Source organism: Aegilops tauschii, chromosome 5 (genome assembly GCF_002575655.3).
Source record: "Aegilops tauschii subsp. strangulata cultivar AL8/78 chromosome 5, Aet v6.0, whole genome shotgun sequence".
In the NCBI taxonomy this organism is placed as follows: domain Eukaryota; kingdom Viridiplantae; phylum Streptophyta; class Magnoliopsida; order Poales; family Poaceae; genus Aegilops; species Aegilops tauschii.
The window spans coordinates 371,071,415-371,143,503 of NC_053039.3; the positions used below are offsets into that span (position 1 = coordinate 371,071,415).

Below are 72,089 nucleotides of genomic sequence, written 5' to 3' on the forward strand. Positions count from 1 at the left end.
CATTCTAATGCATTCTTCCTCTAAAAATTGAGCACAATTATCGGAATCCTTATTTTCATGAAAGGTATTAAAAAGATGAAGCATATGAGGTACCCTCAATTCCATTTTTTTGTAGTTTTCTTTTATAAACTAAACTAGTGATAAAACAAGAAACTAAAAGATTCAATTGCAAGATCTAAAGATATACCTTCAAGCACTCACCTCCCCGGCAATGGCGCCAGAAATTAGCTTGATGCCTACTACGCAACCTTCTTGTTGTAGACGTTGTTGGGCCTCCAAGTGCAGAGGTTTGTAGGACAGTAGCAAATTTCCCTCAAGTGGATGACCTAAGGTTTATCAATCCGTGGGAGGCGTAGGATGAAGATGGTCTCTCTCAAACAACCCTGCAACCAAATAACAAAGAGTCTCTTGTGTCCCCAACACACCCAATACAATGGTAAATTGTATAGGTGCACTAGTTCGGCGAATAGATGGTGATACAAGTGCAATATGGATGCTAGATATAGGTTTTTGTAATCTGAAAATATAAAAACAGCAAGGTAACTAATGATAAAAGTGAGCGTAAACGGTATTGCAATGCTAGGAAACAAGGCCTAGGGTTCATACTTTCACTAGTGCAAGTTCTCTCAACAATAATAACATAATTAGATCATATAACAATCCCTCAACATGCAACAAAGAGTTACTCCAAAGTCACTAATAGCGGAGAACAAACGAAGAGATTATTGTAGGGTACGAAACCACCTCAAAGTTATCCTTTCTGATCGATCTATTCAAGAGTCCGTAGTAAAATAACACGACGCTATTCTTTCCATTCGATCTATCATAGAGTTCATACTAGAATAACACCTTAAGACACAAAACAACCAAAACCCTAATGTCACCTAGATACTCCAATGTCACCTCGAGTATCCGTGGGTATGATTATACGATATGCATCACACAATCTCAGATTCGTCTATTCAACCAACACATAGAACTTCAAAGAGTGCCCCAAAGTTTCTACCAGAGAGTCAAGACGAAAACGTGTGCCAACCCCTATGCATAAGTTCACAATGTTACGGAACCCGCAAGTTGATCACCAAAACATACATCAAGTGAATCAATAGAATACCCCATTGTCACCACGGGTATCCCACGCAAGACATACATCAAGTGTTCTCAAATCCTTAAAGACTCAATCCGATAAGATAACTTCAAAGGGAAAACTCAATCCATTACAAGAGAGTAGAGGGGGAGAAACATCATAAGATCCAATAATAGCAAAGCTCGCGATACATCAAGATCGTACCATCTCAAGAACACGAGAGAGAGAGAGATCAAACACATAGCTACTGGTACATACCCTCAGCCCCGAGGGTGAACTACTCCATCCTCGTCATGGAGAGCGCCGGGATGATGAAGATGGCCATCGGTGATGGATCCCCCCTCCGGCAGGGTGCCGGAACAGGGTCCCGATTGGTTTTTGGTGGCTACAGAGGCTTGCGGCAGCGGAACTCCCGATCTATTCTGTTCTCCGATGTTTTAGGGTATGTGGACATATATAGGCGAAAGAAGTCGGTCAGGGGAGCCACGAGGGGCCCACGAGGGTGGGGGGCGCGCCCAGGGGGGTAGGGCGCACCTCCCTGCCTCATGGCTTCCTCGAAGCTTCCCTGACGTCTACTCCAAGTCTCCCGGATTGCTTATGTTCCAAAAATAACTCTCCCGGAGGTTTCATTCCGTTTGGACTCCGTTTGATATTCCTTTTCAACAAAACACTGAAATAGGCAAGAAAACAACATTTTGGGTTGGGCCTCCGGTTAATAGGTTAGTCCCAAAAATAATATAAAAGTGTATAATAAAGCCCATAAAACATCCTAGGTGGATAATATAATAGGATGAATACTTCATAAATTATAGATACGTTGGAGACGTATCAACCACCGGAGTAGCCTTGGAGCGCCTGGCCTTGCTGCCCACTTCTGTCGTACCCAGAGCCGCCCCCAACTCGCCACCAAGTGTCACCGCCACCCCTGTCTCCGATGCCATCTGCTTGTTGGCCGGCTTTCTGCCGGCCGTCTTCTTAGCCTGACGACCCGCGCTGTTGGAACCACGCTTGTTGGCAAGGGTCAGATCGCAGTCAACTATGCACCCAGCATCTGTCCCTGTTGCCACAGCAAGAGGGCGCGTCAGGGCCGCAGCTGAGGTGACCCCAACCACCTCATGTGATTCAGGCTGCGCCAGAAGCGGGGCCGAGATGTTGGATCCATACTCGTCGAAAGTCAGCGCCAGGGATCGGGCCAGCGGTGGAAGACTCACTGACGTGTCCTGGGTTGCCACCTCCATGGCACCCGCATCATTAGAGAGAGCATCCAGCTTGTCCCAAGTCTCCGTGTCGATTTCCATGTCTATTGAAGTGTCTTGTTGGCTGTCTTCGACTTCTTCGCCCTTGTCCTGCATCTTGGTGTCGCCGTCAGCAGCCTTGGTAGGAGCCCGCACCTCTCCCTTAGGTGCTGATCCATGTCCCGCACCGTTGGGCCGAGCGCTACCCGAAGGACGGGCACCACCATTGGCAGCAGGGTCTTTGGTCGGGGGGTTGGAAGGACTAGAGACGGGCGCCACACGATCTCTGCCACGCTTGGGTAACACCTCACGTTCCACCTTAATCTGATAACCTTCATGACTGAACCAAACTTCCACAAAACCATTAAGTTTCTCCGGAGCCTTACACGCTATCTTCGTCCTCACCGGCCCCAACCTGATGAGGGACAGTTCGTCCACCACAATCAGGCGACCAAGCATCCGGAACCCTTCCTTGATGTGGTCCTCATGCCTATGCTTCTTCGGGATGCCATGGAGCCGATCCCAAGTCTCGGGCATGGCCATCGGCTGTACCTCCTCGTGCAGCATATCCTGGACCGAGGCCGCGATGTCATTGATAGACAGAAACAGTTTCCCACTTGTCTTCACCATGTGAAGAAGATCTGCAGACGGGAAAACCACCAAGAAGTCGTTGTCACCTACCTGTGTCACTTGCCAGTCCCAAGATCCAGTCACCATGTGTTGAAGCTCTTGTTTGAGGATGCGCTAGTTGAGCCGCCCAGGCTCTGCAGAAAGTATGGCCGCGTTCTCGATCCGTGCATCCACTGGCAGCTTGGCCTCGGCTTCCTCATCAAACGGTAGAAAAAACCCTCGCCGAAGATGGTGCTACCCATGATCTGCGGATGTAGTTGACGCTCCCGCGTCGGGCAGCGAGCAGACGCGTGGCCCTCCTCCTTACAGCGCACGCACAGGGGTTGGAACTTGCACTTGGATTGGTAATGCCCGAGGCGGCCGCACTTGAAGCACTCAACATCGGGCACCTCTTCCACCGGAATGGGATCCTCCGCCGTGCCCTTGGAGAAAGAAGGAAGCGCCACCGCTAATGGATCTGCGGACGCCCGAGGTTTCTTGGCCATCGGGTCACCATGGCCCCCACCACAGTTCGGGTGCGCCTCCGGCTTCCTCTTAAGCTCGCGGCGCCTCTGGTTCACCTTCTTCTTCTTCTTTCTTTCTTGTTGTTGAATCCACCACGGGGGAGGAGGACCCCAATCGCCCTTGCGCCCGCCCTGGTCACGAGATCCACCGCGCTCGGTTCTGGCCTCGCGGCCATTAGAGCGCTCCCGCATCGAGCGCTTCGCCTTGTCACGCAGCTCGCGCTCCCTGCACCGTTCCGCCTCCGAATCTGAGACCTCCATTGGGCGCTTGTCTGCCGGACGGTCTCCCATCACCACCGCCGTGAAGGATTTGAGAAGGGGAGGAGGAGGAGGAGAGATCTTGAGAGTGCGGGCGGAGAAAGCGACGCACCGCACCTCGCGAGAAGTGGCTGGAAACCCTAAATGAGGGTCCAGGCAGCCTCGCCTCATCCATTTATAGCCGATGACTAGCCGCGCGGCAGGCCGAGCCGCCACGGGCCGTGGAGGCCCATGTGGCATCGCTCCCTGCTCTGTCTCCAGCCCCAGGCAAACAGATGGGCCCGACCCGCATCCAGATTTGCCAACCGGCCCCGGCCCAACAACAGCGTTTGGCCCAACCGGTCCAACCCTAGGCATCGGGGGGGACCGCGATCTCTCCCGACCGCCCGACGCCGCCGCCGGCAGCGCAGGGGATGATGCACTACTAGGGAAAACCCTAGCAGTAGCGCGGGTATTTTGCCTATCAGTAGCGCGGAACGACGCGCAACTGATAAGGCGCTATGGCTAACGTGTAGCAGTAGCGCCTGTCGTCCCACGCTACTGCTATACATGGCTAGCAGTAGCGCGCTTTAGTGCAGAGCGTTGCTGCTAATATCTGCAGCGCTTTTTAGTAGGAAGCGCTACTGGTAAGGCAGCGCTACTGCTAACTTTGTTCCCCTCGCTACTGCTAGTTTTATTAGTTTCTATTTTTTCTGCATATTTGTCTTGTATTTGAATAGGCTTTATACAATAATATTTATCATATCATACACATACAAATGTAATCATAGCATATACATACAAATAGTCTCATCAAATCATGTCATCATCATAATCATCATCCAACACAAAGTGGTCTCTCGTCATCATCTCGAAAATAACGATACAAGTCTTGATTACTTGCAACTACATCGTCATCCATCTAAACAATGATATACGCGACAAGAGCTATCACTTTGAGTGAGAGTGGAACTATGCAGTACATGAGTTCGTATCCCTCTCTCGCATTAGCGTGAACCTACACTAACAACTGCCTGTCGCTCGGAAACCGGAAACCGGTAGACCTGGGCCTCACACTCCGGCCACTCGTCGTATATATACTCCTGGCGTAGCACTTCTTCGCCATCGATGATCTATGCACCTGCATCGTCACATGAGTCGATGATATGCAACATATATAGTTGAGCAACAGAAAGAGACAGACTTGGCAAAAATAGAAGCAGCATATCGTAAGCATAAATAACAAAGTTGATCGTACCCAAAATGCCCTAACTAGAGTGATCGTCGCTAGTCGAGGAGGACGGTTTAATTACATCACAAATAAAGTTTTGTTGTGCATAACTCAAAGTTTCGTCATACAGAAAGTATGGACTAAACGGACACATTGTCATATATCGACAATCACTCCAACATGTCGTGCCATCCATCCAAGTCAGGGAGATAGTCCCCAAGCCTAGTGAAAGGCTTCAGGTCGAGACGCTGAGCGGCTACCCGTGTTCGGACGTCTTCCCGCGACATTTGTCCTTCTTCATAGAACATCCCTTATTTTCCGATGACCTCCTTCATGATGATTTGGGCAAGTTCGCGTTGGATGTGATAGAACTCAGCTCGAAGTCGATGATCCTCAATATCTCCTATGTTCTTTGCCCATTGCAGAATATGGGCATCGCCGGATGTAGGTGACATGCGAAGGTTCTGGTGATCCCGTCTGTACTCCAGCATGTGGTGTAGGACATAGAATCCATCATTAAGAGAATCACTCGGTTGCTGGATGCAGCAAAAGTCGGTCTTATGGCCGAAGGCGGGCCTGCCGTCCCTTCTCTTCTTGTCCTTGACCTCTCCACCCCATGCGTCGTAGTAAAACATAGCACTCTCGAGAACATCCTTGATGTGGGTGTAATCCTTTTTGTTAATGTTCTTCGACGAGTCCAAGTAAAGAGCGTGGGAGTATCGGGGGTAGAGGACGATGAGGACGGCGCGCCCGCCGCTGCGCAAAATAAGTACACCTCAAATTAATTAGCCTCCACCGTGCAAATGAATGATTGAAATCGAAGGAAGGATATCCGCGTGGATGACTTACAGGGGATGATAAGGCACGAGAATCGCCTCCTTGTCCTTATTGGCGAGCATGAAATTGACGATGTGTTCCCTCATGTATTCACAGTGCTTTGCGCAGACTCCCAAGAAGCCCTCGTTCATGAAGTACGGGTCAGCGACACAGATATGAGGTATCTGCTGAACCCCGATGATGTAGTTCATGTGCAAGGCATAAAGGCGGATAAACGTAAAATCCAGCTTCTTCACGTGAAACATGTAGAATATGTAATCGAATCGAAGGAAGAACTTCTCTGCGGAGAATGTGTCAACGTACGACAATTGCCGCAGAACGTTAACCACGTAGAGTGGGTATCCTGGATCTTTCGAGGCGATGAGGCCTTTCTCTATCCGCAGCACATCATCATGAAGTCTCCTTAGATCACCGAATCTGTCCCCTAGCGCTGCTTCAGGTAGGATTGGTTGACCGGGGATATGCCATTTTTCCGCACTAGGGATATCTATACGGTCTTGAACCCGAGGCTGCTGAGGCGGCTGGATCATAGAAGCAGCTTTTTTGCCTTTCCTCGGTCTCTTCCTAGACTTCTTTACTATCGAAAGGTCGTCCATAATACGTTCAGCCTCCGGAGACGGCAATTCAGGCACCGACTCATGACGCTCAAACCCTAAGTAGGCGCCAGTATTGACATACTGTTGAGTGTCATCCTCATCCTCATCTATGGCGACATCACCGGTGACTAATGGAGCCTTTTCCCCACCCCCTCTGCTATCACCCAGCACGACAGCCGACGCTAATTGGCTAGGTGAGGTGTTGATGTTCATACCTAACTGCGTGCTCGTGGGTGTGCTCCCAGCCGCCTCCAGATGAAGCAGACTCTTTGGCCACAACAGGACCCACCCATTGCAATAATCACCAAGCCGCCGCGGGGTCTCATCGTCATCCCCCACTAGTACCAGAGGAGGCAAATTCTCGTGACCCGGTTTGACACTGGCCATGGAAACCTTGAAGACGTCCGGGGGGATCGGTCGGCTGTGGAACAATGGTTCCTTCGGCTCCATTTGTCGGCGTTCTAGGAACGGGGGTCCCCAGACTTGCCTGCCTGCGGCCCATGGAGTGGCTCTGTGAGCAGGCCCGTATGGCCCATCTTCACCAACAAGCACTCGAGACCCTCGTGAGGGGCCAAGCCTCGCGAGGCGAATGACACAAGACCCCTTCGGGAGTGGCCTCATCAGGTTGGCTCGCGAGGGGCGGAGAGATCAAGGCAAGGCAAACCTCGCGAGGTTCTCATGAAGTGACCCATGACGACCGAGACCAGGCGGGCGCCAGCGCGCACAGTGTCCTTGTTTCCTCTTTGGTGCTAAGGAGGCAAGCACAGGCGCGGAGTACCGAGGCGTCAAGCAAAGGTTTCCATATTGGTGCAACAAGACCAAGACCAGCAGGACGGCAAAACGAAGGTCACCATGGAGCCCAAGGCGGCGTCACCACCAGAGCCTTTTGCAGGCGAAGACTGCTTTTGTCAGGATAAGCTGTACTAGCTGTCCCCTTTCAAATTGGCCGTTGTTGGCTCCCTTCCCGCTCAATATTTGGGGAGAGGACCAGGGCCTCTATAAATAGGGCTAGCCACCACAGTAGGAAAGAACTTAACTAGGATGGAACTCATTCAGTTCATCCTCACACCCACCAAGCACAAGAACACCTCGCCTCAGGAGGCTATTCTTCCCCTTGTACTGTTCATCCTCAGCCCAAGAGGCAATCCACCACCACCACACTGGAGTAGGGTATTACACCACAACGGTGGCCCGAACAGTATAAATCTTGTGTCCTTTGTGTTGCGAGTTCGTCGAGTTAGCCCTTGAGATCTTAGCGAAGCTAGGACGTGGATCGGTAGGGGGGGATCTTCGTGCGCACCCAGTGTTCGAACCTTGAGGGTTTTGCCGGAACCCGTGATCCAACATTTGGCACGCCAGGTAGGGGTGCGCCGGAGCTCTTCTCCCACCAGCCGATCCGCTCGTTGATCCTTCGGTGCTCTGCGGCTCCAATGTCCGGTGACTCATGAGCCAATACCGACCGTTGGGCGGCCTGGCCGGCCCGGGCGGCGCCATCTGCCCAAGAAGACCTCAACCCCGCGCCTCAGGCGGCATGCGCATCGCCAAACACCACAGGGCGCGGGCGGCGCGGTCACTCACCCTCTGCTCTTACTCCACGACAAGTGCGAGCAGCCGCGAGGGCCTCAAGCCACGCTGCCGCCACGGCGCCGCACACCCGGCGGGAGCAGGCGAACATGAGGGCCGCGCTCACGGTGGCTCGAGAGCTACTGCGATGCCGGTTAATGGAGAGCGGTCGGGATGCTTTGCTAGAGCTCGCCGCCGAGCTCTTGGATGCCGCGGCTTCAGGAGCGCCACCCTTTTGTACTCCGCTCACGCCACAAGCTGCAGCCGGGTCGCATGGTGGACCACGCCGCGCCCGTGTGCACAAAGGCGCACCACCCGGCTTCATCGACACCGGCGCGACCAATGGAGCTGTACGCCCGCTCGCGCCCGCGCCACCTCCGCTGGGCGCGGGCACGAGCGCCGCCACCTACGGTCCAGGTGGGATGCAACCCTACCATCCTCGAGGCGGCACGCTAGTATGGGCGACCTGGAGCTTGGGCACTACGGCGAGGTCTTCGAGGCGGCAGCCTCAGAGGCCTACATGCCCCACATGGTGGACCAGGAGTACATGCTGGAAGACGACCCTGGCTCGTTCCTTGAGTCGGCTGGGAGGAGGAGGCGCTAGAAGGCGGCACTCTTCAGGAGCCATCCGGAGGCCTCACCAACCGCGCCGGCGACAGCGACTACTGGGTACCACTAATCCCTCAGGAGCAGGCTTACGCTAACTGTGGTACGCAGGAGGATGAGGTCGCGGCAGCAGACGACGGTCCCAGCTCGTCGGCCTCCCTCCCACCGGGAGGGGCACGCTGGGGACTGCAGGAAGGAAGCTGGGACGAAGGCCCACCCCAGCGCCGCGCGGAGCAAGGCGTCCCTCGCAGGTAGGCCCTCTGCCGGGGAGGTTCTCCAGAGCCTACCCCCGGCAGAGGACCCGTGGTCGCCGAGGGTGTCGCCGGCGTCCCCTTTGCCCCTTTGGTGTCGTCCTGGTTTCCGGTCGCCCCCAACGGTGGCCGAGGGAGGCGCAAGGCGGGGCCCTCGTCTGGCGATATGAAGTAAGGCTCACGCCTATGAAGGTCTCCGCCAACGAGTGGGGCTGTACACGCCCCGGAGTCTCAGGAGTGCCACCCTCGGGCCTCGCGGGCTCCCTCCCACGTCCTAGTGGCAGCACTTAGCTCCGCGCTGGTGAGAAGACTTGAAGACAAGAAGACTAGACTAGGTGCCGGACGTGGCCATTTGCTTTGGATCCCTTTTCTGTAGCCTTGCCTTCTGGATTTGGATTTAAGTTGAAGTTGAATTTTCATTGATGCACGCGGGGGTGCCTTTTCTTGTTCGAGCGATTTCTTGCTATCTGGTTCTTGCCTTATTCCGAAGCTTGCGCTCGCTGCCTCCCCCTCGCGGTCCCCTCGCGAGCGGGACTGGGGGCAACATACGCACCGCGCGCGTCGATACCACGATCGGCACCTGATTCTCGCGACGCCCTCTCGGGCGAATCAGCAGACCCTTCAGGAGTTTCTCGGGAGCTCACGACCTCACGATCCAGTTCGGGGCTTACCCCGGCTAAGGTAAGGCGCAACGGTAAATTTACCACCAGACTCATGGATTCACAAAGGCGCACATTCAGCTTGACATAAAAGAATAAAGGCAGCGGTTTGTTTACACGGGGGGCTTCCCCTCTCAAAATGCTCTTACAACCTCTAGGGCCACACCCAAGCCTCTGCGTGCAGGACAAACAGCTGGGGAGCGCGGGGATCAGTCAGACATGTCGCTCGCCACATCGCCTTCAGACGAGCAGCTGGCATCGCTGCCACCGTCGGCAGCATCACCATCGCCTCCTCCGGCGCCGTCAACATCATCATCGACCACGTCGCCTTCGTCCGCCGCGACCACCACCGTGTCGTCGTCAGAAGAGAAGGCCCTGACCAGCGCGTCCACCTTATCCTCCACCCACCACGCCAGGTCGCCCCGGATGGCCTCAGGGACTGGAGCAATGGCGGCGTCAAAGTTGAAGTCCTGGTAGGTGTTCTGAAGATGGCTGAAGACACGAGAGAATGCACGCCCCAGCAGGTCGCGGCTCTTCTCTTTGACAAGCAGACGAGCTCTCTCGGAGCGGTTCTCCAGGCGCGTCACCACATCAGCGAAGAAGCGGAGGTGGCTGGCGTAGTCGTTCACGTGGGGGTGAGTGGCGTTCTCATCACAGATGTGGCCCAGGGCAGTATTGGCCCTTTCCAAAGGTCCTGAAGCATGGGAGCATGCACGCGCTCCAGCGTCCGCCGCTGAAGCACTTCCTCCCTGTTCTGCCGCGCAACAGACTCGGCATCAGCAACCCGCTTCTGAAGAGAGAGCAGCTCGGCACGGGCGGAGGCAAATTCCGCCTGCGCCGTGACCAGGGCAGCTGCCGTGGCCTCCTCGCGCCTCTCCACCTCAGCTAGCTTGGGCCTAAGGGCAGCAGCCCTACCCGCAGCCTCCGTCTCCGCAAGCTTCAACTTCATGTCATGCCTACCCTCAAGACCCGCGGGAACCTCGGTCACCCGGCGATCGACCTCCTCCTGGGCCTTGGCCTCGCGAGCACCGACGGCATCTTCTGCTTGGGCAACTTGACGCTCCCTTGTCTCCAGTCGCTCAAGCTCGAGCCTACGCTCCATGGCTTCCAGTGCCAACGCCTCCTCGCGCCTCCGGATCTCTTCTTCTTCGGCGAGCGTCCCCCTCAACGACGCAAGGGCAGCTCTGCGCGCCTCCACTTGCCGCTCCAAGGAGGCGCTCCAGACTTGGAGCTCCCACGCGCGCTTCTCCGCGGCCTCGCGGCGGCGGTCAGCTTCTCGGGCCTCTTCCAGAGCTCGGGAGCAGGCTTCACGTGAGGTTGCGAGAGAAGCTTCAGCCTTCGCGTTATCAAGCTCGCGCTGGAGACGCCCGAGGTTGATGGCCACCTTCAACTTATGCCGCTCCTCCGCCAACCGAAGACCCTCGGCCTCGAGGCGCACGTCGACACCTGCAAGTTCTTCACCGAGTCGGCTCATCGCGCCCATCGCCTCCTGGAAGAGCTCGTGACGAACAATGCTCCGTCCGTGCTCGAACTCAAGCGGACGGTCCATCTCGTCCTCCACCGCGGGGGCTGCAGGCGGGGCCCAAAGCGGCCCGCCCTCTCCCAGCAGGGGGCTGGCGCACGCCAGGAGGCCAGCCAGACCTCGCAAGGGGCCCGGATGAGTTGGGGCCCGCTGCTCGAGGAGGCGCCCAAGACCGAAGCCATCCAGCCACCGTCCATGATCAGAGGAGGAGCCCTCGGCACGCTCACTGAGCTCCAGGCAAGGCCGTGGAGGAAGGACGACGGGGGCGTAAGCTCAAGGCGCCATGGAGGCGAGCGCGCCCCTGCAACCGACCCCGCACCAAGAGCGACGTGCAGGCTAGGGGCTCAAGGTCAGCGGGGGAGACAAGGAGAAAGGAGACTGCTTCTCGGGAGACTCAGCGGTTGTGGCGGAAGGGACCCTGAAGAGCCAACATCAGGGAGGAAAGCAGCACTCAAGAAGCCACAAAGATACGGTACTTACTTGTCAATGGCGATGTACTTCCTCCACTTCAACGGCCCGAAGATGCCACCGCTGCCGCTCAGGGACCTCTTCCTCTTCCGGAGCTCCTCGAAGTCCATGCAGAGCCGACCAAAGTGTTGGACATGGCAGCCAGCACGAGGTGCAGCAGGAGAAGCACTTGAAGGGACAGCCTCAGGGGCGCCAAGCCGAGGAGAGCCATCGGGCGCCATCTCCCAGCAACCTGCCGAGGTCTCAGGAGCTTCGGCCTCAGTAGTCGCGCGCTGCGTCGCCCCCACAGCCGCCGCGTCAGGACAAGAATCACGGACTCCCGAGGACGACGCCTCGGGAGCCCCAGACGGCATCAGCACCCCAGTACTAGGGCCATCGGCCTCGAACGGTGCTTGCCTCCCTGCATCCACACTCGGGGTGAGCTCGGCGCCGGCAACGAAGAGGGGAACCACGTTGACGGGGTTCTCGCGGGGCCCCACCAGGCCGTCTGGGCGCAGCCCCCACTCGTCAAAAGAAGGCATGTGGTCCATGAATTCCTCCTTGTTCGAGCAACGGTACAACAAACAACTGTTCCCAGGCATGTCGTCTAGCAACGGAATGCCCGCCAAAGACCCCAAGCACCATCTGCCGCGTCTCAAGAGGGAGCCTGGACTCCTGAAGCCTCATATGGTCCTTGCTGTTGAGCAAGGCCCACATCGGCCGAGAATGGCGCTGAAGCGGAGCGACTCGACGCCGGACAAACTCCTTCACCACCATAGGCGCAGTTACGCCACGGTCCTTCAACCACTTCAGCCTGAGCCAGACGGGGACAAGGCAAGGGCTCACGAGCTTCTCGTGGCCCCAACCGGAGTTGGGGACGGCAGGCGCCGACGAAGAATGGAGCAGAGGGCTGAGCACTCCGACATCAACAAATACCCACCGTGTCTAAAACTCGCTCGTGGATGGAGGAAGATCAAACTCGATCCCCACGCCAGCCGTCGCAGCCACAGCCTGGAGGCTCAGGCATCCCGAGCTCTGCCGGGGGTCAATCAGATGCAACGAGAAGAAGTGGCGAAGAAGGGCCACGGAAGGAGCAATGCCCACCATGGCCTCACACACGAAGGAGAAGACGGCAAGAAGGGTCACGGATTGGGGATCAAGATGCAGCATGTGGATCTGGTAGTGTTCAAGCACTGCGTTGAAGAAGGCGGAGAAAGGAGGGACCAGGCCAGCCCAAAGGGCATGGATGAAGATTGGGACCTCGGTGGCAGCCCGGTCAATGCGAGCACGAGACACAGGCCAAGCCACCGTCTTCCCCCACTCATTGAAACTGGAGGCGAGCATGGGACGCACCTTGCCCATGGCCTCATTGTTGAGCACCAGTGATCGGCCAACTGCGGGTCGGCGGCCGGAGGCGCACTGGCCTAAGACAGAGGTTTCTTCCCCTTATCCGCTTCTTTCAGCGCCATGGCGATGGAGTGAGCAGAGCTCAGGTCAGATTGGAAAGAGGAGCGGAGTCCCGGGGAAGCAGAGGAATTGGGGAAGTGTGGTGCGGGCGATGGAAGAATAACTGTGTAGGTTGCGGTGGCCGCATAGCCAGGCGGATTCCAAGGCAGCGTGGGGAAGCAGAGGCGCCCACGTCCAATCAACCGCCATGCGTCGACCAAGGCCGCAGGCTGTTGGGGCCCGCGGTGCTCTGCACTTGACCTTTGGCTTCGCCTCGAAGCCAAGCCCGAGCGCTCCTTGGGCCCGGGGGCTACTGTCGGCGTTCTGGGAATGGGGGTCCCCAGACTTGCCTGCCTACGACCCATATTCACCAACAAGCACTCAAGACCCTCGCGAGGGTCCAAGCCTCACGAGGCGGACGACACAAGACCCCTTCTGGAGCGGCCTCATCAGGTTGGCTCGCGAGGGGCGGAGAGATCAAGGCAAGGAAAACCTCCCGAGGTTCTCGTGACGTGAGCCATGACGACCGAGACCAGGCGGGCACCAGCGCGCACAGTGTCCTTGTTTCCTCTTTGGTGCTAAGGAGGCAAGTGCAGGCGCGGAGTACCGAGGCGTCAAGCAAAGGTTTCCATATCAGTGCAACGAGACCAAGACTAGCAGGACGGCAAGACAGAGGTCACCATGGAGCCCAAGGCGGCGTCACCACCAGAGCCTTTTGCAGGCGAAGACTGCTTTTGTCAGGATAAGCTGTACTAGTTGTCCCCTTTCAAATTGGTCGTTGTTGGCTCCCTTCCCGCTCAATATTTGGGGAGAGGACCAGGGCCTCTATAAATAGGGCTAGCCACCACAGTAGGAAAGAACTTAACTAGGCTGGAACTCATTCAGTTCATCCTCACACCCACCAAGCACAAGAACACCTCGCCTCAGGAGGTTGTTCTTCCCCTTGAACTGTTCATCCTCAGCCCAAGAGGCAATCCACCACCACCACACTGGAGTAGGGTATTACACCACAACGGTGGCCCGAACCAGTATAAATCTTGTGTCCTTTGTGTTGCGAGTTCGTCAAGTTAGCCCTTGAGATCTTAGCGAAGCTAGGACGTGGATCGGTAGGGGGAGATCTTCGTGCGCACCCCAGTGTTCGAACCTTGAGGGTTTTGCCGGAACCCGTGATCCGACACCATTATCGTCGCCTTCCCCACGTCCACCTTCTGGTCGCCGATGGTGTACAATATGGTGCACGGGGTTTCGTCGTCCTACAAAGAAAATTCTGCAACGTGAGACATCCGAAAGGCAACGAAAACGTGAGATTATACATTTCTTAAAGGGGGCCGGTGTGACAGATACCGTGAGGGCGTCGAGCTCAGCCAAAGACGAAGCATCGCCGAGCACGTCCGGTGCGGGAGCCGGTGCCAGAGCCGGTGCGGGAGCCACTACAGGAGCCGGTGCGGGAGCAGGTGCAGCTGCAGGTGCTGGTGCAACGCTAGTCGAGCTGCTCCCCAAGATGTCAGCAAGGGGAAAGTCCACTGCATTTTTTCTGGATTTTGCCTGCTCCAATTGAAAACGGCCGGAACCAAGGAAGTAGACATATCTACAAGCACCTGTTTTGCGGCAGCTACCGCTGTTGCGACTGTCTCAGATGATTTCTTCTCAACCGCAATCTCAACCTTCTTGTTGATGTTTTCTTCAGTTAACCTCCGTCTTTCCTTTCTCTCCTCCGTGGGCTCACGGTAGTACTTCTTCCGCGTGGCGCCGTCTCCGACACCGTGCACGCGTCCATACGACGGTCGAGTCTCCATCGGGAGTCGTTTCAATATGTTCAACGCCCGGTTGAATGGAGTGTAACACTTGGGCCTCGCCAACGCCTCAGACGGCGAGTCGCTTTCGGCCGCAATCCTGTGCTGCTCTCTCTGCAAAAGGCACAAGGATCGTTTACAAATATGACTAACGTGCAGTCAAATTGATCAAAAACTAAAATTACCAGCAGTCTCATGAACCTCGTCGTGACCGCGTTCGTCTCGAAAATCTTCATCACTAGGTCCCACCGGTGCCGGGCCCTGAGAACGTCACGCTCCTGCGGGATGGTGAACTCCGTCAAGGGGTCTGGGATTCCCAGACTCGCGGCTTCCGCGTCCTCCTTTTTTGAATATGAACGACAGTGGGAGAGGCTCCCACTGACTTTGTATTACTCACAAAGAACCAGTTACAACATTGTTACATGTGGGGTGTTTGTGGGCCCCCGGCCATGTACCTCAGGAGACTACTTTTAACAATATTACAAGTTTTGTATGTAAGTGTCTAGGAAAGGACGCAATTCCTCCCTACAATTGTGAACCAACAAGGCCAAAAGCTCTTTGAATCTAGCCAACCATGAACCAAAAGAGTGTGGAATCCCTCTGAAGTATACATTATTTCTCTCTTTCCACAGGCTCCATGCAGCCATTAAGGAGATGTCCATGAACAGTGGTCGCCGCCAATGTTCCCTGCCAGCATGCAGCAAAGTGAGCCTATTCCCAAGGCTTGGCCAAAGCATGCCAACCTTGTCCCAGCATTGTTGGCTAAACGGGCAAGTGAAGAAGAGGTGCTCAGCCGTTTCCTCGGGAGGGTTCTGGCAGAGCATGCATGTGTAAGTGTTACCCGCCACGACAAAGTGTCTGCGTTTCAGCATGTTCCTAGTGTTAGGCGATCAACCAACAGCAGGCAACCAAACATTTTTAATTTAATCGGACTCTTAGCCTTCCATAGCCAGCCAAAGGCATCATCAGCAACCATCTCTCTGAAGCAGTGATCATAGTATCTCTTGGAGGAGAATGCCCCACCAAGGTTGCACTCCCAGGTATCGTTGCATTCCCTGTCAAGAAGCACATGCATCGATCCTTGTTGGATTTCTATGACCTCCTCTCTAGCTTGTGTGGATAGCGGCAAGTAGAAGATCAAGCTCGGGCCTGCAGCTGTGAGAATATTGACAGCAGGCTCATCTTCGTTCAAGCAGAAAGAGAAAGCTCTGGGGAAGATCTCCATTAGGGGGCATCACGGCCATCGAACCAGGCATCTTTCCAGAACAGGGAGGAGGATCCGTTGCCCAAAGTGACTCCGGTGATCCCACGGAACACATCACTGAGCTGCATTACGTTGCGCCACCAAAAAGAGCCAACTGGTTCCATTGCATGCGGTATTCTACCCGTGTAATAGGTATCCCAGATAATAGTCACCCAGGGGCCGTCGTGGTGGTTATAAAACTTAAACAGATGCTTCAGAAGGAGGGCCACATTCTGGGTTTTGATATCGATGATCCCAAGCCCACCTTTGCGTTTGGGCCTACAAACCAACTCCCAGGCTGCTCGGGAGTTATTTTTGACACCATCGTCAAAGTTCTTCGCCCAAAGACAGTATCTGCGCGGCTTATCAAGGTGCTCAATCACTTTTGGGTGAAGCTTAACCGTACACATGGCATAAATTAGCATCGATGTTACTGCTGAATTGACTAATGTGAGTTTGGCCCCGGATGACATCAAAGACAGTGCCGTGGACATCTTTCTTTCCACTCCATGCAAAAGTGGCATGAGCTCTAGCAATGTCGGCCTCGTCGTGCCCATGGGGAGGCCGAGATATGTGAACGGCATTGTGCCAACTGAGCAGCCAAAGACATGTGCCAATTCCAGTGCGCGCTGCGGATCAAGGTTAATGGGAATGAGGGTGGATTTGTGGAAGTTGATCTTCAGACCAACCGATGCTGCATAGTCCTCTAGGATGGTTTTCGTGCGGGCAGCTTGATCAGGGCGGGCTGGCATCACCAGAATGGTGTCGTCCGCGTATTGCACCACCGGATAGTCACCATCGCGATTGCATGGGATGAGCAGTTCAATCAACCTATGAGCAAACGCGTCATTGACCGCGGCTTGGAGAAGATCAGCAGCGAGGACAAAAATCAGTGGAGAGAGGGGGTCACCTTGTCGCACCCCACATTTGCACTGAAACTTTCTGCCAGGGACCCCATTAAGGAGGACAGAAGACACACCAGAGCCAAAGATTTTTTCCATCCAACCCAGCCACTTTTCATCAAACCCCATGTGTCTCATGATCTCCATCATTGGGACATGCTCTATGGTGTCAAAGGCTTTGGCGAAGTCGAGTTTGAGCAGTATAATCTCACGCGACGACCTCTGGCATTGGTGAATGTATTCAAATGACCATGCAAGACAGTCCTGGATGGTTCTTCCCTTAATGAAGCCATACTGGTTCCTATGGATGATCTTCAAGATAACTTTCTGCAAACGATTGGCCAAGATATTTGTGACAATTTTCAGACAACAGTTCTGCAGGGTTATTGGCCTGTAATCGTTGGCAGTTTCAGGAGATGAGGTCTTTGGTATCAAGGTAATATATCCCTCGCTAATGCTGGTGATATCAAGGTTGCCCTCATGGAAATCCTAACACATCCTGTAGAAATCCTCTTTAATAATCTGCCAACAACTCTTAAGAAAGCAGCCGTTAAAACCATCAGGGCCCGGGGCCCGGTCGGCTGGCATTTCTTTTATCACCGCATCAATCTCCTCCTTAGAAAATGGTACTGACAACTCATCTAAACCAGGAATTTGTCTAATGATCCAGGAGAGGTTGAAGCGCACGGTAGTAGGTTTGGAAGAGCCCAAACGTTCCTTATATGTTTTGTACAAAACCCATTCTTTGCCGATGTGATCACTCACCACCACGTCCCTGTCCCGTAAGTTAGCAATCGAGTTTTGCCTAAACCTCTCAGTCGTGAGGGATTGAAAGAGTTTAGTATTTTCATCTGCGAATCAGGAATATCTGACAGTGCATCGTTTCCTCCAATAGTCATTCTGATATTTCAGCAACATATCTAGATGCAATTTCAAGATACGCCTGAAGTTTTTTTCTTGTATAAAGAGTGCTCGTTTATCCTCAAGATTATCCAACTGAGCGAGAGCTTCATTACTGTTTTGAATCATGGTTTTCAGTTTCGAGATACCACGGGTCCAACGCTTAAGCTCATAGCGCAGATTTTTCATCTTTTTGCAGATAAGTGCCGTGGAGTTGGGAGCATGGCATGGCTTGGACCAGGAGCGTGCGACCACGTCAGAGAAGCCCTCATGATTGACCCAGTAGTTTTCAAACTGGAAGAGCTTGGACTTGGGGATTTTAGACTCAATGGCCACAACACATGGGATGTGATCAGAAACTGGTTTGCCAAGAGGTAAGACCATCGTGTTCGGGAAGGCAGTGGTCCAATTAGACGACGAGAAGAACCAGTCAAGTTGTTCAAGCAAGGGGTCATCCTGCATGTTACTCCAAGTATACGATCGACCCTTGACAGGGAGTTCCATCAGAGTTTGTGCACGGATGATTTCATTGAACAGGAGCATATCAGCAGCATCTCCACCAGGTTTGTTTCTATTAGCCATGGAGCGAATGAAGTTGAAGTCCCCCAATATCAGCCAATTTTCACGGCTGGGTATATTGAGATCAAACAGCCAAGAACTAAAATCCACCCGACGCTGGCCAGAACAAGGGCCATAAACATTGACTAAATTCCAGGCCTCATTAGATTGCATGGAAACAAAAGAAACACCCACAACAAAGGAGTCAATAAACCACGGCGTGCCCACAAACAGAGAGCTATTCCAAATTGTGATAATACCACCCGAAGCACCCATGGAAGGTGCAAATGCAAACTTATCAAAGCGCTTAGGACAGAAAGTTTTAATAAAAGCTAGATCAAACGATTCACGTTTAGTTTCCTGGATACATAGCACCGAACAACCGCCAGTATCAATCGCATTTCTAAGAGCCAAAAGTTTGCTTCAGAGTTTATGCCTCTGACATTCCACAATAACATGTTCCAAGATTTATTCATGACGGCCGAGAAGATCAGTCTTCAGTAGTAGAAGCCATTTGCTGGCCATCCAGCAGCTTCTCCGCAGATAGATCATCAGGAGCAATCCCGCAGCGGCCACCCACTTGTTGGATTTCCTCAATAGAGGTAGGAGGCGGGCAGGAAGCAGAGGCCACCTGTGCAGGAGCAGCAGCCATGGACATGGCCTTAACAAAAGGCAGCACACGAGCTCTCACCCTCGATCTTGTCTGTTTGATGTCATTGGCCTGGTTGACTTTGAAGCCATCGTACTTGTTTGACCTGGTGCTCCTTCTAACCGCAGTGGTGTCAAGGGCACATTAGCATTACGCGAGCTGGTGACCGCAAAGAGAGACGAAGAAGAAAGCGTCTGGAGAGCAATCCCATGAACATGTAAAGCAGCAAGAACTGACTGAGATTCGACAGGTTCAGAAATGAAATGTGCCGTGATGGCCTTAAGTCCAGGGGATCGATCAACCAAGATCCATTCCTCATCAACAACATTAGCTATGCCAGGTACGTCCTCTTGCAGCAAGTTGCTAGGAATGATGTTGGCTCCCATCTGGAAGTGAGCACCAAAAAGCATAGACATGAAATCTGGCTCGGGCACCATATTGGACAACCACACAGCACGGACAGAGTTCATGTGGTTCTGAATGACCCTGAAGGGGTTAAGTGGGAGCATGACAGTCTCATGCTACACATCAGTAAGGGCCCGAGTGTACATGCGTTTGAGCATTTCTCCAATCCAAAGCAGAAATTCCTGGTCAAGAGTAACCATGAGATTAACTGAATCACCACCAGCTCTGAGAAATGTTGAATGTGCCATAGGATTCCCAAGAACAAAACCATCAGCCAAAGCTTCAACCGCCTCAATTTCCTCATCAGACGCCCAGACATCAGACAAATTGTCTTGAATGTTATGCTCAGGATCAACACCATCCATCAGGGGCGGCCCATCATACTGAAAAAAAGGTTCTAAAGCTGAAACCTGAATAAGGTGGAGGAATAACTGGCCAGGGACGCCACCCATTTTCCTGAAGCTCTTCCGGTGCATGTGCAGGGGCATTCCAAGCAGCTTCATTCAGCGCCTCCTGTGCAGCCATCTCATCGAGCCTGGCCTGCTGCATAACAGTGTAGAACGGGAGCTGATACAGGTGCGGGGATGCATTAAGGAGGGGAGGAGCTTCCTCCGTGCCAACCAGATCAGGGATGGTGTTTCTGCCATTAAGCACATAGACTGGGACAGACCAAGCGCGGCCAAGTCCAGGCAGCGGACCAACTCGAGTGACCAAAAGACTGTGTGGAGCTTCAGCAACATCTTTGATATGACATTTAACTAGAACACGGGCTTTGTTTTGTCCTGGGCGCGGCCAGACAAGCAGTTTACCAAAATTAGAGACAGACTTATGAATGTAATGCTCAGTCTGATAATCCATAGGGAAAGCAAGAAGCATAATCCAGACTTCATATTCAAAGGCAGACATGCGCATATTAAGACCTTCATCATGCGGGACTAAAGAAAACGTGGAATCATATGGACCTCTTCCCGCCGTAACCACAGCTTCCGAGGTGGTGGCACCCAATGTTCCTCTGTTTTAGCCCCTTCATGTACTTCGACTTTTTTTTTGGCAGCTTCGACCTCGCAAGCCGCCTTGAATATTTCAAAGTTCTCTGTCGTGATTGTCGGATTATCCTTTACAATCTCGGAGTAGGGTTCCTTTTTGTTGACGATCCGATATTTCACCCTTGATTTCCAGGCGGCCAACGCGTCGCTAAACTTGGTCATGGCGTGTTTGTTTATCTTCTTCATTGTCGGGTCCTTATCTGGATCTTTATAATCATTTTCATTCCGGCCCGGGAACAAGAATATCTGGTGCAGCTTCTTTAGGAGGGAGGGCCTCATATTATCTATCTTCTGTAGTTTCTCATCGTTGATGGTGGCGGTTGTCCGTATGGTGCAGCCTATTTGATTGCCGTAGCACGCGCGCACTTCCTCGGGCGCGTTTGGCTCAAAATTGTCGTCGTCCACCTCCGTGACCACCAGTCTAGTAGTCTTGAGCTTGTTAGGAAGCCGTTGCCTCTTTGCTTTCGGTTCTATACCGGCTCCGCTAGTCTCGGCGCCGGTCTCAGTCTCAGCGCCGGTCTCGATGTCGGTCTCAATCTCCGATGTGACAGGTGGACCCAGCAACATCAACTCTTGATCGTCGGCTTCCCTCAAAAATTCTTCTGCCGCCAGGTAGACGTTGTCGCAGTCACCAGAACCCTGTCCTTCATCGTTGCTAGCCATGTTTCCTATGATTAAATCTAGTCAATTAATTCTAGACCTAATAAAATGAATAATGGCATAAAAAAAGGCATATGCTTTGCAGGAACGTTGACTCCTTCCCGGTGCAGCAAATCGCGGGCACTCGATATGTCCTAGTTTGTAGCACAAGTCATGCCGAAATTCACGGAAAATTTCGGCATGACCTTTGCTTTAAAGTGGACAAATCGAGCACCTGAAATTTGCCGGAACGGAAATGAATCAACATTCCGGCAAAACATAGGCCACCCGCGCTTCATTCCCTGGAAACAACAAAAGGCCACATGGGCACAATCGAACCACACTTCAATGAAAAGATATAACATGACCACTTCAATGAAAAGATAAAATCAACAATAAAAGTCTAGGAAGGATCATCTTTAAAATAAAAGTTGCCTAAATTCTTTTCCTAGAAAAATAGTGGTCTTTTCAAAAATCAAAAACCTTTGCAAAATGACCTCACTAAACACTTCTCTACCTAGGACAGAACCGAAATTTTGTTCTAGCTATTCCTCTCTCTCTCCCCCTCTCTCTCACACACACACACATTATTTTCTCTAACGCTTCTCTGCCTAGGACAGAACCCAATTAAATTGCAAAGGAACTCCATTTCTCTAACCCTTCTCACCTAATGCTCTAAAATAAATTCTTCCTCTAACCTAGCGAACCTAGTTAATCTAGCTTAAACCTAACGAACCTAATTAACCTAGCTATTTAACCTAGTTAGTAAACCTAGCTAGTTAACCTAGTTTACCTAGATAATTAACCTAATTAAAGTAGTTAACCTAGCTAGTTCTCTGTCAAAGCCCTAACTAAATTTTTGCACTAACCTAGATAATTAACCTAATTAAACTAGTTAACCTAACAAGTTCTCTGTCAAAGACCTAAATAAACTTTTGCACTAACCTAGATAATTAACCTAATTAAACTAGTTAACCTAGCTAGCTAGTTCTCTGTCCAATGTTTGTGCTATGCATGAGAGAGAGAGAGAGGAGGGGTGGGGGCTTACAGAGGATGGCTCCGGTCGTGGCGAGGGAGGCAGGGGCGTCTCCGGTGACGGCGAGGGAGGCAGTTGTGGCGAGGGAGGCAGGGCGTCGAGGGTGGCTCGCTAGCGCCGAGGGCGGCTCCGGTGGCGTTGATGAGGCCGCGCGGCTCCGGTGGCGTCGACGGCGCGCGGCACTGGTGGCTCCGGGGGCGTTGACGTCGGCAGGAGACGGCGGCGAAGTAGGGCGACGGCGAATTGGGGAGACGGCGGCGAAGTGGGGGCGAGAGATTTGGGGGAGAAGTGGTGGCCGTGGGGAAACCGCTTTTGGGTTAAGTCGAACTTAGCGGTAGCGCGTTTATGTAAAAGCGCTATAGCTAGCGCTTTTCAGTAAACGCGCTACTGCTATAGATATGTATTTTCCTTTTCTTTTCTTATTTCCTTTTCTCTTTCTATAGCGGGGGTCTAAACAAGCGCTACTGCTAAGTTATCTATAGCGCCTCTGATGAACAGACGCTACTGCTATTCCTTTTTCCTTTTTCCCTTTTTCATTTATTTTTCTTTACATTTTTTTTCTTTCTCCTTTTCTTATCTCTTTCATTTTCATTTACTTTTCTATTTGTTTTTCATTTAATTTTTTTTATTAATAGCAGCGCATTTCACACTAAAATAAACTTAGCGGTAGCGCTCTTTCTAGAAGACCGCTACCACTATATATAGCCTATTGGCTTAGTAGTGAGAATTTTAATAGTAACGATTTTAAAAGTAGATACGCTACTGCTACGTTTATGTCTGCAACGCGTTTATCCTGCACGCGCTATTGTTATTTAGCAGTAGCGCCGTTTTTTAACGAGCGCTAGTGCTAAAGTTCTGTGTATAAGATTTTCGATAGTAGCAATGATGCGAGCCGGCAAGCCATTCTTCCCTGGACGGCACTGACCTGTCTGCCACCAGGCTCGCCGCCGTCATGGATCTGATGTGCTGAGCCGCTCCCGACGCATCCACCGAAACCGCGCCCGTGCTCCCTTCCGGCAAAGGTTGCGAGATGCGCCGGGTCGTGGCCCTGGAGCCGCGACCCCCCGGCGCAAAGCGCCGCCCGCGCTCCGCGCCCAGGCCGCGCGCCTCCGCCGCGAAAGCCACAAAATCACCGACCGACGGTCCCTCCGGCACCGCACACAGCTGCCGCTCCGATTCCTCCCCGACGTCTTCGTCTTCAGATTCTGCCGCCGACAGCGCCCAGAAACGGTTGCGGCAGGCCCCAGCCCTCGCCGCCGGCAAGCCGGCATGCTCCCCCGCCGTGCGCGCCTGGGAAGAACCCGCACCACGGCGGACCAAGGTCCACGCCGCCGGAGAAGCCCCACCCGGCGCCCGCCCCGTTGGAGAAACGCAGTCGCCAGCCCCGTCGCCTGTCCGTACACCTAACGGCTCGCACATTTCGAACCCCCACAGAGAGAGGCTGGGAGGGTATACCGTATACGAAGGCGAGCTGGAAAGTTAATGCGGTACACCCCTCGCCACCAATCGAACACTACTCACAGTAGTTCATCATGGACATTCTCATTAATCCAGATCGTGCATCGTGGCCCAGCCTGCATGCGATGCGAGGATGGACTACACTAGACGCATAGGTCGCCCCATGCGATGCATCTTGAAAGATGAACCGCCCCACACGCAGTACCCAAGATGATTGCCATTCGATCGGTTTCAGGACCAGAACCTGTCCAAGGGCGATGCTTGCATCCATCGGCCATGCTGGTTGATGCTGATCGATACCTACTCATATAATCGCTGTTGGTGCATAAGAACATGAAGCTAAGATAAGTAGATAACTAGCTAGCTCGTGATTAATATTCATATTTTTGCTTTGATCAGTCATACTTCGGCAACTGATGTGATCTGTCAATAACTCGCAGCGAGAATGCAAAAGTAACTACTGTCTAGCACGGACATGTACTCAGAACTTGCTATATTACACATAATCTCTCTCTATATATATATCAGTCCAATTTCTCCAAAAACCGATGTGATCTGCTCGCATGAGTATACATGTAAGACGAAGTGCTTGTCTTTGTTCACTTCATCCTCACTAGGAAAATGCTCAGCTCCGGTGCGCTGCCGTCGTCGCCGCCGCCACCGTCGCCTCCAACGCCGCCCTCGTGGGGGTTGATCATGTAGAACGCCTCCGAGTCCTTGGAGCCGACGACGCGCTCGACGCGGGCGCGCACGTACGTGAGCTCGCCGTCGGGCCCCGCGGGCACGCCGCCGTCCTTCTCGGGCGCGGCGGGCAGCACGCCGGCGCCCATGGAGACGCCGCGGAGCAGGCGCATGACGTGGCGCTCGTCGTCGGAGGCGTCCTTGCGGCGGATGGAGTAGCCGGCCTTTCGGCCGTTGCAGAAGACGGCCCACACGTACTCCTCCACGAGCCGGCGGCGCGCGCTGCGGGTGTCGCTCTCCAGCGCCAGCTTGACCACCCCGGACGCGATCTCCTTGTGCAGCGCGCTGGTGAGCATGGGCAGCTCGATGAGGAACACCGGCGGCGCGCGGGTGTCCTCGTGGATGGCCAGGCTGACGCGGCCTCGCCGGTGCCCGAAGAGCGTCACCGTCGTGGCGTGGTCCGCGAGGAGCGCCCGGCTGTTGTGCCGGCCCAGCAGCGCCACCATCTTGCACCCCGACGAGAGCATCGGCATGAGCTTGAACATCTTGAAGATCCCTCCTCCATGGCCATGGCCGCCTCCTTTGCCGCCGCCGCCGCCGGCGCTGTCCGGGGTCTTGGTCCGGCGCCCGTTTGTGGACGGCCGGAGCAGCGACCGGAGACTTGGGCCGTCGATGAAAGACGGCATCGACGAGTGAGATAGAACCTGTACTTGGCGATCGAGTTGGTGCAGTGAGGCTTTTCTCTTAAGCAAAGGGGCTTCCCTTGTCGTGCGGATATATAGCCAGCCAGCCAGCCATGGGGACGAGGGAAAGAGGTTGGCTGGTCGTTATTGCGCTGTGTACCGTACCATCGTGGGGCTGGAGCCTGATCGAACTCATCGTTTACCTGCTGCTGCTCGGATCGGTCCGGGCGTCCCCTCTGCATCTGAGCGTGACCTCACATGCATTTCCATATAGTTTGATCCGTGCTGCTTGTACAATTCTTATGTACACTTATGTTGTACTGGCTAATGTCTACTGAGTACTATATATAGTTGGTACACATGTGTTGTGACGATGAAGAAAAATGCACGTGATAGTAAAGGTCGTATTAACAGTTCAACACCAATTCTACACGTCGTTCCAATATCTATCTTTGCCGCGTTACCACGAAAATATGGTGGAATGTGATGAACTAGGGATTGTTTTGGGAATTTAGACCGTGTTACTTGCACAAATACTCTTTGGCGCACCTCCTTTTTGGCATTGCCAGCGTGCCTAATCTTTTGCGATGCAAGAGTAGACGTGCAAACAATGTTTGCACAATGTTTTCCTTTGATTCGTTACGACAAATCTGGGTCACCAAACTTCTCTATGCAATCTTTTTTGAGCAAAAGGGGTTTCCCCACATTTCCGTTAGTAGAAAGTAGAAACCATCAGAAGTTCACAAAACAGTACTAGGAACGAGCAGCACAGCAAGGTAGAGTCACAAGAGTAAAGAACAACTCTCTCTTATGACTCAAAAACTATCTGCTATAGCAAAAGAGGGGGCTGGGGGGGAAAATGACCTTGCAAACCCCAAATAAAACCAAACTACATAATACTCCATTACAAGATCAAAATAAACATGAAATATCAATGCGGAGGAGACATGGAAACTACATTTAAGCAGGCAGCAACACAAATGAGATCATAAGCAAAATCACCGAGGATGCATGGAACAGGTCCCATATTTCTTCCTCTCTCTTTTGCCCTATCCTTTAGTCACCCTCTATGCAATTATAAACAATGCTATGGTGGAAATCATTCCCCATCATCTGAATGAACAATAAATCTGAAAAATAATAAACCATTCTAACTTCTTTACAACAAACATAGCGGGGTGTTGTGTTGGAAATATGCCCTAGAGGCAATAATAAAATGGTTATTATTGTATTTCCTTGTTCATGATAATCGTCTATTGTTCATGCTATAATTGTATTAACTGGAAACCGTAATACATGTGTGAATACATAGACCACAACATGTCCCTAGTAAGCCTCTAGTTGACTAGCTCGTTGATCAATAGATGGTTATGGTTTCCTGACCATGGACATTGGATGTCATTGATAACGGGATCACATCATTAGGAGAATGATGTGATGGACGAGACCCAATCCTAAGCATAGCACAAGATCGTGTAGTTCGTTTGCTAAGAGCTGTTCTAATGTCAAGTATCGTTTCCTTAGACCATGAGATTGTGCAACTCCCGGATACTGTAGGAATGCTTTGGGTGTACTAAACGTCACAACGTAACTGGGTGGCTATAAAGATGCACTACAGGTATCTCCGAAAGTGTCTGTTGGGTTGGCACGAATCGAGACTGGGATTTGTCACTCCGTATGACGGAGAGGTATCTCTGGGCCCACTCGGTAATGCATCATCATAATGAGCTCAATGTGACTAAGTAGTTAGTCACGGGATCATGCATTACGGAACGAGTAAAATGACTTGCCGGTAACGAGATTGAACGAGGTATTGGGATACCGACGATCGAATCTCGGGCAAGTAACATACCGATTGACAAAGGGAATTGTATACGGGATTGATTGAATCCTCGACATCGTGGTTCATCCGATGAGATCATCGTGGAACATGTGGGAGCCAATATGGGTATCCAGATCCCGCTATTGGTTATTGGCCGGAGAGGTGTCTCGGTCATGTCTGCATGGTTCCCGAACCCGTAGGGTCTACACACTTAAGGTTCGGTGACGCTAGAGTTGTTATGGGAAATAGTATGTGGTTACCGAAGGTTGTTCGGAGTCCCGGATGAGATCCCGGACGTCACGAGGAGTTCCGGAATGGTCCGGAGGTAAAGATTTATATATGGCAAGTCATCATACGGCCACCGAAAGTGTTCGGGGGTATGCCGGTATTGTACCGGGGCCACCGAAGGGGTTCCGGGGGTCCACCGGGAGGGTCCACCTGCCCCGGAGGGCCTTATGGGCTGTTGGTGGAAGGGAACCAGCCCCTAAGTGGGCTGGGCGCCAACCTCCCCTAGGGCCCATGCGCCTAGGGTTGGAGGAAACCCTGGAGGGGGCGCCCCCCTTGACTTGGGGGGCAAGCCACCCTCCCTGGCCGCCGCCCCTCCCACCAGATGGGATCTAAGGGGCCGGCCCCCCTCTCCCTTGCCCCTATATATAGTAGAGGGGTGGGAGGGCACCCGTACCCCTGCCTGGCGCAACCCTCTCCTCCTCCTCCGTAGTGCTTAGCGAAGCTCTGCCGGAGAACCACGAGCTCCATTGCCACCACGCCGTCGTGCTGCTGGAGTTCTCCCTCAACTTCTCCTCTCCCCTTACTGGATCAAGAAGGAGGAGACGTCCCCGGGCTGTACGCGTGTTGAACGCGGAGGCGCCGTCCGTTCGGCGCTAGATCGGATCTTCTGCGATTTGAATCGCCGCGAGTACGACTCGATCAACCGCGTTCTTGTAACGCTTCCGCTTAGCGATCTTCAAGGGTATGAAGATGCACTCCCTCTCTCTCGTTGTTAGCATCTCCTAGATTGATCTTGGTGACACGTAGGAAAACTTGGAATTATTGCTACGTTCGCCAACATGTTCTACTCACATGTGGGCTTTCGTGAAGAAATGAAATTCATATTGCTCTATAGGCGAAGAAGACAAAATCAAACCTCCAAAATGCTTCAAAAAGTCCTTTTTTAGAGCACCGATTTTGACGTTTTGTCGAGAACACCAGGAATGTCATTCCTTCTAAAAATCACATGTGGATAGAAGACTCGATCATGTTTGCTACAAAAATATTCAGAATTGTTATTTTGTATTGTTTTACTGTTTATTTTGGGTGCATGTGCACCCAAGAGTCAAATGTCTGCGGCGATGTATATGAATATGGTAGAATTTTGTATGATATTGATGTGGCACATATTGGACAACTCGGGTCCACCAGAACCAGGCGGCGGGATAGTATGCATGTATTGGCCCTCTCCTCTACACCAAACATGCCCCTCCCCCGCCCCCTCCTTTATTTATGCACACACATCACATTGGCAAGATTGACGGTTTACTGATGTTCAACACAATGTTCTAGTAAAATCGATAGTTTGCCAACAATTCAGTTAATAGCAACAAACCAATCGATCAAACTTTGGAAACATGCAGACCATCTCCATATAGCCGCCTGTAGCTAATAGGCCCTCTTGCTATACCTATATAGCGGGCGAAAGCCTATTTCGAGGAGGCTAATAGGCCCTTCATTATGTAGAGAAGAGTTCGGTCACAGTCACGTCAATTGTCCTAAGATCTTGAATTCCATTGTGGTAGTTTAGCCAGTATCAGATAAAAATGTGTTTCAGCCCTATGTCTTTTATATTCTCAGCCCTTGCTTTTACCAACAAGGAGCTTTTGGACCATGGCCAATGGGATAGATGGGGATGCTGGAAGGACCACTCGGAGTGGTGCCGGGAGGAAGAAGGGTTCTTTTCCAGTTCGGCATGTGTCTCCACTGTCCACACCCTATTGAGGATTACCTTCAAAGTTGCCGTCACGGGCTCTGTTCAACTTGCTGATCTCCGCATCAAACACCACTAGCTAGCTAGATCACCACAAAGCTAGCTTCCATTTCCCATTCCTTTGAGTGTTTCTCGCATGTCAGGATGACGGAAACGCCAACCATATGATCCACACATATATGCATGCATCATACACGCATGTCATGTCATGTTCAAACTAACGTACAATTCTATCGGTGTTACCTTTGTTGCCTTATCAGCGAGGCACTACTTTGCGTGGTGATACTCCATCTAATCCGAACCGTGGGGGTCAATAAGCTTGCTAGCGATCTAGTATCTCTTGCCCGTACGTACAATGATGCTGGCTAGCTAGCGAATTATTGGAGAATGCGTGGAGATGCGGTAGCCATGGCGCGCGCCCTGTGGATTAAGCTGTGGGCCGGTGTGCATGCACATGGCATGTTTGATACTAGATGGGACGGGCTTCATATGTGTATCCACGTTGACGTTGTTTTCTGGCTGTTAGGTGTAGTTCATTTTCGATCGTGAGAAGATGACACTGAGCGTACTGCGTCTGCATGTGCGGCAGACTGTGTTAGCTAGAACTTGGTTCGGATCAAAAGACCTCGTGATCAGTGTCCAAATTAAGCATGATCGGCCAGGCTTTGTGTAGACAGTAGAGAATTCGATCGACCAGCCACGTGCTAGGATCTTAGTGCCAATAATTGGAGATTGATTAAATTAAGGAGCTTCTGACCCACTGCCAGAGCTAGAACTAGTGTGCTCCACCGTCTATCTCTGTTCGGCGAGACGGTGGAAAGAAGAAGACGACGACGATCGAAAGGCAGGCAGGCCTATCCACCATCTCTGCTCGGTGAAGGGAAAGCCGGCCGGGCATCCGCATATGGACCCAGGACAACACATGGAAGAGAATCGAAGGATTTTAGAGTACGTATTTATTAGGCGTCGTTCGATCGACGGCGACGGCGACCCGTTGTTAAAAGGAAGGCGAGCACGCACGTGACGCTGCGCCTCGCTCTCCTTAACTTCTCGAAGAGATCTAGCTGTGCCATATGCTCCTGCTTTCCGGCCGGTCGGCCTCCGTGGATCCCATCCCATGCCATGCGTACCCCACTACGGAGAGGGACACGACGCCGCGCTCGCTTGCTTGCTAGCTCCTTCCTGCACAGGAAGCTCCTTGGTGTTTTCCTGTTCTGTACGTGCGTTCCGTTGAAACCCTGCAGTTCTGGGACCAGTTCGATACAGTTCGCTAGCTACCTTGCCAGTCACTTGCCGATACGTGGTAGTCCACAGATCAGCACATTGACCCATCATTTTCTTCCCCCCACAAATGTCACACCTTCCTTTGGATCTTGAATAAGAGAAAAATTAACCAGTTCATCTCATCTCGTCCAGTATTTCGTGCCGGTTTGTTATACAGTTACAATTCCGTTGTGACAGTCGATCAAGTAGACCCATTTCCGTTCTTTCTTCTTCCAGCCTGGATTTTGTCAAAGAAACACATGAATTGCAGTTGAAGATCATGCGCCAAGATGATGCCGATCATGGGTATTCTGAAGGTGGCGCTGGTAATATAAAGCCTGGAGAATGATCAGGTTTCTCGGGCAATTGCGGGCTGACCGCGGATCCATCCATCGAGATTGTGATGCGCACTGTTAACGCTCTTGCTGTCCCGGTCAGCATCTTTCAGTTGCTGTTGCTTGATGGTACGAATCATGGCGCGCCATGACAGAAGAAGAATCGGGCTTTCCTTCCTCTCGACATGAGTACATGGTGGCACACATGACCACCATGACCAGCCGAGTTAAGCACCGGGCCAGCCATCTCGCGCGCTGCAAGTGCTAACGCCAAAGTGACAGATCGTGGGATAAGCAGCACGTCGCACCATCACAACTTTGGTTGCGCCAGGCCTATCTGTATTCTCCGTACTGTTTTTTTTTTTTTGAAAGGGCTCGCCTAAAGGGTGGTGTTATTGGGGCGGCTCAGTACTATAGCGCTGTTTTGACAGTTTTTCACTGTTTTGCATTAGTTTTTTTTTCTGTTTCTTTCTCGATTTTCTTCGGCTTTCAGTTTTATTTCAGTGTTTACTTATTTTTAATTTGTATTTGGTTTCCATTGTTTTTTCCTTTTAATTTCCAAAGGTTTTCATATGGAAAACGTTCGTGTGCGGTGCGCCGGCCGAACTTTCGGCTGGTCACACCGCTGTACTCGCGCACGCACATAACGAGTAGATGCCCCTGCCCACCATGCGTCACGGACACCACCACATCCTTATCCAGTCACTCCAGCAGACAAGGACCGCTTTCTCTCGTCCACACAAGTCCTGCAGCTCGTCCTCCTCTGCTCGCGCATGACCTACCCCACGTCTTGCTCTCCGCTCGCGCATCACCCGCCTCACCTCTGGCTCACCTCATCGGATCCTAGCTCCGGCGAGCCCCACCACCACTAGAGGAGTTCCCTCTGCTGCTATTTCTCCCTCTTCAGCGAGCTTTTCCCCTTTTTCCCGTAGTTGCGTCGGCGTCCTTCCAGTTCCGCGACGCCCCCTCTTGTCGCAGGGATGGACCACGGATGGCGGACCGTGGACCTGCAACTGGGCACGCCGGAAGCTGCAGCCATGGGACGGAGGAGCTACAACCGACGATGGGTTGAGCTGCATCTGACGGCACCGCGCCGACAGACGAGCTAGAACCAGCTGCTACCGGAGCTTCAACCATTGGTGGCAGAGCTACAATCGACGCTTGGGCAGCTGCATCGAGCAGGCGGAGCTGCAACCCGCGGGGGACACCGGTGCTGGAACCAGCACGGTGGCGAGCTGGAACCAGTGTATGTTTTTGCTGGAACTAGCTTTTCTTTTTGCTACAATCATTCTTTTCTTTTGCTACAATCGAACCAATGGGAGTCTCTTTGCTGAGTTATTTGCTGGAAACAATGTTTATTTTTGCTGGAACTAGCAATTTTGTTTGCTACAATCAATCACTGAAGTTCTCCCGGCTGAGGTTGATTGGTTGATTTTGCTGGAACCTTATAAAGATTTTGCTTCAGCCGACCACTGAGAATTTGTTGCCTTTTTTAGATCTTTTTTGGCTGGACATGACGGTAACCGACGGATGCAGCGAGCCGGAGGCAGGATTATGCTGGGATGCTGCAATCATGGCGCCCGCACGTTGGATCCGATCGAACTGATTTGTTTTTAAAGTTGCATCCATGGTGAAAGGTTGGAATCAATGACTGCCGTGATGCAATCCCAGCGGCCATGCGGGCAGGACCTCGCCAGAGCTCGTCAGGCACGGCCACAACAACCACAAGGAGGAGGAGTGGAGGTGTGCGCACGGGGAGCGTACGGATTCCCTTGTTTTTTATCGCGAGGTAGAAGACACAGGGCCAAATCCAACGTCTAATCATGATTAGATCGGGTGGCTGTGGCGCGATTGGTCGAAACTTTTGGGCCGGCGCGCCCGTGCCTAGTACTGGCCTTTTCATATGTTTTCCTTTTTCTAAAACACAAGCCTAATTTTTTCATACATTGAGCATTTTTGGAATGAATCATGATTTTTTTATATGTGTTTAATACTTTTTCAATACATGATTAGGACGTTTTCAAATATATGTTTTTACGGATTCAAATATATTTTTTGAAGCCTAATTTTTTTTCATATACATTGTACATTTTTGTACACATCTAATACATTTTATATATATTTAACATTTTTCAAATACATAATTAAACTTTATTTTCCAGATCGAGCATTGTTTCGAATACATGTTAAAGATTTTTCAACACAAGTTGAAACATTTTGATATATGGTCCAAACTATGCAAATATTTTTATACATTAGATAAACATTTTTTGGTTAGAAACTTTTTCTTCAATTGCGTGAACATTTTATAAAATGTAGTGTATATTTTTCTAATGGTGCGAAACATTTCTTTTGAATTATACAATTTTTATTTTCTACTCCCTCTGTAAAGAAATATAAGAGCGTTTAGATCACTAAAGTAGTGATTGAAACACTCTTATATTTCTGTACGGAGGGAGTATAAGTCAATGAGGTTAAGTTGTTTAATTGATAGTGTGGTGAGTCTGTACCACTTTGGTCAGAAAAGCTCATTTGTTCTCATTTTTTGGATGATTGCTCAATGATATAAATCACTTTAGCCACAAGTAAGCTGATCTATATGGATTTAAGTAGTTATTTATCTGATAATTAATAATTTTGTATTGCTTCCTTCGTTTCTTTTCTCTTATATGTGTGAAGAAAAAGAACCCGTGAAAATAATCTGATTTCAAGTTTTCTCATGCATCTACATAAAAATCAGGTTAAAACAAAGTCATGCAATAGTTACAAAAAATTATCTTCATTATTATTATCATCTGAATTAATGATTAGTTGCTACTATCTTATATCTTCTATGTAACTAATGGCAATAATATTGGATCAGTTGTATTGAACCAATCAATACATAGAATTAGAATTTGTTCTATATCAGAAGGAATCAGGTCCATGCCATGAAGCTAAAAAAGTTTGCAATCTCAGATGGTCTGCTTATATCTTACGGATTTGGAATTACGGGTTTCAGTTAAATATATGTCTGTAATGCAATTTGATATGCAACTTTGTCACTTATCTTTGAGCTATTTCCTGCTTTTGTCTTCTCATATATTTATTTGTTCTAGGGACAATTTGAAGAAATCCTATTCAACAAAAATTGCCATTTGTGGTTGTGCCATAAACAATGGGCACTTATTCATAAAAAATGGACATGTTGCTTTTAAGATACAATTCTTTAAAGGGTCCCTTGAAATACTGCCATAAGCATTGCGTAAATTTATATTGGAGACCTCTGGCCTGAAGAGACATAGCTAGGACATATTCGTTTATCAACTGCTCTTTGTAGGTTATATTTAGGAGTCACTTCCGAAAATATATTTTTAACTAATCTTAGTTTCCAGATTGTATATAATTCAACCTTCGGGGATTTTGGAATGAGTAGGAGATAAGATAAATCCCGCTAAATTGTTCAATCCCATATATTGACCGGTTTCACTATTTTGTGGGCCTAGATCTTGTGATCAGCGGAAGCTAGAGACTGCCTAATCTCCTTCACAAAGATGCATGCTTAAATTGTCTACTTCTCATTATGAACATGCATTATATAGTTGATTGCCGGCTTTTGAGATGCACATTATACTTTTTTCGGGCTGGAACAGCCAGGCCAAAAACATACATAAGGTTGTTATTATTTCAGATTTTCACCCTAACTGGATGAAAAATCATCAAATATCTTATGCTTATATAGTTGGTACTAGCATAGCCCGCGCGGCGGCACGCCGCGCCCGTCGATATGATGTGTTCATATCAATTGTGTTTACTACTATTTGCAATTAGTGTTATCTATCTCATATAACAGATTATTGTACAAAAAAATGTGGATGCGGGAAAAATAAGTAGGAAATAAGCTAATTTATTGGCATCATGCAGATTGCAAATTGCTAAACACAGAAACAAATATTCATACATCTTTGATAGGGATAATTTATTCTTAACGTGGCACGACTCTACTGCGGTAAGATGAAAGAAATATAGATAATTATTGCTAGATTCGATCATCCTAGTGTGGCCTCCTGCAGGATTAGTGATCGCGATGAAGTGATAAAGAACTTTTGCAAACTGTTAGTAATGATAGGATCTTCACAATGTGGGCAGTATCACATGAAAGAAGTTGTTGCATTTTTGCTAGAATTCTTGTTTGCTTTGCAAATTCGTTCTGTTGGGTGGTTAGCGCGCGTCATGCTGAACTGCCATTGCTTTGTTCGTGCTTTCTCCTATGTTGTAAGCAGTTTCTCTTTTGCCACTTCAAGTGCATAATATTAGTTATAGTTGTTGATGGTGATATTGTGGTTACCACAAATGTACTCCAGGGTCACTTGAGCAGCCTTTTCTTCAACTTCATCTTATGACTAAGCCGCCTTTTCTTCAATTTCATCTTATGACTAAGCCTACTCTGCTATAAATGTCATTAGGACCAATGAGGACGCATGCTTCTATCATGACTCCAGGTCGGCTCCAGTGGCCGTGGCGTTGTATTTTTCTAGCTTGGCAGTCAGGCTGACTACTTTAAGAAGTATGCATCTTGGTATGTAGACTACCAACTCATCCCATTGTGCACAAATGTGTTGTAGTTAGTTCTTGCCTTGCATGAAAAGGAAGAGGGAGTTTAAAGTGGTGAATATGAATTAATGTGCATTATGTCGTTCACATTGTTGTTGTCAGAGTGGGCATTGTCTTTAGATGTGCCAAAGTCGGGACTCTTTCTTTTGTTTCCAAGTTGTTTCCCTTTTGGAAAGTATTTTGTGGGGCGTGGATTGTTCATGCTCTTTGGATTGCTTATGCGCTTAAGGTTGGACGCCTGTTTGTGTGCTTCTCTTTGTAGATTTCTAGGTGGATATATAGTTGATGAAAGGGTGGATGAGTCACTGATATCTTATTTTGGGTTTGCCATGTGGCTCGCATTATCTGTGTGCGGGCTGCCTGAGTGACATGTTGATTAGTACATGGTAGTGTGAGGGTGCACTGGCCACGCTTATATCGTCCTAGGCTTGCAAAGTAGTTCCGAAAGTATACATATGGATTGCCTAGTTGACATGTGACACATAGTTAGCATTCTCTAAAATCAACGGTCTAGGCAACGGTCAGTTTGTATGGAAGGGAAATTTTTTAGAAGTACATTAATGAGTTTTTGTTACGTGCTAAATGAGGAAGTGTTTTTTTATTATGACTGCATTAGGTGGATAAAAAATGTTTATCAATTGGATGCGGGCTGGGTTTTTATCTACGTGATTGTATCTTGAAACTCCATGCGTGTAACCGCGCTCTTTTGAAAACTACGTGCCGTCACTGCTTGTAATCGTTATATTGCTTTAATTTGAGATCTGTGTCTGGGTACTGCAGGTGCGGCAATGCTACACGTACGGTAACTTACAGGGTTTTACAAGGAGGGATTTTTTTTAGGAACTACGGCGGGCAAAAGCCAGCCTAAACTCATTTATTAATTTTAAAGTTTAAAAGAGAATATATACAGAGGGAGGGGCAAAGAAAAAGAGGGGAACCTCAAATAAAAACTACTATGCTACATCTAGCCGGGACAACATGATTCCCCAGTCGATATACAAGGAGGGATTAACTTGTGTGTTTGTGATTAGTCAATAGTTGATGGAGTCGGCCCGCCCTCCTAAAATCAAGGGGGGGCAAGTTTATGATTGGTCAGTAGATGAAAACAGTCTGTAAAGCCCTGTATTGGTTTGTAAGTCTAGCATTTTTGCTGCAGGTGTGCGGTTGAGAGTTTCTTTGATTTGGAAGTAAAATAATTGTATGGGGTTGTTACGCCCTTTTCTCCATGCACCACGCATGCTACCGCCGAAGCTGCACCTCGCAGCTGCAGCCCCACCGGCCATGTCCTCCGGCGGCCTGGCGGGCATGAGGTCGACTCAACGGGCGCAAGCTAGAACAACTGGCGAGTTGGATGGGTTCAAGGCGCCAGAGAGCACGAGGTCAAGAACATCGACGCATTTACCGACGCTGACGGCAAGAAGACCGACAGGATGAAGAGCAGCAGGTCCGTGAGCTATCCACCACTGGCAGCAGGCGTGCCGGCTTAGACCACGCGAAGGCCACCGCGCATGGCCGCAGAAGGTCGAAACGGCGACCCGTCGCGCTCGAGATATCCAGTGAAGTTGATCTTTTAAGATAGAAGAGAAATCTGAAAACCGCTACATGCAGAGAGCCAGTCGGCACAGGAAAAAGTCCAAAATAAACCCTGAACTCGTAGACCCTAGCTAAATCGAACCCTCAACTCCTAATCCCGATAATTAGCACTCTCAACTCTCCAATCCCGGTCCAAAATGAACCCTGAGCCCACTTCCAAACAGGGATTGATGAGGTGGCAGACCAAAACTGGGATCGGTGGGTGTTGGCCGCGTTGCGGAGAAAAGTTGGGCCGGCCCATAAGGCCCAGAGCGTCCACGCAAGGGCCAGTCCATCCCCACTCGCGGCGTCCCCTGAAATTCCCCTGCTCGAGCGGCGGCAATGGCGACGGGCGGGTGATCGGCTCCGGCGGCAGCGATCGTGACGGCTTGACGACGAGCGACGTCAAAGGTACGGTCTCCAACCTCCTCCTCCTCCTATGGCTGCAATTGAAGCTCTTACTGCACTGTTACTATTACGGTTTCAGGGAGAAAAATTGGGGATTTTCTGCGATTAGAGAGTTAGGGTTTTTGGCGATTTTCTATTCGTTTTTGTCAGTCCAATTGCTCGGATTAGCACAATGTAGTGATATACTCTTGTTTGTTGCAGCTCAATCATGGACCCTAGTGAGATTTTGAATGTCAGATTTCATTTTGGGGGCCAGTTCATCCACATTGGTCCTATTTTGGATTATGTGGGGGGAGATGAAGCACTTTCATTGATTGAGAGGGACAAGTTGTCATTGTTTGAAGTTCAAGGGCATTTGAAAGACCATCTGGAGTTCAAGGAATCGATGAAGTTGTATTTTCATGTTCCTTGGAAAGAACTAGCTGATGGTTTGAGGTTTTTGTTTGATGACAGTGGTTGTGCTAGCATGTTAGACTACATTTGTGTTGGAGATGTAGCTGATATTTATGTGGAATACCATGGGGAGCAGGACAGTGAGAGTAGCAGCAGTGCTAGTGATTATGAGAATGAGATTGTTGATGTTGATATGGATGATGATGAAGCTGAAGAACCTGACATGGTCATTACTGCAGAACCAGCTGATAATGGTGTGCTCACTCAAATGAACAACATCCAATTTGAGCATCCTAGGGCAAGCAAAACCACAGTGGCAAATGAGGTTGATGAAGTGGCAGGAACTCAGTTGATATTTTCTCAAATATGCAGTCCAGATGAAGTGCCAGATGCAGTGCATTTTCAGAACAATTTGAGGACATATGCAGTGAACTTTCAGAGGAATGTGAGGACAGAGGAAGTGAAGGATCAGAGCAACAACCCAGCAGATCAAGTGAATGTTGAGAGCAACAATGCAGTTTCAGCTAGTGATTCTGAAGAAGATACAGAGTACATACCACACAGTGAGGACAGTGGAGAAAATTCAGAGGTTGTTGAGCTCAGAAGGCATGCTAGAAAATTTAAGAAGAGGATGAGAGATACAAAGAGTTGGCTTGCAGGTGATTCAACAACTCCTATTCCTATTGACTTAATTGCAAATATGGAAGATCAGTTAGAGGGAGAGGAGAAACAGTGGGGCTATGACTCATCTGATGAGGATTATTCTTATGATGAAGATTCTGATGGGCACATGGTGAGGAGGAAGAGCCAGTATCCAAGATACAATAATGACTCAGAAATTCCACACTTTGCATTGACAATGGTATTCAGGAGCAAGAATCAGCTTGTGAAAGCATTGAAGAAATATGGGATTGTGACCAAAAAAAGCATTGTGTTCTTGAAGTCAGAGAGTAACAGAGTTAGGGCTAAGTGTGGATGGCCTGGCTGCCCTTGGCTTATTTATGGAGCCAAAATCTCAAGAACAAGCAGGTTTCAAATCATAACATTTAATGATGAGCACCATTGTGCACAAAACAGGGAGAACGGACTTGTGACAGCTAAGGTTATTGCTGAAAGATATGAGCACTTCATTTTAGCTAATCCAATGTGGAAAATTGAGAGCATGAAAGCAACAGCTCTTCAGGACATGTTTGCTGATGTATCAACTTCTAAGTGCAAGCATGCAAAGAAGCTTGTCATGGACAAGTTAAGGGCTGGAATGAAGAATGAATACACCAGGGTTTTTGATTATCAGCTGGAGCTACTTAGAAGTAATCCTGGAAGCACTGTTGCAGTCTGTTTGGATCCAACAAACATGGAACAGAACATATTTCAGAGTTTCTATGTCTGCTTTAATGCACTGAAGTTGGGATTTAAGGCTGGCTGCAGGAAAGTGATTGGTTTAGATGGTTGTTTTTTTAAAGGTGCTGTCAAAGGAGAGCTATTGTGTGCTGTTGCAAGAGATGCAAACAATCAAATGTATCCAGTGGCATGGGCAGTTGTTGAGAGGGAACTAATGATACATGGAAGTGGTTCATTGCCCTGCTTATTAAAGATCTTGAGATTAATGACAATGGAGCTGGCTGGGTGTTCATTTCAGATCAGCAGAAGGGACTGATAAATGCAATGAAGGATTATTTGCCAAATGCAGAGCACAGAATGTGTGCTAGGCATATCTATGCCAACTGGAGGAAGAAGCATAGGGAACATCAGTGGCAGAAGAAGTTCTGGGTAGTTGCCAAAGCAGCAAACAAGCAGGACTTCAACTACTATAAAGCAAAGCTTGCCCAAGAAACTCCAGAAGGTGCAAAAGACATCATGAGAACAGAGCCAGTGCACTGGGCAAGGGCTTTTTTTCCAGTGGGATCCAATTGTGAGTCTGTTGATAATAATTTGTGTGAATCCTTCAATCATGCAATTGTTGAAGCAAGGTTTTATCCAATAATTTCAATGCAAGAAAAAATAAGGAAAAAGGTTATGGTTAGAATTCAGGAACAAAGGGAAAAAGGTCAGAACTTCCATGGAAAAATATGTCCAAGTGCATTCAAGAAATTGAAGAGCAACATAGCAAGAACCCAGTTCATGGAAGTACTTTCGAATGGCAAAGATGGATTTGAAGTGAAACTTGTCACTGGGAGAAAAAGGCAGTACACAGTGAGTCTTGACAACTGGACATGTTCATGTGGCTACTTCCAGCTAGCAGGTCTACCTTGTTCCCATGCAATAACAGCTATCTACAAGTGTGGAAAAAAAGTGGAAGATTTCATTGCCCCTTGCTATTTTGTTGATGTTTTCAACAAAATTTATGAACATTGTTTGATGCCTGTGGAAGGTGAGGAAATGTGGCCAGTTTCTGAGAAACCTAGGCCTCAAGCTCCAGCATATGCAACCATACCAGATAGCATGCCAGGCAGGCCTAAGAATAATGATAGAAGGAGAGAAGAAAGTGAGAAACCTAAGCCTAGCAAAAAAATGACCAAGCATGGCACTGTAATTATTTGCTCAATGTGTGGCACTGCTGGACACAACAAAACAGGTTGCAAGCAAAACCCATACAGAGGCAAAAAGAAGAAGACTACCAAAAAAGGGACACAGCAAAGGTGAGTTTTATTTTTTCCATGCATTTCTCTGGATTTAAATGATTTAAGTTGGTTCTCTGCAATTTAAATTATCTAAGTTAACATCACTTCAAATATTTTGACATGTAGCAAACTGGAGCTAGTGCACCTGCTACTGGCCCAACAACAACATTTGCAGCAGCTACTGCCCCAGCAAGAAGTTTTGCAACAACTACTGCCCAAGCAAGAGCCTCTACACCAGCCACTGGCCAAGCAAGAGCATCTGCAGCAGCCACTGGCCAAGCAAGAGCATCTGCAGCAGCCACTGCCCCAGGAAGATCATCTGCACCAGCCACTGGCCAAGCAAGAGCATCTGCATTTAAGCCCCCAAGAGCAAGAGCTGGCCAAACAAGTGCACAACTTGGGCCATCTACTGGCTATAAGAGAAAAAGAGCTCCTGCATCATCTATTCCTAGCTTCAAGTACTTTACTACTAGTGGCAATGTGTAATCTTGCCTAGTTTCATTTGTTGCAAACATTAAAGTTGTGTTGCAACAGAAATCTTTTGCAATGCCAGGCATATTAAGGCTATGGTCCTAGCTTTTGTAATCTATTTGCAAACATGGATTTGATGTTGCAGATTCTATCTACTTATAATGTCAAAGATGTTTGCTACAATTTTCTTAGGATGTTGTTTGCAAATGCTCAGGGTAAATGATATTTGCTATAATTTTCTTATTACAATTGGCAACAAATGCAAATGCTATCTTATATTGTGTACATTCCAATGATCAGAGAAGTAATATATAACTTGGTTGCAATTGACTGCCGGATCACAAATTTCATTCCATACATTGCATTTCAAACAGAGTTCCACAACTGGACAGATAATTGGAATGATCCATACAGATAATTGGAATGACAGATAATTGCATTGCATACAAGATCCATACATTGCACATGCATACACTTGTGAGATCACAGCAACTTGACATTCAGTTCACTACAAATTTCCCTAGCACTAAACCAAGCACAAAGACAATCAGGACAAATATCACATTCATATACTTGCTCTTCATTGCATCCATTTCTTCATTCTTCAACCTCAACTGCTCTTGCAGAGACATAGCCAGCATTTCACCTCCTGCTTCATCCTCACTCATAGCCACAGCTGCAAATGCATCTTCAGTTCGAGCAACAGTACCTCCACCCTTCAACCTCCACACCTCATCTCTCAAATCTCCAATTAAGTCACTAAAAAACTTTGGCAACGGATCATCATGCCGTTCAACATACCCACAACCACCATGCTACGCAATTGAACAAAAGAAATAAATCAGAATGAGGGGATGAGGAAGAACAGAAGAATGAGCAGAAAAATCGGGGCTAACCACTGCATTGACGCACGCGTAATACCTCCTCCCCGGGTTCTGACGGCTCCAAGAAATCCATCTCGGTGCTTTCCGCCGCGGATTGCAGTGGCATAACATCGCCGGCTCGTACGCCATAGGCTGCTCACGATAGCGCACCGGCGACCTCGCATCCGTGTCCCTCCTTCCCGACGCTCGCCGGAATCCAGGAGCAGAAGAACCGCCTGATGACCACGACATCGCAGTGTCCGCCGGCGCCGCCGGCGCCGCCGCACCAATCGCCACTCCTCTCTCCCTGGCCGCCGCCGGGCTAACCCTAGTTGTGCTGAGGAATTCTCCAATTCGATTTGGATCGGGATATATCCCACCCGCGCGTGCACCGGTCAACTGGCCCACCTGACAGAAGAATCCTAGTTGACTATGCCACGTAAGCGTTTTCCTGCCCAAATCGACTGCAGGGTTCATTTTGGACCGGGATTAGAGAGTTGAGAGTGCTAATTACCGGGATTAGGAGTTGAGGGTTCGATTTAGCTAGGGTCTACGAGTTCAGGGTTTATTTTGCACTTTTTCCGTCGGCACATGCACACCTTTGCGTGCTCCACCTGCTGCGGACAAAGAATATCACCGCCATGCGTGGTTAACCAAGAACTGCTCGCCACCATAATTGCAAGATCCGCCCTAAAATGCACCTAGCCACATCCCCAGTAATTAATGTAGCATCACCCCACTGGCTAGAATATCCCTGCAAAAAAACTCAGAAAAGCCTAAAAAATTCCCAGCTATAGCAATTGAGAATTTGAATGTCTGAAACTTCTCAAAAACGGAAACAACTATCAAAAGCTACCTGACAGGGTATACGTCTAGGAATCTGCCTAATCCAGTACTCTTAGCCCACCAATGACGACGACGTAATCACCATCGTGGGCTAAGAGATACTCCAATGCCGCTGCCAGACTCAACCGCGTGGCAGCAGGCGCCGCGTGGGAGGGGAAGAGTTCGTGCAATCTATGAGTACGCCGTCCGGGCGGAGCCTTGCAAGGACCTCCGAAGTGGCGTCCAAGCCGACCGTGCCGACGTCGCCGTGTTTGCCGACCATGATGAAGATTGAAGACCACATCGGAGGCCACGGTCAAGGAGGTCGGCGAATCCACCAGACTCGCTAGACGGTGACCAGGGCCTCCTCCTTGGCCGGCGTGTGCATGTACGTTGTCACCGCGTACAGACGCCCAGCAGCGCTCGCTGAAGCTCCATGGTGCTTCTAGGAGAACAGGAGGAGGACTGGAGAAGGCTGGCCCGCGGCTGATCTCGACGGGGGTGCAGGAGATGGAGCCGCTGTGGAAGATAAGAGAGAGAGAGAGGAGGAGAGGAGATGGCCGGCCGGCGCTCGTGGGCACCAGTGATATCCGCCAAGCCCGACACCACGGCATTCATGGCCGCCGGCATGGTCTGCACGCATCTCCATCTGTGCACCTTCCTGTGGGAGGTTCGCCGCCAGAGCGCGTCCGACGACGGCGTGAACAACTCTGGCTAGGATCGCTCCGTCGGAGCCGCGGGCGACACCCACGCCATGTTCGACCGATGGACGACGCCGGGAGTGTGGAGGTTTTTATAGAGACAAACAACGGTGAAACAAGATTCGATGGGATCCTTCAGGAGACTCGAGGACTCTCCGATCATCCAGATACCAATCGAAGGCACCGATCTAAATCAATACGTGTCAACGTCTCAGATCCAACTACTCCCGTGGCAATGTCCCTATTAGCCAACAAACATGGAAAGAAAATATCTACTACAACCGCATGCAAACACATGCAATGAAACACGTGTGATCACCGATCCATCCAAACAGAAACTGCCCAACCGGACGTGGTCAAATCAAATTTGGAAACCATGCAACGTGATCCATGCAGTCAGCAACAACAGAAACAACCCCATCGCAGCCCACAAGTCAACGAAACAGACTTGCCCATGTCCTCCTCAAGATCAACATCTAAAATAGATAGGTGCACACGTGAGGGCATGCACCACGTTAACAAAATTTACAGTGACATGTTAAATCCACAAGCATTATCTACCCTGCCACATCCCAAAAAAATAGCACGTGCCACAACCACAATTCACCCTGGGTCATTTTCATCCAAGTGTATGAATATTAGAGCAAAAACCTTGCCTGATATAGAGGCTTGGGTATTTTTGCCGAAAAAGCTTTGGGGTGATCTCTGAAGTGTTGCACCGATAGTGGATATAGCCAACAGCTAAGAAAGCAGAATAATAGTGAGCAAAGTCAACCCGTGAGCTTATGAAATTTTCTTTCTTGCTATTATGCATGTAAGTAATGCAAAATGGTAGTATCCTAACTGGTAAAAAAACATTGGTGTGATATGGTTGGTGTTATTTGAGAATCGTGCTATGTTTTAACGTACAATGCATATTGTATATTTTTACTTTAAGTACTATGGGAAGAAAAAATTGGATCATTCAGAAACTTTACCCTTTAGAAATTAGTATGATGTTCACTATGGGCGAGATCCAAAAACAACTGATGTACATAGTGTTGCTTGATTTTTTTTTTTAATTCTATTAATTTTAGACTTTGCAGTATTATTTGGTCATGCCAAATGCATTTGCTTTTCAACCTAGACCAAGTACCCCCATGCAACCTAGGCACAAGTACGAAACTATATCCACTAATATCAGAATATGTTAATAGCTGAATAAAAAACAACTACCAGATCAGTGAGCTCACAACTATAGAAAGTGTAGGTATTAGTTGAGAGCATCAAACACAATAAAGTGCACAGAAAGGGCGACTCCTCGCGCTATCCACCTGTCTGTTTTACTGTGCGGAAGGGGGAAAAGGAAAGAAAAATGCATTGGGAAAATCATTGCGTGGGTGTATCAGGAGAGAGAAAAATGCGTGTGGATAACACCTCCCCAGATAGAGACAACTTCACCTTCACGCCCACACATAACCTTGCCTCTCCTCCGCATCTCACGCCATGCCGCCGCTCTCCCCCTGCCCTTCGCTTCCATTTCAGCCTCATCGCCGCTCCTCCTCACTACCACGCCATGGCTACCCGTGTCCGGAGCCTCGGTGCCACACGACCTAGGGGCGTCCTGGCGGCGTTGGATCCAGCGATCATGGCCTACACGACTTGATCGTCGAGGCCTTTGGCCGCCTCAACGCCACAGCCGATAAGATCGGCGGGAAGGTTCTCAAGGCCACCAATGTCCTTGCCGAGGCCTTCACCATCACCAAGGACTTCATCATCCACACCAAGAAGCACCTGCGGTACGGTGCTCTTTCCCGCTGCCTCGATTTGCTATTTACGGTCGCGCTCGGCGTTAGATCTCTGGATGTTTCCTTCGGTTTGTACAGAATGGTTCATCGAGCTGAGATTTTGGCGCCGCAAGTGGTGGCTTCCTTTCGGCAGCGTGGGAACTCATGGAATAGGAGATTCAGACTGATAGGGGCTATGGCGACGGCACTGGGAGAAGCTGGGAGGAGGAGGCAGTCCCTGTGAAGGAGTGCCATGGCCGCTGACCGAGAGGATGCCTCACTTGCTCCCAAGATGCTTCCGGAATGGTGGTTTCAAGCAGCCTTAAGATACCTTTTGAGATTAGAGACCTCGGGAATAGGCATGAACTTTAAGCAATCCCACTCGAGACTTGCTACATCTGTTGCATATCATTTTTTTTAATTCAAGGATTGGGAGAGAAGTGTGTTTTCTAGTGAGATGGTATAGGAGCCGTTTGAGTGACCAGCTGATCAATCTTTATCGTAGATTTCTTCGATTCTTTATTTAGTAGATATTGGATTTCCTTTTAACCGTACCTTCACTTCTTTAGCAGATGTATGGTTCTGTTGATCATGATTTTTTTTCTAAGATGTGAGATATTACACTCTTGTCGTTGCCGAGTTACTGGTTTACTCTTTTGCTACAAGTGGCTACCCTTGTGCCCAAAACTTGGACTTCAGCAAATAACTGAAGAGGCCAGAGCTATGTTCCTCACACACTTCAATTCATTGCCTGATCTTAGGTGGAGACCATGGGAGGTTTATGCTTGGTTTAGTGATAGGCATGCTTTGGGTTGTTCTGACGTTTGCAACATTTTGATTATGTAAAGTGATAATGTAAGTCCCAAGTATGTAGCACTAGAGAATTCCAGTGAGTGACACCATACTAGAACACTTGGATCCAAGCTATGTGGCTTCTGCTTTTCGGTGAAAAGGCGAAAAGGCAAGATCATAATTGTTTCGCCATGTCTTGTGATGCATTTAGTACAAAAAGCCTTTAGTCCCAAACAAGTTGGAGTAGGCTAGAGGTGAAACCCATAAGATCTCGCGACCAACTCATGGCTCTGGCACATGGATAGCAAGCTTCCACGCAACCCTGTTCATAGCTAGTTCTTTTGGGTTTCATCTCCATAAGAGTGGCTGAGTTTTTACGTTGGCTCGCCAAGCCTATTGTGATGCATTCAGTACTTTAGTTAAATCATCATGTTTCAGAACTAAAATTTAATTGGTTTCATTGATGGAATCTGTAGAATATCTTTTCTGCTAATGTTTCCATTTGATTAGTTTCTATAATTTACAAACATGCCCTGCAAAAATGTCACTGTGTAAGTTCTGTGCCAACTCTACACCAAATTACTTGATGGAACCATGTTGTTTTGGTATTGATGTACATCTCCTAGCCACTGAAAGGGCGGAACACCTTGTATGCGCTGACCATGTAGGCAATTGATCCTATGCTCTTAAATTCTTGCTTTCTTTCTTTCTATTTGCAACAACCCACTTGAGGCAATAGATGAATGGTGTGTTTAAATACATTGCTCTCGATGTATCAATCTTCTATCTCCTATCAGTACTTTAGGCAACCATTTCTTTATCCATGCATTTTAGGCAAATATTTATGTGTATTTGGTTGCAACATGTGTCGTATGTTGCCTTTTGTATATGCTCTAGGATACATTTACCGTTGTTGAAAGAACATGCGGTGCCGCCATGTTTGGTTTTGGTAATTGATGACAATCTCTATGGACTAATGGTTGCCTTGAGTTATATTTGAAGGATTTGTCCATAGGCATTTCTTGAAGTTCATGTGTTGGTTTCAAGGAGTTTATGTGGTGACCAAGGTGTTATTAAGGAATTATCCAAAGATTGGTCATGTGAGAGTTGAGCTTATTGCAAGCATGTCTTGGAGAAGATTGTGTGATCATTCATGTATATCTTCAAGACATCATCCAAATGAAGAGAGTTGAAAAGATTCATGGTTGATCAAGACTAAGTCAAGAGTGAATCAACTTGATCAACTCACAAAGCGTAGAAGATGTACCGAGAGGGATCAAGCGATCCCATGGTGTGGTAAGCATTGTCAATTACGCTGTGTGTACTAACCCATGATCTTCGTGAGAGTTCTTTGTGGGGTTAGGTTGCGGTGTGCAAGTTCAAGTGAAGCATCATGAAGAGATCAAATGCTTGAAGCTTGCCGTCCATTGTGGTGACAATGGACTTGTGAAGATGTTGCGGTGTGCAAGTTCAAGTGAAGCATTATGAAGAGATCAAATGCTTGAAGCTTGCCGTCCATTGTGGTGACAATGGACTTGTGAAGATGTGCGGAAGAGTGGCTCACCCATAGTGGAGCATGGGGGAGCAATCAACTAGTCTTCATCGAGCCAACGCAACCAAGAAAGGTGGTCCAACTTGAGGGAGTCAAGATCGTCATCATATAGCTCAAGTGGACCATGTGCAAGGCAAAGGTTTGCCCTTGATAGGTTTTCTATTTTACCGGTCTCATGATGGTAGTTGGGAGACCGGGTTATAGGATCGATTGCCGTACTATCAAGGGGGGCTCTCGATGAGTAGCTTGATCGTATCATTCGTAGAGAGCTCAAACCATTGCATCCTTGCATCATCTTTCTTGGTTCTTGTTTGGTTTTTCTCTTTGTGAGTTTTGGAGCTTATGGTCATCTTGATGACAAGCTCGAGTTCATCGAAAACGGAGTTCACTCGCATCTTCTATGATGTTTTCGATGTTGGAAGGTTATGCCGGTTCTTCTCGGTTGGAGGTTTCACTCCTCTATTTGTTGGCATACCTTCCTTGCCTCTTCTTACTATAACCAGTCGATGTTTTGATGCGACTCGTCGTCTTGTATCCAACAAGCTTGAGTTTGCTCAATTCGGAGCTCATATGCAGAAGTTATGGCAGTTTTGGTCTCAGCGGTAGTACCGCGGGCCGGAGCGGTAGTACCGCTTGGGTGCTACAAGCGGTAGTACTGCTCTAGAGCGGTAGTACCGCTCCAGAGCGGTAGTACCGCTGGTAGCCCCCAGCCATAGTACCGCTGCGGTCTCGTGCTAGTACCGCCTCGATTCAAGGGTCTTTTTCGTGTCGGGTTTTACGGTACTAGCCGCGGCAGTGGGGGCCGTAGTACCGCTCGTATGCGGTAGTACCGCCCTGACCAGCGCGGTAGTACCGCTCTGGCCCCAGCGGCAATACCGCGGGGGGGGGGGGGAGCGGTAGTACCGCTGGCCAAGCGGTAGTACCGCTCTCTGCGGGGCTGGTGTGGGGGGTAACGGTTGGATTGTTCCCCCCACTATATAAGGAGGTCTTCTTCCCCAATGAACCTTATCCTTTGAGCTCGTGTTCTTCCCCCATTGTTGACCTTCTTCGAGCTTGCTAACTCTCAATCCCTCCATGGATTCTTGCTAGTTTTTGAGGGAAAAGAGAGAGGAGATCTAGATCCACATTTCCACCAATCACTTTCTCCTCTTTGTGAGGGGAACCCCTTGGATTTAGATCTTGGAGTTCTTGGTGTTCTCCTTCTTGTTCTTCCTCTCTTTTTCCTCCCTAGCATTAGTTGCTTCGGTGGGATTTGAGAGAGAAGGACTTGGGCACTCCGTGTGCCCTTGCCATTGCATTTGGTGCATCGGTTTGAGTTCTCCACGGTGATACGTGGAAGTTACAAGTTGAGAAGCTTATTACTCTTGGGTGCTTGGTGCCCTTGAGCTTGTTCCTCTTGGGTGCTTGGGCGCCCTAGACGGTTGGTGGTGTTCGGAGCTCAATCATTGTGGTGTAAAGCTCCGGGCAAGCGTCGGGGTCTCCAATTAGGTTGTGGAGATCACCCCGAGCAATTTGACGGGTACCGGTGACCGCCCCCAAGGGTTTCCAAAGTGTACGGGTTCGGTGACCGCCCCCAAGGGTTGCCATTTGTACGGGTTCGGTGACCGCCCTCAAGGGTCCCTTAGTGGAATCACGGCATCTTGCATTGTGCGAGGGCATGAGGAGATTACGGTGGCCCTAGTGGCTTCTTGGGGAGCATTGTGCCTCCACACCGCTCCAAACGGAGATTAGCATCCGCAAGGGTGTGAACTTCGGGATACATCGTCGTCTCCGCGTGCCTCAGTTATCTCTTACCCGAACCCTTTACTTATGCACTTTACTTTGTGATAGCCATATTGTTTCTTGTCATATATCTTGCTATCACTTAGTTGTTTATCTTGCTTAACATAAGTTGTTGGTGCACATAGGTGAGCCTAGTTGTTGTAGGTTTTGTGCTTGTCAAATTAACCGCTAGGTTTATTCCGCATTTGTTCAAGCCTAAACCGTAATTATTTTAAAGCGCCTATTCACCCCCCCCCTCTAGGCGACATCCATGATCTTTCAGTTGTGTCGTCCCTTTCTCTCTATGCATTCGAAAAATCTATAACAACTGAACAACTTTTTTACTTCCATGGCATGCCTTCCTGTTGCTGAAAACGCCGACTACTCATGGTGTGCCTTTCTTACATGGTTGGATTGAGGTACACCATGGAGTTTAATATATTCTTAATAGTATAAATTGGTGCTCCAACTCTTGTCTTCCCTTCTATTGTTGTGTAGTGATGTGCTTGCTCGTATACTCGCTAAATCATTTTAGATAATTTGATTAAGTAACTAATTTGTGTTCTCGTTCATTTATTTATTACCCTGTGTAGCATTGATGCTGGTGTGCCCAATGAATTATATGCATACTACTATGTGCCTTAATTATCTTTCATCTTTACATATCTCTTCAGGTATGTTATTTTGTGATAGTTTCACCGTACCCATCATTGTTACTGTGATTGCTAAGTTCCTTTGGTTCTACGAGTTCTAGGATGAGATTAGGTTTACTAACATAAACCCCCCCCCCCTTGGTGTTTCCTCCCTACTCTTGCATTTTTTCTTATGGTCTGCAGCTTTTGGGGATCCTTTATGTGCCCATATATTTATTGATCTTTCTTACAGACCAAGATGAGCATCCCAAAGGAAGTACACTTACCCCCTTAAAAAGGTTCATATCTTCCAAATTTCACTTATATGACAACGGTGCAATGTTTGCATATTGTTTCAAATTTGGTTCTGGATAGTTATAGGTACACACATTGATTATTTGTTGCAATTCCAGTATATAGTAAGGGGTCTACTGTTGGTTTTAATTTGAGACTCCATACCATAAGCAGCCAATTTAAATCGGTAATTACTTGCATAGCAAGCCCTTTCTATCATAGCACCATGAACATGCTTGTGGGTTTTTCTTTAGCATAGGATGTTGCGATATACAATAGCATCACGCTAGATGGATCTAGAAAATGCAATTCCGATCCTTACATCTCTGAGCATTTTCATTTACTTTGTTATGCAGAAACCTCCATCAATGGCCAACGTGTAGGATTTCTTTAAGCCTCTAAGTAATGCTATTGCAAACGCAACTGCTATGACTGAAGTAAGGAGGTTGGGCTACTTTAATCATATAAAGAGTGTTGTTGACAGTCTCCTGCCCTTGAAGGAAGGAAGCCTGGCTAATCATATGAAGATTGTTGTTTACAGTCTCACGGCCTTGGCTTGGGTTGTCTTCTCCAAAAAAGATTATGGTTAGTGAAATTGCTTCGTTGGTTTTGATTTTTTTAGTCCCATCAAAGTTATACGAGTTTCTCCCCTAATTTCCTTCTATTCTTGCTCTTCGTAAGGCATGAGTTTCCCAACAGCACATGTTGGAGAGAGTTGGTACATGTTCAAGGACATGAGAAGCCTCTCGTACTCGTCGGTGGCGTCCACTGCCATATGTCCGAGCCTGGAGCGGCAGCCGATCCTCCGTCCACACAAGGCCGCCGCCAGCCTGCTCTTCCAATTCCTCATCGAGCCCAGCACCCATAGGCAGGACGACAAGAAAGGGCAGCACCACGCCACCACCACTGATGGCGAGCTCGTCAGCCCTACCGGTCTAGGTTCCTGCTCCACAGCGAGGTGGCTACGGTGGCAGTTTCCCCGGTTGGTGAAGAGACATGGGAGGAGCCAGTTCCTACTAATGTGATGAACACAAACACGCAAAGAGCAGGTGAGGATACTCTGCATTCGCTATGAATCATTGCTAATTATCTGTCGTACTACTTTTGTTCTAGGTTTGATTCCACTCGTTCTGATACCGAAAAAAGAGAGGAGTGGAAATTTCAGAGTAGGTAGAGTATATAACTAGAGATGGTGCAATCATATATGTGTTAGACAATGCCAGTACTTCATGTTATTGAATTCATGCTCCATCCAATTGCTCCAAAAGTTTGAACTAATGGAGAGAAACGGACAATATATTTCAACACTTCCCCTCACGTCTAGACTATTTTAGTCATTAGACGTGGAATTGATATAGGCCGCATAATTATTTTTTTAATACTGCGTTAGCAGGGTCTTGAACTCATGACCTCTTGGCTCGGATATCATATTGAATTCATGCTCCAGCGAGTTGCTGCAAGAGTTTGAACTGATGAAGAGAGGCGGATAATATATTTCAACACATGTAACCTATAAGAATCCATTCTCTAAATGTGTTGGTTTTGCATAGCTCTGTCTTACTGTTCCAGTTAGCTAGGAAGTTGCATGTACCAGTACTTTCATGTTCCTGTACCCTAAGTTTGATGAAATAACACCACATAGTACAAACAGCAAAGTGGAAGGGGTGCGTAGCTACCTGGCGCCGCGGAAATTCCTCTCAAGTGGCGCATCATGTGTGCGCCCCAACCAGTAGTAAGTTACTACTAGGTTGGAGTACGGGTTAGTTCACATTGATATTGTAGGTTAATGTAGTTGGAAGCACAAATTTTGTCTGATGAAAGTTCATAAAAGCCTTTTAACATGTGATCTAATTTTAAAGATCTTGATGCAAGAAATACAATGATAAAAATGGTTTGTAATTTAGACTCGTGATTCATGAGATATTTTAGTTTTAAAAGACAAATCTAGAAAAGAGCACACACGACCAATTTGACATCCCTCGCGCGTGAATGTGAAACTCTCAGATGCCCGATAAGTGATGCCCATGTGCTCCATCATTTGTAATCACCAGAGTATTTGTGAACGATGGTTAGAAGGACAGTGGTATCTTCAGTCCATCAGGGTTCAAGTCCTAGACTTGACATTGGTGCTCGCCTTTTTCTGGATTTATTTCATGCCATCTGGCGATGTGCGTTCAGTGGGGGAAGACGTTTCCGTTGACTACGAAGGTGTTTATAGCGACTTCATCAATTTCAAAATAATGTGTCGGCTCAGTTTTCGGAAGTGTTATGTATGAGCGTCTGCTCGCCTGTGTTAATCACGATAGGATTTTGAGTAATGAGCAAAATTCGGATTCCTATTGGGCCGTCCAAGGCCCATGGAAAGTCGTTGGTTTATGTCGGAATCGTCCATGTTAACATCGCTATTATCGCCACGCACCCCCAGCTGATCCATCCCCACAATTCGACCATCAAAGGGAAAAAAAAAGATCCATCCCCAATTCGAGCTCCACCTGCACCGAACCCTCAATCCCACCCTCCACCCAACAATGGATCCGGCCGCCGCCGCCGCACGGCGGCAGGCGGACAAGTGGATGAGCGTGGCCGAGAAGCTCCTCATGGCGAAGGACCTCGAGGGCTGCAAGGAGTTCTCCTCCCAGGCCATCGCCGCCGACCCCCGTACCCCGGGCGCCGAGGATCTCTACGCCGCCGCCGACGTCCTCCTCGCGTCCCAGCGCCGCCGCTTGCCCAGCGGCCAGCCCGATCCATACGCTGTTCTCGGCCTCGACCCTGCCAAGCCCGCATCGCGCCTCCCGGACGTCGTCCATTCCAAGTTCCGTCGGCTCTCCCTCCTCCTCAACCGGTCCCACCCCGACCGCCCCTGCTCGGTGTACGTCGCCGAGGCTGCCCGCCTCGTCGCCGATGCCTGGGCCTTCCTCTCCAACGCCGGACTTAAGTCCGCCCTCGACGCCGAACTGGATGCAGCCGCTGCACCTCGCGCACCGATGCAACAGCCGGCGGTGGAGAGGAGGCCGCAGCCGTCGCCGCCTCCACAGCAGAGCCCGGTATGGGCAGCTCCCCAGCCACGGCCACCTCCACAGCGGATCCCGGTACGGCCAGCTCCCCAGCCAACGCCGCCTCCACAGCCGAGTTCGCTGCGAGCAGCTACCCAGACACCGCCGCCTCCACAGCCGAGTTCCCTGCGAGCAGCTACCCAGACGCCGCCGCCTCCACAGCCGAGCCCGCTGCAACCAGCTACCCAGCCACAGCCATCTCCACAGCCGAGCCGGCTGCAAGCAGCTACCAGGCCACCGCCGTCTCCACAGCCAAGTCCGTCGCAAGCAGCTACCAAGCCACTGCCGTCTCCACAGCCAAGTCCGCTGCAACCGGCTACCCAGCCACCGCCGCGTCCACAACCGAGTCCGCTGCAAGCAGCTTCCCAGCCACCCGCCGGAGTAGCGACTCCGCCGGTGGAGTCTGGTACATCGCCTGCGTCGACGTTCTGGACATTGTGCAAGGGGTGCTCCCATATTCACCAGTATGATCGCCTCTACGAGGCGCGCAAACTGAAGTGCTCCAGCTGCCACCAGCCATTTGTAGCTGAGGCAATGGCGGAGCCGCCGCCCATTGTGCCGGGCACTGACATGTATTACTGTACCTGGGGCTTCTTCCCCATTGGGTTCCCCGGGTGCCCTGGCTACGCGGATCTGGTCAATTCCCAGTCACAGGGGTCAGATCAGCTGAATGTGCCATGGCTTGGAGCCAATGGTAGGGTTGCTGCTGAGAATGGGACTCCCATTACCATAGGTGCTGCAAGGGAGGAGCCAGTGGCATCTGAACGTTCGCCGGAACCTTTAATGCGCACGAGAGTGGAGGTGCCACTGGTACCGGAACCTGCGCCAGAACCTTTAATGCGCATGAGAGTGGGGGTGCCAGCCGTGCCGGAACCTGTGATGCCCACAAGAGTGGAGGTTCCAGCCGCGTCGGAACCTGTGATGCCCACGAGAGTGGAGGTGCCTGCCGCACCGGAACCTGTACAGCCCACGAGAGTGAAGTCAGTGAAAGTGGGAGCAAAGAAGCGTGGTCGACCCAAAGGCAGCAAGAACAAGAAGAATTTGCGAGTTGTGACTTGATAGCGATGAAGATGATTGGCATGGCATGATCATAGGTCAGACTGGGTTAGTTCGGCTATTAATTTCATCCTGTTGTCGTCGACTGAAGCATTTGCTCTGTTGGTTGGATACTACTCATTTTCAGCTGACAGAGTGACAGTATCTACATGAGAAGCATGGCTACTTTAGTGATGGAATAAGTTATTTGTTTACCAGGTAGTCTTTTCTTAGTTGATGAGTTGTGTGACCGTTCTTGCCATTTATGCTTTAGATGATGTAGCTGTTGTATGCTGTCCAATTTCATGACTCTCCTTGAGCTAGCTTTGTGGATCCGAGATTCCTGGGGATTGCTCTTTGTTAACTGAGTAATGTACATTCAAATAATGTGCTGCAATAATCGGACAGTTGTTGTTATGTGTTTCTTCTCCAGTTTAGTTTGTGCAAGCTGTGTTGTCTTTTTGACTTTTATTAGAAGCTACTTTTGGTCTCGTTCCTCACATGGTGTGCCTGGTGAGGGCCAATGTTTTGACATGGTACCTACTTACCTAGATCCACATCAGAGGTCGGCTTGAATACTTTCAGAGGTCAAATGAACAAGTTATGTGAGACTGCAAGTGGTTCATCTTTGAAGTATTCATGTTATCGTCCGGGTCTTTGAACTGAATTGGGTTATCGTAACTGTAGCTCTGATTCAGTTTCAGCTTGAGATGCAATTTGACTATGATTCTCTCTGGAAGAGGACTCTGAAAAGAGAATTGTTGTAGTGGCTATATATGAATTGGTTGGCCAAACTGTAGCCTGATTGTCTCTGAATTGAATTGGGCTGGCTGAACTGTACCTGGGATTTAATCAGCTTGAATTTGAATTTTACTATGATTCTCTCTGAAAGAGGGCCCTGAAAAGAGAATTATTGGCTATATCATGGTGAATTTGAATCTGACCGTGATTCTTGCTGAAAGAGGATTGTTGGCTATATGTATGGTGCTGTCAAGTATGAAGGGGCCGGCAACACCATTTTTGAACAAAGCGTCAGTACTTTCCTTGGAGATGTATCGGAGGCTGAGGTGATGGCACTATGGTCTAAGCAACACATATGCTCCCTCTGTATCAAAAAATAAGACGTTTTTAGGCTAATTTAGCCTACAAAAAGGTCTTATATTTTGGTACAGAGGTAGTACATGTTGCCCCAGTAATCTTGAAGATGACGAACATCAATAAGATTTGGCTGATGATATCTGCACAGCTTCTATGGCTAGAGTAGTAATTGTTTTGTGGAGGTGCAGAATTGTGTATATGAATGCTTTTCGTGATGCTTCTGTGATCAGTTTGTTGCATACGGCGTGCTTTGTTTTTTTTTAACAATCAGTACAGACACGAACGCTCATATACATGCGCATACACTTACCTTTATGAACGCACACACGCACAACCTACCCCTATGAGCATCTTTGAAAGACTGAATACGGCGTGCTTTGTGATCAAAAGAGAAACCAAATTCCAGAAAGAAAGAAAGAAAAAAAAAGAAAGAAAGATGGATGTAATGTCGTTTTTTTCCCCAACTTATATGTTGTACTCGCCGGCAATGCTGGAGATTGGTGGCAATGGCAGAGCCGGAGTCCTTATATGCCAAAGTTTTCAGTTCAAAGTTTTTTCTTTTCGAAACGGAGGCAAAAGCTTTGAGAAGAGAGTTTACGAACAAGTACAAAAACGACCACCAAACCGATTTACATCGGTACTACTCTCGTGGCATCAAAGATATTAGCTGCTTTGCACCGGCCAAACCCCAAAGAGCGGCCTCGGATTTAATCTTGGTAACAAAAGATCTTAGGTGCTTTGCACCATCCAAACCCCAAAGAGCGGCCTCAGACTTAACCTTGTGCTCGACATCGATGAGACATTCCTCCCACGCCAAAGCTCCCAAGATACAAGCATAACAGCTGAGGGCCTGAGGCCAAGCCTTTTCTCGTGCCGCCGTTGGCGTTGATCGTGGAGAGCCACCACTCCTTGACCGAGTTGAAATTATTCCACCCATCAAAGTCCATGTGGTGCAGCCCAAGCCATCTTGCAATTTCGCTCCAAATGCGCCTTGAGTATCTACACTAACAAAATATGCGCTGGCGTCTTTGGCTCCCTCCTGCATAATTAGCAAAGTCCACAATTTGGCCAACCCCTCCACCAAAGCCGATCTGTCGTCCACACTCGGTCCTGAAAGATGAGCCATGCAAAGAATTTATGCTTTGGAGGGGGCCGAATTTTTGCACACCGTGGACTTCAAAAGGGAGTTTTTTGGGTAATGGAGTTGGGCTAGGTAGGCCGAAGATGTAGAGTACTCGCCCGATGGGGTGTTGTTTCGAACAATGGCACCCGCAATATTCTCGTTGAGGCTGATGTCCCGAAGCTCCGTCCAAAGATCCACGAACTCAATGATGTGTTGCACAATGAGGCCCGAACTAATGTTTATGCATTCAGTCCATCTCTCATGCACTAGAGCTTTTTCCACCGACATGTTCTTGCATTTGGAGATGGCAAAGATGGACGGAGAAATATCCTTTGGCTTACAACCGTTAAGCCAGGGCGAGTGACAAAATGGCACAGTTTTGCCATCTCCAACGGTGATTGTCGTGAGGTCGAAGAAGAAGTCCATATCAGCCTCGTCGCAAGGGTGGCCAAGCCCCACCCATGGCCTCTCCGGTTGTGTCTAGGCTAACCACGACCAGCGCATTCGCAAGGCACATGGAATTTTCTCCATGTCCAAATGCCCCAAACCCCTATGCCCTTGGGCCTACAAACACGATCCCATCTGATCTTACACTTTCCTCCGGGTACCATGTTCGAGCCTGTTCGAATAAGTCCGAGGCGCTCCGTCGATCTACCGAGAACCAAGCAATCACACAAGCACGACACCGATATTTGTTAACGAGGTTCACCGATATGGCTACATCCCCGGGACCTGACTACGGGCGCTCCTCTCCCACGACCGATGTGAGGTGGTAGATAGTTTGCGAGTTGATAACTGATTAAATCCAAGCGCTCCAACTGGCCATGGTGATGTATTTTCCCTGCCCACACATAACTTTACTTGCAATTTTGTCCACAAGATGTTGAAATCAACATCTCGCAAGCGGTTCATCAAAAGAGGTAGACCAAGGTACCACACAGAGAATTGTGAGCACACAACGGGGAAGGTGCTAAAGGCGTCATCGAGGTCAATATTGGAGCATCTGAGGGGCCAAAGCTCTTTCCCGCATTTGTAACTAAACATGTGACCTCATCAAAACTCTGCAGAATGGATATGAGCATGTCCACATCTTCCTTGATGGGAGCCAGAAAGATTGTTGGCCCCTCTCCCGCGCTGCCGTTTCCAGGATTTGTTGCAGTGGATCAATGGCAAGAACAGAGAGGAGCAAGGACAGCAGATCTCCTTGGTGAAGACCTCTCCCATACCAAATGGGATTGTTGGGAACTCCGTTGAGGAGTATCTGGGATGACGAAGTGCGGAGGAGAGCCACAACCCAATTGTAGAATATCGAGGGAAAGTCATGTTTCTGCATAAGGTCCAAAAGATATTCCCATCTCACATAGTCAAATGCTTTCTTTATGTCAAGCTTGAGGAGAAGGCGTGTTGAGTGCTGGACACCGGGGGTTCAAAGTATTATCCAAACGGAGGTGTGTTGAGTGCTGGACCAAAGAAAAAGCTCAAGTTTCACTTGGTTGAGCATATTGGCAGGAATTCAAACATTAGTATGATAAAAATGGAGGTGTGTCGAGTGTTGGACCAAAGAAGGATTCAAGTTTCACTTAAACGTCGACATATGTGGAGAATTATATATGGAGATAGGGTTAATATTTGGACTAGCCCATTGGTCCCATCGAGCTCCTCACAAGAACTAGTCTTACCCTTATATCTAAAGCGATTGATCTCATTGATCCAACCACGAGTGCTTGGGATAGGGATTTGGTTGAATCTATATTCCGATGACCTGATATGATGTAGATACTTCAGATCCCCCTCAATCCCAATGTTTTTGATGATCTAGTGACCTGGAATTCAAGCAAGAATGTGATTCTTCACAGTGTGACACGCCTATAATATTGAATGGTGCGTAATATAGAAAGGGTGCTACATCCACTATTAGTCTGGTCGGGGAAGTGCTTTCAAACTTAAAATCCCACACAATGTTAAGATCTTTTGTTGGTGTGCTCTGTTGGGGACCGTTGCATGGAAAACAAAAAAAATCTACGCACACGCAATGATCTATCCATGGAGATGCATAGCAACGACGGGAGGGTGTGTCTACGTACCCTCGTAGACCGTAAGAAGAAGCGTTTCACAACGCAGTTGATGTAATCGAACTTTCTTCGCACTCCAACCGATCTAGTACCGAACGCACGGCACCTCCGCGTTCTGCTCACGTTCAGCTCGGTGACGTCCTCCGCCCTCTTGATCTAGCAAGACGGCGAGGTAGTAGATGAGTTCCGGCAGCACGATGGCGTGGTGACGGTGATGGTGATGTGATCTCCGCAGGGCTTCGCCTAAGCACCACAAAAATATGACCGAGGGAGTAAACGGTGGCCGGGGGCGCCGCACACGGCTAAGATAATGTTGTATTCTTGTGTGGCACCCCCTCCCCACATATATATAGGTGGGAGGGAGGGAGAAGCAGCTGATGTCTACTACACAACCTTCTTCTTGTAGACGTTGTTGGGCCTCCAAGTGCAGAGGTTTGTAGGACAGTAGCAAATTTCCTTCAAGTGGATGACCTAAGGTTTATCAATCCGTGGGAGGCGTAGGATGAAGATGGTCTCTCTCAAACAACCCCGCAACCAAATAACAAAGAGTCTCTTGTGTCCCCAACACACCCAATACAATGGTAAATTGTATAGGTGCACTATTCAGCGAAGAGATGGTGATACAAGTGCAATATGGATGGTAGATATAGGTTTTTGTAATCTGAAAATATAAAAACAGCAAGGTAACAAGTAATAAAAGTGAGCGAAAACGGTATTGCAATGCTAGGAAACAAGGCCTAGGGTTCATACTTTCACTAGTGCAAGTTCTCTCAACAATAATAACATAATTAGATCATATAACAATCCCTCAACATGCAACAAAGAGTCACTCCAAAGTCACTAATAGCGGAGAACAAACGAAGAAATTATTGTAGGGTACGAAACCACCTCAAAGTTATTCTTTCTGATCAGCCTATCCTAGAGTTCGTACTAGAATAACACCTTAAGACACACATCAACCAAAACCCTAATGTCACCTAGATACTCTGTTCTCACCACAAGTATCCGTGGGCATGATTATACGATATGCATGACACAATCTCAGATTCATCTATTCAACCAACACAAAGAACTTCAAAGAGTGCCCCAAAGTTTCTACCGGAGAGTCAAGACGAAAACGTGTGCCAACCCCTATGCATAAGTTCACAAGTTCACTGAACCCGCGAGTTGATCACCAAAACATACATCAAGTAGATCACGTGAACATCCCATTGTCACCACAGATAAGCACATGCAAGACATACATCAAGTGTTCTCAAATCCTTAAAGACTCAATCCGATAAGATAACTTCAAAGGGAAAACTCAATCCACTACAAGAGAATAGAGGGGGAGAAACATCATAAGATCCAACTATAATAGCAAAGCTCGCCATACATCAAGATCGTGCCAAATCAAGAGCACGAGTGAGAGAGATCAACACATAGCTACTGGTACATACCCTCAGCCCCGAGGGTGAACTACTCCCTCCTTGTCATGGAGAGCGCCGGGATGATGAAGATGGCCACCTGTGAGGGATTCCCCCTCCGGCAGGGTGCCGGAACAGGGTCCCGATTGGTTTTTCGTGGCTACAGAGGCTTGCGGCGGCGGAACTCCCGATCTAGTTTTCTTTCTGGGGGTTTCTGTATTTATAGGAATTTTTGGCGTCGGTCTCACGTCAGGGGGGTCTCCGAGTCATCCACGAGATAGGGGGGCGCGCCCTCCACCCTCATGGATGGCTCGGGACTCTTCTGACCCAACTCTTTTACTCCGGGGGCTTCTTTTGGTCCATAAAAAATTATCAAAAATGGGCACGTCAATTGGACTCCGTTTGGTATTCCTTTTTTGTAAAACTCAAAAACAAGGATAAAACAGAAACTGGCACTGGGCTCTAGGTTAATAGGTTAGTCCCAAAAATCATATAAAATAGCATATAAATGCATATAATGTTGGGAATCGTAGCATAATTTAAAATTTTTCTACGCTCACCAAGATGCATCTATGGAGTCTACTAGCAACGAGGGGAAAGGAGTGCATCTACATACCCTTGTAGATCGCGAGCGGAAGCGTTCCAATGAACGTGGATGACGGAGTCGTACTCGCCGTGATTCAAATCACCGATGACCGAGTGCCGAACGGACGACACCTCCGCGTTCAACACACGTACGGTGCAGCGACGTCTCCTCCTTCTTGATCCAGCAAGGGGGAAGGAGAGGTTGATGGAGATCCAGCAGCACGACGGCGTGGTGGTGGATGTAGCGGGTCTCCGGCAGGGCTTCGCCAAGCTTCTGCGAGAGAGAGAGAGGTGTTGCAGGGGAGGAGGGAGGCGCCCAAGGCTGTAGGTTGCTGCCCTCCCTCCCCCCTTTATATAGGCCCCCTTGGAGGGGGGCGGCCAAAACCCATCTAGGGTTGGGGGGGGGGGGGGGCGGCGGCCAAGGGGTGGAAAGGGGTTGCCTTGCCCCCCAAGGCAAGGGGGAAGTCCCCCCACCCTAGGGTTCCCAACCCTAGGCGCATGGGGGGAGGCCCATGGGGGGGCTCCCAGCCCACTAGGGGCTGGTTCCCTTCCACTTTCAGCCCATGGGCCCCTCCGGGATAGGTGGCCCCACCCGGTGGACCCCCGGGACCCTTCCGGTGGTCCCGGTACAATACCGGTAACCCCCGAAACTTTCCCGGTGGCCGAAACTGGACTTCCTATATATAATTCTTCACCTCCGGACTATTCCGGAACCTCTCGTGACATCCGGGATCTCATCCGGGACTCCGAACAACTTTCGGGTTTCCGCATACATATATCTCTACAACCCTAGCGTCACCGAACCTTAAGTGTGTAGACCCTACGGGTTCGGGAGACATGCAGACATGACCGAGACGCCTCTCCGGTCAATAACCAACAACGGGATCTGGATACCCATGTTGGCTCCCACATGTTCCACGATGATCTCATCGGATGAACCACGATGTCGAGGATTCAGTCAATCCCGTATGCAATTCCCTTTGTCAAACGGTATGTTACTTGCCCGAGATTCGATCGTCGGTATCCCAATACCTTGTTCAATCTCGTTACCGGCAAGTCTCTTTACTCGTACCGCAATGCATGATCCCGTGACTAACGCCTTAGTCACATTGAGCTCATTATGATGATGCATTACCGAGTGGGCCCAGAGATACCTCTCCGTCACACGGAGTGACAAATCCCAGTCTCGATCCGTGCCAACCCAACAGACACTTTCGGAGATACCCGTAGTGCACCTTTATAGTCACCCAGTTACGTTGTGACGTTTGGCACACCCAAAGCACTCCTACGGTATTCGGGAGTTGCACGATCTCATGGTCTAAGGAAAAGATACTTGACATTGGAAAAGCTCTAGCAAACGAAACTACACGATCTTTTATGCTATGCTTAGGATTGGGTCTTGTCCATCACATCATTCTCCTAATGATGTGATCCCGTTATCAACGACATCCAATGTCCATGGTCAGGAAACCGTAACCATCTATTGATCAACGAGCTAGTCAACTAGAGGCTTACTAGGGACATGGTGTTGTCTATGTATCCACACATGTATCTGAGTTTCCTATCAATACAATTCTAGCATGGATAATAAACGATTATCATGAATAAGGAAATATAATAATAACCAATTTATTATTGCCTCTAGGGCATATTTCCAACATATAAAACATCTAAGATGGATAATATAATAGCATGGAACAATAAAAAATTATAGATACATTGGAGACGTATCAAGCATCCCCAAGCTTAATTCCTGCTCGTCCTCGAGTAGGTAAATGATAAAAACAGAATTTTTGATGTGGAATGCTACCTAACATATTTATAAATGTAATCTTTTCTATTGTGGCAAGAATATTCAGATCCATAAGACTCAAAACAAAAGTTTAATATTGACATGAAAACAATAATACTTCAAGCATACTAACAAAGCAATCATGTCTTCTCAAAATAACATGGCCAAAGCAAGCTATCCCTACAAAATCATATAGTCTGGCTAAGCTCTATCTTCATCACACAAAATATTTAAATCATGCACAACCCCGATGACAAGCCAAGCAATTGTTTCATACTTTTGATGTTCTTAAACTTTTTCAATCTTCACGCAATACATGAGTGTGAGCCATGGACATAGCACTATAGGTGGAATAGAATGGTAGTTGTGGAGAAGACAAAAAGGAGAAGACAGTCTCACACCAACTAGGCGTATCAACGGGCTATGGAGATGCCCATCAATAGATATCAATGTGAGTGAGTAGGGATTGCCATGCAACGGATGCACTAGAGCTATAAGTGTATGAAAGCTCAAAAAGAAACTAAGTGGGTGTGCATCCAACTCGCTTGCTCACGAAGACCTAGGGCATTTTGAGGAAGCCCATCATTGGAATATACAAGCCAAGTTCTATAATGAAAGATTCCCACTAGTATATGAAAGTGACAACATAGGAGACTCTCTATCATGAAGATCATGGTGCTACTTTGAAGCACAAGTATGGTAAAAGGATAGTAGCATTGCCCCTTCTCTCTTTTTCTCTCATTTTTTTGGGCCTTCTCTTTTTTATGGCCTCTTTTTCTCTTTCTTTTTTTCGTCCGGAGTCTCATCGCGACTTGTGGGGGAATCATAGTCTCCATCATCCTTTCCTCACATGGGACAATGCTCTAATAATGATGACCATCACACTTTTATTTACTTACAACTCAAGAATTACAACTCGATACTTAGAACAAAATATGAATCTATATGAATGTCTCCGGCGGTGTACCGGGATGTGCAATTAATCAAGAGTGACATGTATGAAAGAATTATGAATGGTAGCTTTGCCACAAATACGATGTCAACTACATGATCATGCAAAGCAATATGACAATGATGAAGTGTGTCATAATAAACGGAACGGTGGAAAGTTGCATGGCAATATATCTTGGAATGGCTATGGAAATGCCATAATAGGTAGGTATGGTGGCTGTTTTCAGGAAGGTATATGGTGGGTGTATGGTACCGGCGAAAGTTGCGCGGCACAAGAGAGGCTAGCAATGGTAGAAGGGTGAGAGTGCGTATAATCCATGGACTCAACATTAGTCATAAAGAACTCACATACTTATTGCAAAAATCTATTAGTTATCGAAACGAAGTACTACGTGCATGCTCCTAGGGGGATAGATTGGTAGGAGAAGACCATCGCTCGTCCCCGACCGCCACTCATAAGAAAGAATATCAAAAAATAAATCATGCTCCGACTTCATCACATAACGGTTCACCATACGTGCATGCTACGGGAATCACAAACTTTAACACAAGCATCTCTCAAATTCACAACTACTCAACTAGCATGACTCTAATATCACCATCTTCATGTTGGGGAACGTAGTAATTTCAAAAAAATTCCTACGCACACGCAACTCATGGTGATGCATAGCAACAAGAGGGGAGAGAGTTGTCCACGTACCCTCGTAGACCACAAGCGGGAGCGTTATGACAACGCGGTTGATGTAGTCATACGTCTTCACGATCGACCGATCCTAGTACCAAAAGTACGACACCTCCGTGATCTGCACACGTTCGGCTCGGTGACGTCCCACGAACTCACGATCTAGCAGAGTGTCGAGGGAGAGCTTCGTCAGCACGACGGCGTGATGATGGTGATGATGAAGCTACCGGCGCAGGGCTTCGCCTAAGCACTATGACGATATGACCGAGGTGGATTATGGTGGAGGGGAGTACCGCACACGGCTAAGAGATCAATGATCAACTTGTGTGTTCTAGGGTGCCCCCGGCCCCCGTATATAAAGGAGCAAGGGGGAGGCCGACCGGCCCTTGGGGCACGCCAAGGAGGGGAGGAGTCCTCCTCCTAGTAGGAGTTGGACTCCCCCTTTCCTAGTCCAACTAGGAGGAGGAAGGGGAAAGGAAGGAAGAGGAAGAGGAGAAGGAAAGGGGGGCACACCCCCCTCCCTAGTCCAATTCGGACTCCCTATAGGGAGGGGGCGCGGCTGCCCCTTGTGGGCTGCCTCCCCTCTTCCCTATGGCCCATGTAGGCCCAACTTTCCCTCGGGGGGGGGGGGGGGGGGTTCCGGTAACCCTCCGGCACTCCGGTTTTCTCTGAAACCACCCGGAACACTTCCGGTGTCCAAATAAAGCCATCCAATATATCAATCTTTATGTCTCGACCATTTCGAGACTCCTCGTCATGTCCGTGATCACATCCGGGACTCAGAACTACCTTCGGTACATCAAAACACATAAACCCGTAATACCAATCGTCACCGAACGTTAAGCGTGCGGACCCTACGGGTTCGAGAACTATGTAGACATGACTGAGACACGTCTCCGGTCAATAACCAATAGCGGAACCTGGATGTTCATATTGGCTCCCACATATTCTACGAAGATCTTTATCAGTCAAACCGCATAACAACATACGCTGTTCCCTTTGTCATCGGTAAATTACTTGCCCGAGATTCGATCGTCGGTATCTCAATACCGAGTTCAATCTCGTTACCGGCAAGTCTCTTTACTCGTTCCGTAATGCATCATCCCGCAACTAACTCATTAGTCACATTTCTTGCAAGGCTTATAGTGATGTGCATTACCGAGAGGGCCTAGAGATACCTCTCCGATAATCGGAGTGACAAATTCTAATCTCGATCTATGCCAACTCAACAAGTACCATTGGAGACACCTGTAGAGCACCTTTATAATCACCCAGTTACGTTGTGACGTTTGGTAGCACACAAAGTGTTCCTCCTGTATTTGGGAGTTGTATAATCTCATAGTCATAGGAACATGTATAAGTCATGAAGAAAGCAATAGCAACATACTAAACGATCAAGTGCTAAGCTAACGGAATGGGTCAAGTCAATCACATCATTCTCTAATGATGTGATCCCGTTAATCAAATGACAACTCATGTCTATGGCTAGGAAACTTAACCATCTTTCATTCAACGAGCTAGTCAAGTAGAGGCATACTAGTGACACTCTGTTTGTCTATGTATTCACACATGTACTAAGTTTCCGGTTAATACAATTCTAGCATGAATAATAAACATTTATCATGATATAAGGAAATATAAATAACAACTTTATTATTGCCTCTAGGGCATATTTCCTTCAGTCTCCCACTTGCAGTAGAGTCAATAATCTAGTTCACATCGCCATGTGATTTAGCACCAATAGTTCACATCACCATGTGATTAACACCCATAGTTCACATTGCCATGTGACCAACACTCAAAGGGTTTACTAGAGTCAGTAATCTTAGTTCACATCGCCATGTGATTAACACCCAACGAGTACTAAGGTGTGATTATGTTTTACTTGTGAGAGAAGTTTAGTCAACGGGTCTGCCATATTCAGATCCGTATGTATTTTGCAAATTTCTATGTCAACAATGCTCTGCATGGAGCTACTCTAGCAAATTGCTCCCACTTTCAATATTTATCCAGATTGAGACTTAGAGTCATCTGGATCAGTGTCAAAAACTTTCATCGACGTAACCCTTTACGACAAACCTTTTGTCACCTCCATAATCGAGAAACATATCCTTAGTCCACTAAGGATAATTTTGACCGTTGTCTAGTGATCTACTCCTAGATCACTATTGTACTCCCTTTCCAAACTCAGGGCAGGGTATACAATAGGTCTGGAACAAAGTATGGCATACCTTATAGAACCTATGGTTGAGGCACAGGGAATGACTTTCATTCTCTCTCTATCTTCTGCCGTGGTCGGGCTTTGAGTTTTACTCAACTTTACACCTTGCAACACAGGCAAGAACTCCTTCTTTGACTGTTCCATTTTGAACTACTTCAAAATCTTGTCAAGGTATGTACTCATTGAAAAATCTTATCAAGCGTCTTGATCTATCACTATAGATCTTGATGCTCAATGTGCAAGCAGCTTCACTGAGGTCTTTCTTTGAAAAACTCCTTCCGAACACTCCTTTATGCTCTCCAGAAAATTCTACATCATTTCTGATCAACAATATGTCACTCACATATACTTATCAGAAAGGCTGTAGTGCTCCCACTCACTTTCTTGTAAATACATGCTTCACTGGAAGTCTGTATAAAACTATATGCTTTGATCAAACTATCAAAACGTATATTCCAACTCCGAGATGCTTGCACCAGTCCATAGATGGATCGCTGGAGTTTTGCACACTTTGTTAGCACCTTTAGGATCGACAAAACCTTCTGGTTGCATCACATACAACTCTTCTTTAAGAATCCATTAAGGAATGCAGGTTTGACATCCATTTGCCAAATTTCATAAAATGCAGCAATTGCTAACATGATTCGGACAGACTTTTAAGCATCAATACAAGTGAGAAAATCTCATCGTAGTCAACACCTTGAACTTGTCAAAAACATTTTTGTGACAATTCGAGCTTTGTAGATAGTAACACTACTATCAGCGTCCGTCTTCCTCTTGAAGATCCATTTATTCTCTATTGCTTGCCGATCATCGAGCAAGTCAACCAAAGTCCATACTTTGTTCTCATACATGGATCCCATCTCAGATTTCATGGCCTCAAGCCATTTTGCGGAATCTGGGCTCATCATCGCTTCCTCATAGTTCGTAGGTTCATCATGGCCAAGTAACATGACCTCCAGAACAGGATCACCGTACCACTCTGGTGCGGATCTTACTCTGGTTGACCTACGAGGTTCGGTAGTAACTTGATCTGAAGTTTCATGATCATCATCATTAGCTTCCTCACTAATTCGTGTAGGAATCACTGGAACTGATTTCTGTGATGAACTATTTTCGAATTCGGGAGAAGGTACAATTACCTCATCAAGTTCTACTTTCTTCCCACTCACTTCTTTCGAGAGAAACTCCTTCTCTAGAAAGGATCCACTCTTAGCAACAAAGATCTTGCCTTCGGATCTGTGATAGAAGGTGTACCCAACAGTTTCTTTTGGGTATCCTATGAAGACGCATTTCTCCGATTTGGGTTCGAGCTTATCAGGTTGAAGCTTTTTCACATAAGCATCGCAGCCCCAAACTTTAAGAAACGACAGCTTAGGTTTATTGCTAAACCACAGTTCATAAGGTGTCATCTCAACGGATTTAGATGGTGCCCTATTTAACGTGAATGCAGCTGTCTCTAATGCATAATCCCTAAACGATAGTGGTAAATCGGTAAGAGACATCATAGATCGCACCATATGCAATAAAGTACGGTTATGATGTTCAGACACACCATTACGCTGTGGTGTTCCAGGTGGCGTGAGTTGTGAAACTATTCCATGCATATTGTTTTAAATGCAGACCAAACTCATAACTCAAATATTCGTCTCCGCGATCAGATCGTAGAAACTTTATTTTCTTGTTACGATGATTTTCTACTTCACTCTGAAATTCTTTGAACCTTTTGAAATGTTTCAGACTTATGTTTCATTGAGTTGATATACCCATATCTGCTCAAATCATCTGTGAAGGTCAGAAAATAACGATACCCGCCGTGAGCCTTAACACTTATCGGACCGCATACATCAGTATGTATTGTTTCCAATAAGTCAGTTGCTCGCTCCATTGTTCCGGAGAACGGAGTCGTAGTCATCTTGCCCATGAGGCATGGTTCGCAAGCATCAAGTGATTCCAAAAGCCCATCAGCATGGAGTTTCTTCATGCGCTTTACACCAATATGACCTAAACGGCAGTGCCACAAATAAGTTGCACTATCATTATTAACTTTGCATCTTTTGGCTTCAATATTATGAATATGTGTATCCCTACGATCGAGATCCAACAAACCATTTTTATTGGGTGTATGACCATAGAAGGTTTTATTCATGTAAACAGAACAACAATTATTCTCTAACTTAAATGAATAATCGTATTGCAATAAACATGATCAAATCATATTCATGCTCAACGCAAACACCAAATAACATTTATTTAGGTTCAAAACTAATCTCGAAAGTATAGGGAGTGTGCGATGATGATCATATCAATCTTGGAACTACTTCCAACACACATCGTCACTTTACCCTTAACTAGTTTCTGTTCATTCTGCAACTCCCATTTCGAGTTACTACTCTTAGCAACTGAATCAGTTTCAAATGCCGACGGGTTGCTATAAACACTAGTAAAGCACACATAAATAACATGTATATCAAATATACCTTTGTTCACTTTGCCATCCTTCTTATCCGCCAAGTATCTAGGGTAGTTCCACTTCTAGTGACCATTTCCATTACAGCAGAAGCACTCAGGCTTAGGTCTAGACTTGGGCTTCTTCACTTGAGCAGCAACTTGCTTGCCGTTCTTCTTGAAGTTCCCCTTCTATCCCTTTGCCCTTTTTCTTGAAACTAGTGGTCTTGTTAACCATCAACACTTGATGCTCTTTCTTGATTTCTACCTTCGTCGATTTCAGCATCGCGAAGAGCTTGGGAATTACTTTCGTCATACCTTGCATATTATAGTTCATCACGAAGTTCTAGTAACTTGGAGATAGTGACTAGAGAACTTTGTCAATTACTATCTTATCTGGAAGATTAACTCCCACTTGATTCAAGAAATTGTAGTACCCAGACAATATGAGTACATGTTCACTAGTTGAGCTATTCTCCTCCATCTTGTAGGCAAAGTATTGTCAGAGGTCTCATACCTCTCGACACGGGCATGAGTATGAAATACTAATTTCAACTCTTGGAACATCTTATATGCTCCATGACGTTCAAAACATTTTTGAAGTCCCGGTTCTAAGCCGTAAAGCATGGTGCACTAAACTATCAAATAGTCATCATACCGAGCTTTGTCAAACATCCATAACGTCTGCATCTGCTCCTGCAATAGGTCTGTCACCTAGCGGTGCATCAAGGACATAATTCTACTGTGCAACAATGAGGATAATCCTCAGATCACGGACCTAGTCCGCATCATTGCTACTATCATCTTTCAACATAGTTTTTCTCTAGGAACATATCAAAAATAAACGGGGAGCTACATCGCGAGCTATTGATCTACAACATAGTTATGCAAATACTATCAGGACTAAGTTCATGATAAATTAAAGTTCATCATATTACTTAAGAATTCCCACTTAGATAGATATCCCTCTAATCATCTAAGTGATCACGTGATCCATATCAACTAAACCATGTCCGATCATCACGTGAGATGGAGTATTTTTCAATGGTGAACATCACTATGTTGATCATATCTACTATATGATTCACGCTCGACCTTTTGGTCTCAGTGTTCCGAGACCATTATCTGCATATGCTAGGCTCATCAAGTTTAACCCGAGTATTCTGCGTGTGCAAAACTGGCTTGCACCCGTTGTATGTGAACGTAGAGCTTATCACACCCGATCATCACGTGGTGTCTCAGCACGAAGAACTGTCGCAACGGTGCATACTCAGGGAGAACACTTATACCTTGAAATTTTAGTGAGGGATCATCTTATAGTGCTACCGCCGTACTAAGCAAAATAAGATGCATAAAAGGATAAACATCACATGCAATCAAATAAGTGATATGATATGGCCATCATCATCTTGTGCCTTTGATCTCCATCTCCAAAGCACCGTCATGATCACCATCATCACCGGCTTGACACCTTGATCTCCATCGAAGCATCATTGTCGTCTCGCCAACTATTGCTTCTACGACTATCACTACCGCTTAGTGATAAAGTAAAGCAATTACATGGCGATTGCATTTCATACAATAAAACGACAACCATATGGCTCCTGCCAGTTGCCGATAACTGTTACAAAACATGATCATCTCATACAACAAATTTATATATCATCATGTCTTGACCATATCACATCACAACATGCCCTGCAAAAACAAGTTAGACGTCCTCTACTTTGTTGTTGCAAATTTTACGTGGCTGCTACGGGCTGAGCAAGAACCGCTCTTACCTACGCATCAAAACCACAACGATTTTTCTTCAAGTATGTGCTGTTTTAACCTTCAACAAGGACCGGGCGTAGCCACACTCGATTCAACTAAAGTTGGAGAAACTGACACCTGCCAGCCACCTGTGTGCGAAGCACGTCGGTAGAACCAGTCTCACGTAAGCGTACGCGTAATGCTGGTCCAGGCCGCTTCATCCAACAATATCGCCGAATCAAAGTACGACATGCTGGTAAGCAGTATGACTATTATCGCCCACAACTCACTTGTGTTCTACTCGTGCATATAACATCTACGCATAAACCTGGCTCGGATGCCACTGTTGGGGAACATAGTAATTTCAAAAAAATTCCTACGCACACGCAAATCATGGTGATGCATAGCAACGAGAGGGGAGAGTATTGTCCACGTACCCTCGTAGACCGAAAGTGGAAGCGTTATGACAACGTGGTTGATGTAGTCGTACGTCTTCACGATCGATCGATCCTAGTACCGAAAGTACGGCACCTCTGCGATCTGCACACGTTCGGCTCGGTGACGTCCCACGAACTCACGATCCAGCAGAGTGTTGAGGGAGAGCTTCGTCAGCACTACGGCGTGACGACGGTGGTGATGAAGCTACCGGCGCAGGGCTTCGCCTGAGCAGTACGATGATATGACCGAGGTAGATTATGGTGGAGGGGGGCACCGCACACGGCTAAGAGATCAATGATCAACTCGCGTGTTCTAGGGTTCCCCCTGCTCCCGTATATAAAGGAGCAAGGGGGGAGGCCGGCCGGCCCTTGGGGCACACCAAGGAGGGGAGGAGTCCTCCTCCTAGTAGGAGTAGGACTCCCCCTTTCCTAGTCCAACTAGGAGGAGGAAGGGGAAAGGAAGGAAGAGGAAGAGGAGAAGGAAAGTGGGTGCGCCCCCCTCCCTAATCCAATTCGGACTCCCTATATGGAGGGGCACGGCTGCCCCTTGTTGGCTGCCTCCCCTCTTCCCTATGGCCCATGTAGGCCCAACTTTCCCCGGGGGGTTCCGGTAACCCTCCGGCACTCCGGTTTTCTCCGAAACCACCCGGAACACTTCCGGTGTCCGAATATAGCCGTCCAATATATCAATCTTTGTCATCGGTATGAGATGATCATGTTTTGTAACAAAGTTATCGGCAACTGGCAGGAGCCATATGGTTGTCGCTTTATTGTATGAAATGCAATTGCCATGTAATTGCTTTACTTTATCACTAAGCGGTAGCGATAGTCGTAGAAGCAATAGTTGGTGAGACGACAACGATGCTACAATGGAGATCAAGGTGTCGCGCCGGTGATGATGGTGATCATGACGGTGCTTTAGAGATGGAGATCGAAGGCACAAGATGATGATGGCCATATCATATCACTTATATTGATTGCATGTGATGTTTATCCTTTATGCATCTTATTTTGCTTAGATCAACGGTAGCATTATAAGATGATCTCTCACTAAATTTCAAGGTGTAAGTGTTCTCCCTGAGTATGCACCGTTGCGAAAGTTCATCATGCCGAGACACCACGTGATGATCGGGTGTGATAAGCTCTACGTTCACATACAACGGGTGCAAGCCAGTTTTGCACACGCAGAATACTCAGGTTAAACTTGACGAGCCTAGCATATGCAAATATGGCCTCGGAACACTGAGACCGAAAGGTCGAGCGTGAATCATATAGTAGATATGATCAACATAGTGATGTTCACCATTGAAAACTACTCCATCTCACGTGATGATCGGACATGGTTTAGTTGATATGGATCGCGTGATCACTTAGATGATTAGAGGGATGTCTATCTAAGTGGGAGTTCTTAAGTAATTTGATTAATTGAACTTTAATTTATCATGAACTTAGTACCTGATAGTATTTTGCATGTCTATGTTGTTGTAGATAGATGGCCCGTGCTGTTGTTCCGTTGAATTTTAATGTGTTCCTAGAGAAAGCTAAGTTGAAAGATGATGGTAGCAACTACACTGACTGGGTCCGTAACTTGAGGATTATCCTCATTGCTGCACAGAAGAATTACGTCCTGGAAGCACCGCTAGGTGCCAAACCCGCTGCAGGAGCAACGCCAGATGTTATGAACGTCTGGCAGACTAAAGCTAATGACTACTCGATAGTCCAGTGTGCCATGCTTTACGGCTTAGAACCGGGACTTCAATGACGTTTTGAACGTCATGGAGCATATGAGATGTTCCAGGAGTTGAAGTTAATATTTCAAGCAAATGCCCGGATTGAGAGATATGAAGTCTCCAATAAGTTCTACAGCTGCAAGATGGAGGAGAATAGTTCTGTCAGTGAGCATATACTCAAAATGTCTGGGTATAACAATCACTTGATTCAACTGG

General features: G+C 48.3%; 3 protein-coding genes across 3 annotated transcripts; 1 reads left to right on the top strand and 2 right to left on the bottom strand.

The window, feature by feature from the left end:
* Positions 1-17,277: 17,277 nt before the first annotated feature.
* Positions 17,278-18,270, bottom strand: LOC141022881 (uncharacterized). The gene is made up of 2 exons (XM_073499159.1): positions 17,838-18,270; positions 17,278-17,639 (listed from the first exon to the last, which is right to left on the bottom strand). The coding sequence occupies exons 1-2, from the start codon at positions 18,268-18,270 to the stop codon at positions 17,278-17,280; spliced, it is 795 nt and encodes a 264-aa protein (XP_073355260.1).
* A 5,708-nt stretch (positions 18,271-23,978) lies between these two features.
* Positions 23,979-24,949, bottom strand: LOC109747504 (protein MIZU-KUSSEI 1). The gene has a single exon (XM_020306555.4). The coding sequence runs from the start codon at positions 24,844-24,846 to the stop codon at positions 24,079-24,081; it is 768 nt and encodes a 255-aa protein (XP_020162144.1). The 5' UTR covers positions 24,847-24,949; the 3' UTR covers positions 23,979-24,078.
* A 26,948-nt stretch (positions 24,950-51,897) lies between these two features.
* Positions 51,898-53,993, top strand: LOC109747477 (uncharacterized). The gene has a single exon (XM_020306526.4). It carries the CDS (start codon positions 52,017-52,019, stop codon positions 53,598-53,600), a length of 1,584 nt encoding a protein of 527 aa, XP_020162115.1. The 5' UTR covers positions 51,898-52,016; the 3' UTR covers positions 53,601-53,993.
* Positions 53,994-72,089: the final 18,096 nt, after the last annotated feature.

Coding starts and splice junctions, on each gene's coding strand:
- LOC109747477 (XM_020306526.4), top strand. CDS start 52,017: ATGGATCCGGCCGCCGCCGCCGCACGGCGGCAGGCGGACAAGTGGATG.
- LOC141022881 (XM_073499159.1), bottom strand. CDS start 18,270: ATGGCTAATAGAAACAAACCTGGTGGAGATGCTGCTGATATGCTCCTG. Junction 17,640..17,837: donor GCTTAAGCGTTGGACCCGTG/GTATCTCGAAAC, acceptor CCTGATTCGCAG/ATGAAAATACTAAACTCTTT.
- LOC109747504 (XM_020306555.4), bottom strand. CDS start 24,846: ATGCCGTCTTTCATCGACGGCCCAAGTCTCCGGTCGCTGCTCCGGCCG.